Raw genomic sequence first — 55,448 nt, forward strand, 5'->3', positions numbered from 1 at the left:
GCAATTCCGGTCTTGAAAAGCAAGCAACCGGCGTAAGAGTTTTATATAAAAAGTGCTATGCGACAGAAATCTACCATAAACATTGGAGGTATGAAAAGACAATGACGACTAGACTACCAATGGGTAAGACCACTGGGGTAGCCCAAGTACTGTTTTTTTCCATTGAGATAAAAACGAAAAACGTGTTAACCTTGATTGCAAAATCGTCGGTTCCTGAAATTAAATATTATAAGTCATGTAAATAATATGGAGAAGTATTCACATAACTGACTGCTGGATACTGTTGTTTGATGTACCTATGTAGTTTTTTTCATTTAGACTTGACTCATTAGTTCAATTCAGTTCATATGACGTTTATTCCATACTCTTTTTTGGAAATGATTCAATATTATGAGAATAGAACGGTAACAAAATAAAAAGCACACGTATGAAAAATTAATATTTATTAACAAAAAATATTTAGGAATGAACTACGTACAAGATGTCGGAGCGAGAGAACGATGCTGTTATGTTAAGTAAAGTTAGGACAACTCTCCACCTTTCAACTATAAGATATCAGGGACCTCTCCTAAGTAATAAAATTCGATCTTCATGACCAATAACTTCAATTAGAGTTTGTAAAAGTACTACAAAAAACAACTTCTTCTTAATATAGTTAACGATAACTATAGGAGCTGTATGAACTTTGACTTAAATTGCCATATGACTCAATATTAATATTTAATTGTAAAGTTATGGTTATTTTTCTCTTAAATTGTTTTTCTTGACTTATCAGTGTATGAATAGTTATTAATGTCACCTGGAAGTCACTAATATATGTGTTTTGATGAGTGGAATGTGAATGAACAGTTAACTAAGGTTTTAAAAAAGCAGTTCTTGTGTTATTTACAAATTTAAGAGTAGACCCCGACCCGAGAGGGCGCTGTTCGTGACGTCAATCGAGGCAGACTTTGCCTGTAATGCGTAGAGTAAACACAATTGCAAAGTACATGAACGGACCAAGTTGTGAGTTTGTACGTTTCAAAAAAAACAACAACAACAATTTCCGGCAATGCCGACCAGATGTATTGCTGCTGAATGCAGAAAAACCTTTTTTGAAACGTACCAACTCACGACTTGGACGTACATGTACTTTGCACGTGTGTTTACTATACGCATTGCAGGCAAAGTCTGCCTCGATTGACGTCACAAAAGGGGTAGGCGGAGTCAGCCCCCCAAACAACGTTATATATTTTGTAAACATATATGATCGTGACAAACAATTACTAAAAAAATTGTTTTATTGTTCGTAAGCATATACTCTTATGTTTGAAAGAAAACAAATTCTATTTCCAGGTGACTTTAAATTAAATTATTCAATCAATAAACCACATAATGTTGCTTACTTATTTATTTTCGTAACTCATGATTGTAACTTTTACAATGTATTCTTTTTGAAAAGGTCAGACCCTGATGTACAATCCTATAGGCTTCCTGTCTGCAACCTCACCATACTGTAATTAAGTTCTATAATTAGTATTCCCTTACTGTGTGCATGTGTACAAATGGAAATAAACCTGAAAACCTGAAGCTGATGCTCAGGTAGAAAACAGCTTTATATTAAAATTAAATGATTTCTGTAGGCATACTTGAAAGTTGTTCAGGCTGGCCCATGGGCCCCCATTATGCGCCACCCCACTTCACACATTGGCCCACATGTCATATGAATCCCATATTGCCCATTTCTAGGCCATGGAATAATAAATAAAATTGTACTGAGATTGTTATGCCACAGATGGGCCCCTCACTTAGGTTATTATGGGCCAACCTTTATGGGCCCATATGAATCTAAGTTGCAGGAATCGGTGGAGGCCAATGGGGCCGTTTATGTTGACCCATGTGATCATTATGGACATCTGGGCTTTACCCAGTATGGGCCCCATTATCCCAGTGGGCACACAACAACTTTAAGACATCTTATAGACGTAAATTACGTAAATTTGACGTCAATTTACGTCTATAAGACGTCTTAAAGTCGTCGTGTGCCCACTGGGTAGATGAATCCCCGTTAGGCCTACAGGGTCCGCATGGGCACAAATGGGTTGCCCCATATGGGGCCCATATTGGTCGATGATTATGTGACCCATGTAGGCATGCATGGGAGCATTGCAACAAACATGGATCGTATAATATTAAGAGCAAGCAGAATGTGTCTGAAACAGATGCATCACCTAGAAGCCTGAGCTTGTGGCGAGATGCCTGGGGAGCTTGTGGCGAAATGCCTTCGTAAAACATACATATATAAACATGAACAAGAATGTACGGACAGAAAACTAAAACAAAGACAGAAATGATGAAGACAAAAATGAAGAGAAAAATATTAATAATTACAAACAATAAAAAAACCAATAATAATAATGATAAGTACATTAATGTAGTAATAATAATAGTGCATTTGCTGACCACCAAGAGAAAAGTAAAATGAGAATGGGGAAACAAAACTATGTCAAAATACTGGGAGAGGAGAGCTCAGTTTTTGAGATTGTTATCCTAATCAGACCGTAACTCGTACATTAACAAAGCTGAACTTCTATGTTTTAAAGCCATTGGACACTTTCGGTACAGAAACAAAGTTAAAATTTCACAGATTTACAAATAACTTACAGGGTTTACAGAAGGTAAAGGTCAAAGACTTCTCTTGAAATATTATTCCATGAAATGCTCTACTTTTTGAGAAAACATTAAAACAATATCAATTCTCGATATCGAGAATTACGGATTTATTTTAAACTCATGTCATGACACGGCGAAACGTGCGGAAACAAGGGTGGGTTTTCCCGTTGTTTTCTCCCGACTCCGATGACCGATTGAGCCTAAATTTTCACAGGTTTGTTATTTTATATATAAGTTGTGATACATGAAGTGTGGGCCTTGGACAATACTGTTTACCGAAAGTGTCCAATGGCTTTAACAAAACGAGCTCAACAAAATGCATCATACGGAAGTCCGCTTCGTACTACTCCAGTAAGGCCATCGAGGTCAGGCGATATACACGCAACTTATTGGGTATTGTCGTTTTTCAACATCTTCACAAATCAACTGGAATCTCTCGCCTTTAGAAATACTATACATGTAGCTCAAGTCGCACCCAGCTTTGTGCAAGACGAATAAAACAAAATCATCGAACCTGACATAGAGCTGGGCTCATCTACAAACATCTACTCAGGAGTAGGATGAAGCTTGCCATTGCTTATTTATTGCTTTTGGTTTTTATCCTTCGTTCTATTGCAAATGAGGTCCGAAAGTGTACAGCGCAAATTTCAAAAATGTCTACTAGCAGAAAATTGGAATTATTGTTTCGAATCAAACAAAATTTCAAAGTTGTACTAGCAAAACAATGACACAGACTAATTCAGACCAAAACCAAAATTAGTTTCAAAATTTCTGAAACACATTTTGTTGACGCTTAAACCGGCAACTAATGCTCTCCGAAATGTACTATCTTGATCAGAACTGCGTAGACGAAGGTGATACCTATAGGAGACTATCCCCAACCTATACAAGCCACATGTTGACCCTTTTAAACCTTTCGATTTTAACGTCATGTCCCTTAATGAAATTGTTATGCACAACCACGACATCTTTGTTTTTCGTCTGCTGTTTTTTGTCATCGAAGAAAAGTGCACCGTTTGGAAAATTATCTGAACTTAAGATCTTCAGTTTTAACCCTGGTACTTTTTTCTTGGTGAGAAATTCACTCATGACTTCCTGGTCGGGAGTAAGCTTAGGGTCTGACTTCATGAAATCGATCCAAACTTTTAAGAATTTGATTGTGGTTTTAGTTGATTTGTAATAGACGAAACCGGCGCAGAAAAACCTAGCAGAATCTCTTGCCAAGGCCATATCAAAATCACCGTCGAAAAATGGAAAAGGATCTTTCAACCAGAACATATCTACATCAGTGAATAAGACATTGTAACCTTTCTCCAAAAATGATAAGATGTAGGACGGGCGTTTGTTCACAAATTTCCTGTAGTCTTCGGAGTCGAACTGTAGTCTCCCTGAGGATGTCTTGCCGGAGTTTGTCTTTAAGATGTAAAGTCCTGCTCCAGTTCTCTTCTCATAGTGTTGAGACGTGAAATCATCTTCTGCAATTATGGTGATGTTAGGACATGTCTTCGTTAGCCTAACGCTTTCCAAAAAATTATCAGCAAAGTCGATAAAAGCTGCGTTTGTCGTTGTCAAGACAACTGTATTCTTCCTTTTTTGCACATCACCCAAAGTGCACGGTGGGATTAGTATACTCTCCTTTGATATGGAAGCATTTTGAGCAGCGATGTCTAGAATGTGTGTCACCGGTAAGATTGTACCCTTAAGATCAATGGATAGATTCACATGAACCTCTCTAGTAACGTTCTGATTGATATTCGCATCAATTTGGACATCTTTTTTATTGAATCCATGCGGAAGCTTTGGCTTATCTTGAACCGAAGGAAACTCACAGAAATTGGACACTGAAAGAGGGGAAGATAACAGGAAAAGATGGTCAAATAATTGGTAACATCTTTAGGAATGAATCATAATATGAGAATTTGTACGTTTTCGCAAGTCTACGGATACACATGACAGATACCGATACGTCGACACTTTGTGTGTTCACGTGAAGCTATCCGCGTATATTGCACACTAGCTAGTGCGGATAGTATAAGGATAGCAAGGAGCTCATACACGTCGTAGAAAACGGATACTGTTTTGCAGCGTTTCAGAGTGTCTTGTAGTCCCTCTCAAAAACACAAGAGTGCGCAATCAGGCTATAGTTGTCGTTTATTGAATAGTTCTTTGCAGACTTTGAACTCGACAAGCTCAGCACGTTTTATTCATCATTCATAAATACCTCAGACAGTTTCGCTATTCCTATTGGTGGAGAGCGCGTCACGTGTGGGTGTTTAAACGGACAATTATCAGCTGGAGCTGTTTACAACCGTTTGTTTTCGGATACGTTTAGGCTCATACTACTATACCATACGCGCAATAATGCATATCCGAACACTGTCTCAGTCATAAAACTGCAACACATGTACCGAGCTCAACGACGTAGGAAAACAGATAAGTTTTACAGAGTTTCATACTTTATTACGCCTTTAACCAAAAAGGCATTTATGAATGGGAATAAAAGAGTAATATGACTCGTTCCTTAAACTGTCGTTTAAAACCTTGCAGGGTCGTGGCCATGCGGTAAAAGCCCTCCCTTCGGCTCGGGCCTTTATCACACGGCCACAACCGTGCCGGCTTTAAACGGCAGTTTAAGAACTGGTCGCTACCTTTTATTCTCATATTTAAATTTATCTCAGTGAATTTTACCCAAACAAAATGATAATCACATTTCACATGCTATTTAAATTTTGTATTATTGTGTCCATAATTATTTGTACTTACGTTTGCATACGCCAATGAAATTCACTACACTAATGATCATTGTGACCGTACAACACGTCCGCCACCTCGATCTGAACATGCTGCAAAGAAAAACAGTTGATTTGATTTTCACGTTGATGTTCAGAACCCCGGATCTAATCCGGCAATTTTAATCCCACGGGACGAGGGTTTTTACACTATAGATCCCCAAAAAGTGGATCAGACCCGGTGTGGCAGTATAAAGTCTTGGCACAAGCGGATAGTGCTCGATGGATAGTGTATTTCGCTCAGTCGTAAATCACTAAAGCGCGCCCTCTTAAGGTATGATTTACTGGAGAGCTTGAAATCGAGACTAACTTGCGAGCAACGTAGTCTTGGCCCAAAGACGATAGTGCTCGATATTGGATAGTGTACTTTACGCTCAGTTGTAAATCGCTAAAGCGCGCCCTCTAACGGTATGATTTACTGGCGAGCTTGAAATACTGGATATAGACCGTGGGATGATGCTCTAAATTCTGCTTTTCAGTGGTCTACTACCCCACACAACTACTTACATTTGGTCTCTAAGTAGACAATTCAACTTAACACCCCAAAAATGTCATCAAGCCCAAAACTGTACGGATTTAAGTTCAATAGTTTCTTGGTAATATAAGCAATGGAGAGCACTGTTGATAGTATAAAACATTGGGAGACACGGCTCCCTCTGAAGGAATGCAGTTTTGGAGAAAGAAGTAATTTTCCACTATATTTGAATTTGATTTATAGATACCTCCGAATTAGATTTCGAGGTCCCGAAATCAAGCATCTGAAAGCAGACAACTTCGTGTGACAGAGTGTTTTTTCTTCCATTATCATCTCGCAACCTCGACGACCAATAATTAAGTTCAAATTTGTTTTTGTGCAATGTAAAGATACACCAAGTAAGATGACTGGTCTTTGACAATTACCAATTGAAATGTGTCAATTGCTTTTTAAAGACACATCACAAGACGCACGCACAACGATTATTTTAAAAATAATCGTTGTGCGGGCTTCTTGTGATTGTGCCCCCCCCCCCTATAGCCACATTGGTAACTTTTTTGAAAGTATTTCTTGATGATAAGTCCAGCGTGAACAATTATAGGCACTGGGCACATTTGATATCTGTCGAAGATCAGTGTTCTCACTATGTGTATCCCAACATAAAAAGTATACATAAAAAACTGTGAAAATTTGGGCTCAATTGGTCATCAAAATTTTAAAGGAACACGTTGCCTTGGATCTGTCGAGTTGGTTTTTGAAAATCGTTCTGTAACCGTTTGTTGTAAAATGTATGTGGTTAGAAAGATATTGTAAAAGTAGAATACAATGATCTACACAAATATGCCTCGAAATTGCACGGTTTTCTTTTTACCCTGTCGACTAACACAGTCGGCCATTTATGGGAGTCAAAATTTTGACTCCCATAAATGGCCGACCGTGATAGTTCGCGACGTAAAAGGAAAACCAATTTCGAGTGATACTTGTGTGGATCATTATATTCTACTTTTAAAACATCTTTCTAACCATATGCATTTCATAACAAACGGTTTCAAACGCTTTTAATAGACCAACTCGTCCGATCCAAGGCAACGTGTTCCTTTAAGAGAATAACGAAAAAAAGGAACATTTTGGGCATTAGTTGTTGTGCTTTTATATGCATAATAAAAGGCTTCAGCTGTATAAGTTTTTTGGGGTTTTTTTAGTGAGAAATTACCCCTTTCTCAAAAACTATGTTACTGTCAGAGGGAGCCGTTTCTCACAACACTTCATATTATCATCAGCTCTCCATTGCTAATTAAAGTCACCTGGAAGTGGTATTTTGTCGAAATAAAGCTTTTGTCACTAATATATGTGTTTTGATGGGTGGAATGTGAATAAACAGTTAACTAAGGTTCTACAAAATTAGTTCTTATCTTATTTACAAATTTAAGAGTAGGCCCCGACCCGAGAGGGCACTGTTCGTGACGTCAATCGAGGCGCGATATTGAAGAGAAAATGCTGCACAGTGCTGAAAAAGACGTCGGACCGAACCACTAGGCACTATTGCTCTTGTGAGTCTGACCAACCACGCAGACTGACCCCATCTGTAGTTGTTTTGCTGCATCCAGCAGCAATACAAATGCAAGAAAACAACTTTTTCAAAACGTACGAACTCATTGACTTGGACTTGCATGTTATTTGCACGTGTGTTTACTCTACGCATCAAGGCAAAGTCTGCCTCGATTGACGTCACAAAAGGGGTAGGCGGAGTCAACCCCAAACAACTTTAACTATTTTTTAAACATATCAATCGTGACAAACAATTACTAAAACAAAATTTGTATTGTTACTAAACATCTACTTTTATGTTTGAAAAAATAAAAATTCTATTTCCAAGGTGACTTTAAACTATTTTGAGTAATTACCAATAGTGTCCAGTGCCTGAAATTAGAGTGCTTGGAATGAGGAGGGAATATCATGGTGCATGCTGGTCCAGATGAAAAGTTGGAATAAGAGCCGGATCTGATAACAGGCACCCAAGACTATAGTAGGCTTGAGGACTAGACTACATCATACTGTAAAACCTGACACGGTATATTGATCTGCGGTCGTGTATTCATATCCCAATACACCTTTCTGGATCCAATGGTATCACTCAATCATAGCGCCTAAGTTTTTGCTTTTTACACGAAAAATGTTTAATCACCAAGTAAGTTTTACCTTCTCTTCATTTTTCTCTTTCAGCCTGGTTTGTCAGTCTCCGCAATCGAAAAACACCAGCTTTTTCGATTCTGAACTGTGTGGACAAACAGCAATAAAAAGGGCAATACTATCAGAAAATTAATGTTTTCTCACTTTGCCTCCACGTTTCAAATGTAGTAAAATGTAGTCACTGTTCATGTAATTTGCAATTTCATTCCAAAAAGACATCTTCTTCGCAAGGGATCAGTGGATTTCTTTTGGAGCGAGGGATCCCTCACTTCGCAGTGGGACAGTTTATTTATCAATACATTATTTTTTAACTGTCCCTTTTTGTTATTTTTTATTTAAAACAGATGAAAAACTACCAAGTACGAAGTTGTGTAAAACTGCCTTGTTCTCGCATTAGAACTACATCATCATACTTTCCCAGTACAAGTTTTGCTATGCAACAACAAAAACATACGGTACAACAACAAGTGCATTAAATTAAGATTCATAAATACGTCAGACAGTTTCGCTATTCCTATTGGTGGAGAGCGCGTCACGTGGGTGTGTATAAACCTTTGTTTATGACCGGTAAAAACTGTTAATTCATGGGCGTGACACGCGACCTTGCACCTATTCTTATAAGATAGTTTCTTCATTCCTATTGGTCGAGAGCAACGGCCGGAACAGTTGTGCCACATCACGCGATACGCACGACGCGCACAGAATTCCCTTATAAGGAGTTGTTTAACCGAGGGCGGCGGAGGGCTTTACCATTTTATAGCAGGAGGGGTGTTGTTGTTGTGTTGAAAGAAATCATTTGACAATTATAATGTTTGCATTTATTTTACTTTTTGACCAAAAAGTGATGACATTTTTGACCGAAAAGGTATTTATGAATGGGAATCAAAGTGATCAAAGTGTGTTGAATCATTTTTCAACTAGTGGTTTAAACCCGCCGAGGCCTGGTTCTTGATAATTTACCTCGGTTAAATTATCAAGAACCAGGCCTCGTTGGGATTAAACCACTAGTTGAAAAATGATTCAACACACACTGATTCCCTCAGTAAAATTACTGTTGTACCTTCTTACACTGAATACTCTTGTCTTGTCGGCAATGAATTTTGTAAAGACATCTGTTTTGGACTCTAGATTGCTATACATGTACATGAATAGCACAGAGGGAGAGTCCCTTTTTGGTAATTGTCAAAGATTCTCATGTGGTGTATCTCACCATAATTTTGCACAAAATAACAAACCTGTGAAAATTTGAATTCAATTGGATCGTCAAAGTTGCTAGAATTCAGAAAAGTGTGCTTTGAGAATTCGTCAAAGTGAAGAACATTAAATAATAATAACTGGTTTTTTTTTTGTTTTTTTTTACAAAGGTTAGTGAGGAACATTTTTTCTGAGGAACATTTATTATTATCTTCCAGCATGTCGTTTTTAATTACCGTGAAATAGAATCGGTGTCGATGTCCACAGGAATTTGTTTTATGAAGGCCGGCCACTTCTGTCAGAGTCGAACAATTGGGGTACGAAGTGACATGGGTACGACAATTTTGGGCTACGAAGTGACCGACATCGCTTGAACTGGTTGCACCGTGGAGTTTTTGAAACGCTTAGAGTAATTGTTATTCAACTTTCGAGTTAAAAAGTGTTCTAGGTCAGATGCGACTGCATGTTTCTGGGGGTGTGATGTTGATCTTGATATGTTTACTGCGGAAATCGCCTCAGATGTGGTTATTGACGTGCAGTCCACATGCATTGCTAAATTTTGCACTTTTCTAGCATGATCTTAAATGCTGGGACATCTAGGTATGGTGGCCCTGAAGGGACATTGAACATACGTGAATTTGGACGTCAATATTCACGTAAATATTTGCGATTTGTGACCAAACGCAAAGATTTACGTGAATATTCACGTGAACATTCACGATTATGCCCAAATCGCAAATTATCTCGTTACGTAAATATTCACGATTTTTGCCCAAAGTCGGAAATATTCATGTAAATATTTACGTGAATATTCACGATTTGTGCCCAAGTTGCACATATTGACGTGAATATTGACATGAATATTTGCGATTTAGGGAAAAATCCATGAATATTGACGTCAATATTCAATGTCCCTTCAGGGCCCACCATATCTGGGGCCATTTTTACTGCTGGTGGTAGATTGTCCCATACGGGGATAGTGCGTGGGAAGAGAGATTGTCTGTAGCGGGATTTGTTTGTTTGGGGGATTTGAAAATTAAGTTCACGAGATGAGCGTGTGTGTTTATGTTGATGTACTTGCAGATGACCGATGTTGTTTGGAGTGAGACCATGAACTTCCTTGGCAGATTGTAACTAGTCGGCATTTATATAATGCGAACAGCCAGTTCGTCTCAGTTTAGTTGACTCAGCATGTTTGACACACTACTTGTCCGGTTGTGGTCATCGTTAACAAATCTGGCAGCTCGTCTCTGTACATTTTCAAGGTTTTTTTTATGAGGGTCCCAAATTGAGCTAGCATATATTCTATTTTGGGTCTAACAAGAGTTTTGTATGGTTTTTGTTGAGCAGATCCAAAAATTCCTTTTAACTAGACCCAGTATTAATTGCACTGTTAACGTTTTTTGTGATGTGTTTCGCCCAAGTAAGGTCATGAGAAAGTTCAATGCCCAAGTAAGGATTGTGTTGTATGGTTGTACTTCGTCAAGCACGAAATCTCCCATTCGGTACTCTTGTTTCTTCCTGTGTGTCATTCTCATGATGAAGCATTTCGATTTACTTTGTGAAGTAAAACTGTGATGTATAGCTGCATGGTAACCCCCGATTATCGAGTATCAAAATGTGTCGCACAGTGGCACACAAACAAACATTGTATTAAAGACAGTGGACACTATTGGTAATTGTCAAAGACCAGTCTTCTCACTTGGTGTATCTCAACATATGCATAAAATAACAAACCTGTGAAACGAAGTTGTCACACGAAGTTGTGTGCTTTCTGATGCTTGATTTCGAGACCTCAAATTCTAAACTTGAGGTCTCGAAATCAAACTCGAAGAAAATTACTTCTATCTCGAAAACTACATCACTTCAGAGGGAGCCTTTTCTCACAATGTTTTGTACATCAACCTCTCCCTATTACCTTGGAGGTAGGATTAATCCTACCTCCATGCTATTACTCGTTACCAAGTGAGGTTTTATGATAATAATTTTTTGGAGTAATTACCCGATAGTGTCCAACTCCTTTAAGTCGTAAAATGAGAGGGCGGACAAATTCCCCTGGCGAACATGAAACAAGACATTACTTGGGAGATTCCGTGCCCCCCCCCCCTCCCCATCCCCACCGTTGTGCAGGCGTGGGGGACAACATTCCCTGTGACATAGACCTATAGGCCCTGTCTTGTAAAGTAACCAAACATTGAGATTTAAAGGCAGTGGATACTCTTGGTAATTACTCAAAATATTTAGTAGCATAAAACCTTATACTTGCTTACTTGGTAATGAGTAATAAGGAGAGGTTGATAGTATACAAATATTGACTGCTTCGAGTGCTATGGTTAAAACTATGAGTTATAGTTTTGACCATTGCACGAGTAAAAGCAGTCAATATTTTGTCGTACAACACCCCAAACATTTCTAAATACTGTACTATCTCCATGGTACTATTAAGTTACAGATCTGAATGCTACAATCCACGGACGACAAGAATACAGATTGCGAAAACTTTTACTGTGCTGCATGTAGTGTGTCATTTAATCCAAAATGGTTACAGACTAGTAATTTATCATCCTCGTACACGCAACGAACGTCTGGGTACTGCACGTCGTGTGATAGTCTTCGGACTAGCGCACGGCAAACCGATGCACTATCACATGGCCGTCGTCTAGTAAAATTAAGACATATCATGTGACGCGCTCTAAACCAATAAAAAGGCAGAATATCGGTAAGGGTTGTTATAATATAAAACATTGTGAGAAATGGCTCCCTCTGAAGTTACGTAGTTTTCGAGAAAGAAGTAATTTTCCACGAATTTGATTTCGAGACCTCAAGCATCTGAAAGCACACAGCTTCGTGTAACCATGGAGGAATAAATTTGTTCCTCCATGGTGTAACAAGTGTTTTTTCTTTTCCTTCATCGTTTTGGCAACTCCGACGACCAATCGAGCCCAAATTTTCACAGGTGTGCTATTTTATGCATATATGTTGAGATACAGCAAGTGAGAAGACATGGTCTTTGACAATTACCAATAGTGTCCAGTGTCTTTAAGCCTCTATCTTACCTCCTTGTTGTGTTCCGATCAGTTGTTATTTGTAGTACTGCTACTCAGATCGTAAAGTCATTCGAATCCATACGTACATTTCCTTGTATTATGACAAGACAAGACGTGGATCTACAGTGTATACATGATAGTCATACTATCAGGTAGGCAGTTTGAAAGGCTTGACTGGTTTTGTACTAAAGACCTCATGGCCCCATTATCCGGCACACTCCGTCTATAAGCCCGTTTCACACGAGCTTTCTAAACCATGGTCGTTGGGAGCGAAATCACATTCCCGTTATATAATCACAAATTTGCGTCGTGTGAAATGAATCCGTGCGATGAAATCACCAAGGACCCGCGTAATAAACAACCGGGATCAAGACCTCCTCCAAAAAATCGCAACCCTGTTTTAGAATCGCCGAGTCACTCGTGTGAAACGACACACAGTAGATTACAAAGGTCCTCGGTGATCGCACAACGATCATGCATGCACAAACCATGGGGTTGCATTTCTTTATGCACAAACTTTTAAGCAGCACACGTCATTACCTGATGGAGAAAGTTCGTATAATAATTCCAGGTATCAAACAAAATGGTGTCGGCGGCATAAGTTGAAAATAAGTTTATTTAATTGCCTTTCTCAAAGTTTGTTTCTTTTAACCAAGAAGCGTCCTATCAAGAAAGCCTTGAATCTGGCTTTTCCGCTTGCAATTTAAAACAAAAATGTTTTCGGATACATTCATCTTTCGAGTCGGGACGATGAGAAATCGTTAAATTGTTATCGTATTGTCAATTTAAACGGATTCACGTTGCAAAACACGTAACGACTACCGAGTGTCATTTTGATTGCATCAAAAACGGGAAAGAAAATCTGTAAACACACGTGTGGAGATAGACTTGACAGTCAGTCCTTTTTTTTATGTTCAACGAAAGCGTACACATCGCGCGCACTGCACACAAAACACAAGTAGGACTTTTCCTTACTCTATTTCAGGATGTAGTGAGAATTTGGTTGTGATCAATCGCTGTACAATTGAAGTACATGTACATGTACTTCGCTGCAAATTCTCCACACATGCATATTCTGGCGACATCAATATCTAGCAAGGGTTGAATCCGATCGAGAAACACTCTGAGCGTGTTTTAATGCACGCACAAAATAATGGTGTGGACGCAAACCCTCTCGCTTATATCCCTCGTTTTTCAATTCAAATTTACACTGAACTCGGAGAACACATTCTTTTAAGGTGAAAAATCCTCAAGATTCTTATGCCTGAAAAACACATTGGTGCACCAAAAAATTTTCAATGGTAACCTAAAGCAAATACATGCCATTACACGGGACACTGACAGAGCACCAGCGAACTGATAAACAACCCACAGTGCGATCTCACATAAACAAGGGACGTCGGGAACGCAATGTGCGTGATCGTGTGAATGTTGGTAACGAAATCGCAAACAACCTTGAGACAGACAACTGGCGCCCACAACTAAGGGACGTTGGTCTTCGGCTCTCGCGTGAAAAGGGCTGATCAGCTACGTAGCCTGAACGTCTGACGTCACACTTCGAGGTGTAAAGGCAGGGGCCCAGTCTACGTAGAGGAGAGCCCAGGAAGTATTTGCATTTACTTCTTGACGACATTCCTTCCAAATCAAAGTGACAGAAATTGAACAATGGCAGACGCGGATCATTGTCGAATTCTAAAAAATTCATCCAAAACCGGCGTGTAGATTCACCTTTGACCTCAGGGTAATTTTTTGCTCACGTTCGTCCTGGAAAAAGAAAACGCCACACACCGGGATCGACCCGGGGATACGCAGTCAAGTTCTAGTGTAGTGTTCATAGGTTTTGGAGGTACGTCGGCCGGTCGACCACGTCAGAGCCAATGATAGCTCTCCCTGCGTAGCTACACCCACAATTTACATACACGACGAACGTTGCACAGGTTTCCTTTATTCTGATTCATTACAGCAGGGTGAATATTCATGTATCGGCCGATAAAGGGTGTACGTAACTTTTGTAGGACAAAAAACACAATGTCCACAGATTTACACTAAACTTACACAGTTTGAAGATAATGATAGTAGAAAGCTTCCCTGAAAATATTACGTGCTGAGGTGCTGTAGTTTTTGGGAAATGAGTAAAACAATGTCATGAAAATAATTTTCGTCTCATGAGACGAAAATTATTTTAAGCATTCACAAACGTATTTTCATGACATTGTTTTACTCATTTCTTAAAAACTACACCACCTCAGTAAGTCAATATTTGAAGGGAAGCTTTCCACTATCATTATCTTCAAACTCTGTAAGTTTAATGTAAATCTATGGACATTTTGAAAAAGTCCCCAAATCCTTTAAACCACTAGTTGAAAACCTATTTTAAACACACTTTGATTCCAATTAATAAATACCTTTTCGGTAAAAAAAACAAACTTTTCGGTCAAAAAGTAAAATAAATGCAAACTAATTGTTCAACAATTTCTTTCAACGCAACACCCCCTCCAGCTATGAAATGGTAAGGCCCTTGGGTAAAAACAACTCCTTATTAAGGGAATGCTGTGCGCGTCACGCGTATTGCGTGATGTGGCACAACTGTTTCAGCCGTTGCTCTCGACCAATAGGAATGAAGAAACTGTCTTTTATAGGCACAGGTGCAAGCTCGCGTGTCACGCCCATGTTTCAACACTTTTTACTGGTTCAAACAACCCCTCGTGATGCCCTCTCGACCAATCAGAATGGATAAACTGTCTTAGGTATTTATGAATATAAAGTACAAGTTGGTGTGTGTGTTGTGATAAACACTATGCGATGCTGTTTTGCAGCTTACAAAATGGCCGCTACTAAGGTACTATTGCAAAAACCTTCTACAGACACTGGACACTATTGGTAATTGTCAAAGACCAGACTTATCACTTGGTGTATCTCAACATATGCATAAAATAACAAACCAGTGAAAATTTGAGCTAAATTGGTAACCGAAGTTGCGAGATAACCATGAAAGAAAAAAACACCCTTGTCACAAGAAGTTGTGCTTTCAGATGCTTGATTTCAAAACCCCAAAATTTAGTTCTGAGGTCTCAAAATCAAATTCGTGGAAAACTACTTTTTTTTCGAAAACTACGTTACTTCAAAGGGAGCCGTTTCTCACAATGTTTTATACCATCAACCGCTCTCCATTGCTCATTACCAAGTAAGGTTTTATGCTAATAATTATTTTGAGTAATTACCAATAGTGTCCTGAATCTGATCCTAACAAATCATCATTTATTGAGAAGATCTAACATTTGTGGAGACCCAAGCTTTCCCCGACAATATGGTTGCCAACAAAACATCCTAACTCCTGTGTCGTGTACATGCCATTATTTTATTGAATCAACCATAGACCATTTCAACGACGTTTTCTCAAAGATTATGCAAATCATGGGGGATGCCCAAGGTAGAAATTTAAACCCTTTATTTTGCACACTGTTTTACGTACATGGCTAGAAAACTGACTCTGCACAAAAAGAAAAAAATAACAAAAAAGTGATTAACACCAAAGCTGGGTTGTGATTGAAAGATAAAACAAAAACATAGACAAAGATGTTACATTAGCCCAACAAACAAATCAGCATAATAACTACGGCTAGTTTAACTTAAAATAAAAGACTCAGTTGTTCCAAATTCTAAATTTGACAAGTAAAAAAAATAAAATTAATATTCAACAGTTGTGACTGTCAACTTCTCTTGAAATCTTCCCAGTTTCCTTATTTTTACTAGTTTCAAGTGTGACTTCTGAAAAAAAAGCAACATTCAAATTTACATATATTGGGTTTCTTTCTAACCCGTGTGGATGATGCAGGATGTATAATTGAGAGTGTGGGCGTGGGGGGGGGGGGGGGGTTCGGGACAAGGAAAAACAAAAATGTGAAATATTTCTTTTTACAAAAACACCACACTCTGTGACCGAATGTTTACTAACAAAACCAACTTGATTGTTTTCCTCTCAAGACCACCAAAGGTAAACAAATAAATCAATGAAGTGGCGTCCAAATTTGGTGGCTGTGGCTTGTTCCAATGATAGTCTAGCCACAGCCTCAATATTGGAAACAGACTTTCGTTTGCAAGGAAAGCAGTCAGGCCCAGTCAAAGATGTATCTTCATCCGAAATCAGTTAAAGGGTATGGGTACTTTATGTAACACAAAACACAATGTCCACAGAATTATATTAAAGTAAAACAAGTTTGAAGATCATGATGGCAGAAAGCTTCCCTTAAAATATTACTTTAGTGCTGTAGTTTTTGAGAAATGAGTAAAACAATATCACAAAAAAATTATTTTAGTCTCAGTTTTAGCATGTAAAAACATATGGACCAGCTTTGATATTTTACCAAACATGTAACTGGTTAATACATGTACGTTAATACGTTATTTTTCGTGACATTGTTTTTCTCATTTCTCCAAAACTAAGGGAAGCTGTCTACCATCATTATCTTCAAACTGAGTAATTTAAATGTAAATCTGTGGACATTACGTTTTGTGTTAAAAAAGGTACCAAGATCTTTGAAAGGCCGTCAACGTTATCAACATTTTGCAGAGTCTAAGATAACAACAGGTGAGAAGGGGTGGGGGGGGGGAGGGGGAGAGACATCGTGGGTGAATTTGAAAGTGTTTAAAAGTACTTCTACTACTGTATAATCAACATTGGGAAACGAAAAGTTTTGGAATCTAGCAAGCAATGATGTTTATTATGGGGGGGGGGGGGTATAAAACTAATTTGATACACATATCACATTATGTGCATATGTTAATATTGATAATTTGCTGGAAGGTCTACTTAAAGAGGAAGTATTCTCTGTACTATTTTCATAATTTTGAAAATTGTGGACGACCCCTTACATGGCTGCATTGTGACAAACACGGTTAATACTTTGGTTGTGTTTGTGTTTAGTAGACACTCAAACATAGCAGCAGTCTTATATTTAGAAGTCTGCACTCAGTATGGTAAAACAGTTACATGTATGCGTTTAGTGAATGGATTACAGACATCATGTGTTTGGACAGGCCATTTTGGGAAAATCACTGTGTCCAGTAAACTGAGTTAATTGGACACATATATATAACTTTTGCTCAGTTCAACTGAGCAAAAATTTTAAGCAAATAATAATTAATGCAGTTGAACTGTGACCCACTATGGTGGCTCAACTCACTGATTTCTTAAAGACACTGGACCCTACTGGTAATTGTCAAAGATCATTCTTCTCAATTGGTGTATCTCAACATATGCATAAAATAACAAACTTGTGAAAATAAATAGCGAGATAAATTGCGAGATAATAATGACAGAAAAAACATCCTTGTTACACGAAGTTGTGTGCTTTGAGATAATTGATTTTGAGGCCTCAAAATCTTGTTCTGAGGTCTCAAAATCAAATTGGTGGAAAACTAATTCTTTCACTAAAACTACGTTACTTCGAAGGGAGCCGTTTCTCACAATGTGTTATACTATCAACAGCTCCACAATACTCGTTACCAAGTAAATTTGTATGCTAATAATTATTTTGAGTAATTACCAGTAGTGTCCACTGCCTTTAAAGGTATGTTCACTGATTATGTGCTATTAAAAGACAATGTACATGTACAGCATTCTAGCACAAATGGCCACCACCACAGCCGTGCATAAATTAGAGACTTCATTTTAACTTAAGTCAATTCCCTCCCCCAACAACCTGTTTTTGTTTCACATTTTATTAATGGAGTGGGCACAGAGATGCTACAGTGGAGGCCAATGGGAGAACAAATTCACTTTATGGGTTATTTTCCTGTAAAGAAACTAACAGCACTCTACGTTTCTCTTAACTTATTTCGTTCCAAAAAAACAAAAAGTACAGTACAACTTTTTAATGTGACAAATTGGTCTTGCTCAAGCAACTCATGCTGTATCTTATCTGTAATCAATAATGTATGGATTAGTAAAGGACTTCTGACAATAACAAATCTTCCCCATACTATGTGATTTTTCTACAGCTACTTGACAAGGGGGTTAGTTTGACTCCGATAGCTTAGCTTAAAGGAACACGTTGCCTTGGATCGGACGAGTTGGTCTTTGAAAAGCATTTGTAACCGTTTGTCATAAAATGCATATGATTAGAAATATATTTTAAAAGTAGAATATAATGATCCACACAAGTATCACTCGAAATTTCGTGGTTTTCCTTTCACCTCGTCGACAAACACGGTCCGCCATTTATGGGAGTCAAGTTTTTGACTCCCATAAATGGCCGACCGTGTTAGTTCGCAAAGTAAAAGGAAAACGACACAATTTCGAGGCAAATGTGTGTGGATCATTGTATTCTACTTTAAAAAAATCTTTCTAACCGTGTGCATTTGATAACAAACGGTTACAAACGCTTTTCAAGGGCCCAACTCGACCGGTCCAAGGCAACGTGTTCTTTTAATTACTGGAGATGAAATCTTTTAATAGGGATTGGTCCCACTATTATACATATTTATCTTAAAACCACTCCTACATGTACATTGTATATTCCTCTTGTATCCAATTGTTTGTACCAAAGGAATTTTGTACTGGAGAACAACCTGTCTACTATTTTCATGTGGCCAAAATCTGGATATATTATCGTTTTACCAGGGCCCAAATTTCATTGAGCAGCTTAGACAGCAATTGGTGCTTAACATTTTTCTGCTGAGCGAAAAAATGAACAGGACACCAGCTACAGACGGTACATGTCGAGTGGTATTTTGGCTGGTAACCTTATTCTGGTGAGCATAATTTTGTTTTGCTTAGCTACTGTTTGAGCTTAACCAGCTCAATGGGGCTCGCTTACATGGTGCTACTTAGGAAGACAATTTTGCTTAGAAATGTTTTGATTGGCAAAACGTCAGCAGGACAGCAGTCAAAAATTGTACATGTGACATTGTATTTTGGCTGGTTAACCTTATTCTGGTAAGCATTATTTTGTTTTGCTTAGCTACTATTTGTGCTTAAGCAGCTCTATGAAACTGGGCCCAGACTAGAGAACTTTACTATATAGATAGCTTCAAGCTGGAAGATTTAAAGCTGATTCGATCTGCCCCGGTCATTTTGGTCAGACACCCTGTTAAAGGCAGTGGACACTAGTATTGGTAATTACTCAAAATAATTATTATCATAAAACCTCATTTGGTAACAAGTAATGGGGAGAGGTTGATCGTATAAAACATTGTAAGAAACGGCTCCCCCTGAAGTGACGTAGTTTTCGAGAAAGAAGTAATTTTCCACAAATTTGATTTCGAGACCTCAAGTTTAGAATTTGAGGTCTCGAAATCAAGCATCTGAAAGCACACAACTTCGTGTGACAAGGGAGTTTTTTTTCTTCCATAGTTATCTCGCAACTCCGACGACCAATCAAGCTCAAATTTTCACAGGTTTGTTATTTTATGCATATGTTGAGATACACCAAGTGAGAAGACTGGTCTTTGACAATTACAAATAGTGTCCACTGTCTTTAAGAGGGATGAGATTTAAACAAATGTCAAAATTCCGTGCCATCGAGGACCAGCTTCCCTCTCAATCAAATGACAGCAGTTTATCTGGGGTCCCTTGCTTAATTTTAGCAGTTAAAAATGTAGTAATGCTTGACAAGATTTTGCAAGAGAACTTGGACAGTAGAAAAAAAAAAAGGTTTTCCTTTCACACGAGGTACATTTTGTAAAATTTCACAACCATGCTAGAGTTTAGCAAGGAACCCTTGATAAATTGCTCTCGTGTGAAAGGGGCTACAGACCCAGAACCTTCAAGATGTTACAATTCAGGTGTGAAGTACAAGGTCTAAGCGTCAACGGAAATAGAAACAAAACTACAGGTTTCTTTTTTGTGACAGCTTTACTTCTTTTAAAAAAGTCTAAGGGCCCACAAGGTTTTGAGAAAATCTGAAATCAGGAGAAATCCCTCGCCTCCTTTAAAGGCAGTGGACACTATTGGTTATTACTCAATATAATTATTGGCATAAAAACTTTCTTGGTGACGAGTAACGGGGAGAGGTTGATGGTATAAAACATTGTGAGAAACGGCTCCCCTCTGAAGTGCCATAGTTTTTGAGAGAGAGATAATTTTCCTCGAATTTGATTTCGAGACCTCAAGTTTAGAACTTGAGGTCTCGAAATCAACCATCTAAACGCACACAACTTCGTGTGACAAGGGTTATTTTTCTTTCATTATTATCTCGCAACTTCGATGACCGATTGAGCTCAAGTTTTCACAGGTTTTTTATTTTATGCATATGTTGAGATACACCAACTGTGAAGGCTAGCCTTTGACAATTACCAATAGTGTCCACTGCCTTTAAAGTGGTCTATGAAAGTGAGGTAGACCTTTTCAGATGAATGTTGTGTTCATAATATGTAATGCTGCCTTGGCACCATTTTGTTAAAGATCCATCACGAGTTATTTTCCCACAAAACTGTTCCATGTGTCATCCCAAAATGATCGGCTATAAAAAACAATTTAAAGAGATTCAATTGATTTGTTTTGATAAGCTTCTAAAACCTAAAGGACTTAGTTCTAATAATTATTTGAAGAGTATCAAATATAGACCTTGTGCATGTGGCGTTGATTTATTAATATGTTACTGAAGTACTTTGTCAAAGAGATGGCTTCCGCTGGCAACTGTTAAACGCAAAGTATAGCATTGATTATTGGAAGAGCAGCTGAGATAAGATCTCATGTCAGTCACGTTTTAGTGGAGACAATGGAAATTTGTTTATCTATTGTCAGGGATTTTGTGCACATCATCTCATTTCAGAAGCGGCAATTGGAATAAGCACCATTTTGGGGGTCTTCAATTGCAATTCTCTCGATTTTGAAATTGTTTCAGAGAGACATATTTCCCTTGAGAACTTTGCAGAGGCCAAAATCTGTAAGTTTGTTTGATTGAATCAATTCATATGCTACACCTCTTCCCCCTCCCCCTTTTAATAAACAAAGCCTGTACTTTTGTTCATCTTGAAAGACACTGGACACTATTGGTAATTACTCAAAACAATTGTTAGCATAAAACTTACAAGCAGTGGAGAGCTGTTGATAGCATAGAACATTGTCAGAAACGGCTCCCTCTGAAGTAACATTGTTTTTGAGAAAGAATTAATTTTTCACGAATTTGATTTTGAGACCTCAGAACTAGATTTTGAGGTCCCGAAATCAAGCATCTGAAAGCACACAACTTCGTCTGACAAGGATGTTTTTTTCTTTCTTTATTATCTCGCAACTTTGATGACCAATTGCGTTCAAATTTTCACAGGTTTGTTGTTTTGTGAATATGTTGAGATACACCAAGTGAGAAGACTGGTCTTTGACAATTACCAAAGGTTTCTAGTGTCTTTAAATCTTGACGATATAAAAAAAATACTTGATGAAATGAAATTACCAGCATCATGATATGGGAAGCAAATTGATGATTTGTAACACTTGCACAAGGTCTATCCAGAATACATGTACAGCAAACAGGTTGGCTAGACAATAATGGCATGGGTTGTTTTGGCTTTCTTCTTATACCAACAAACACACTAAAACAAAAACTTGCATTTTTAAGCAATTCTGATGACATTTCTTGTCATTGGGAAGGAAGTTTGCCACACCTAACAATCACATCCAAGTTGAAAATTATTCATAACTCATTGATACTCAAATGTAAGCACTCTGCCTATGGCTTGGACCCAGATTCTACAAAACTGCTATGCAGAACAACTCTTAGAAACATGTTGCTTGTCAACAAGCTACAAAATGTGCAGTTACCATGGGTTTGTATCCACATTCAAACCGGGGACCTAAAACAAAAGGGACAATGGGGTCCCCGGTTGCTATCACAAAGAGTTGAACAAAGGAGGGTCCACGATTTCAGGTGTTTACACACTTGTGTGGGTGGACAGCAAAATTAAGGTTTTTTTGTGCTAAACAAGCAAATGAGTTAAACAATCTGCTTAACACCTTTATTGAATTGGGTCCGAACCCTTTAAAACCATGTACAACTTTGGTGAATGATCAAAGACTGAAAGATACACAAAGGTCAATGAGCCCAAGTTCACAGAATTGATCGGCGGAAAATAGTGATTAAAGTTTTTCATTACCAAATTATTTGTCTTTACCTTTAGTAAGTTTTAGCACATGCTGGCACATAAGAAACAAACTGTTTGCTTGGGCTACAATGATTGTCAAGTGTTTAAATTCAACCTCTCTTCATTCACATAGATTTGTCAATGTGGGGAATTAGTAACGCTATAGTTTTTTTAGTGTCATCCTACTGATTTTATCCGACATAAATTTTGCAATGGACTTAATAACAATTCGTTTAAGCCACGTAGCAGTTTTGTGTAATCTGCGATCAACGAAGTACTCCAATCTCACCAAAGGTAGCTCTATTGAAACAGTCACATAGAAAGGATTTGACTGTAATTATTGAAAACAGTTTGGAGATTAAAGGGCCTTCTAGCCACCTTCCAAGCCTATAGTCTGGCAGGAAGAAATAAACATGTTACGATGAGTGTAAGTGATGTTGCGTGGAGTAAACCTTCCTACATTTTTCGTTTATATAATTATATACAATTACCAAGCAGTTACAACAGCTGCCGTTGAGGTTAATACTATGTCATGTAAGCGTTCTCATGTCGTAGTTTTTCTAAGTCCTTTGCTTGCTGCCGTAGAAACAGTATCCTGAGGAATGAAAATAGAAATAGAAAATAAGTACAAGGCTCAGTCGAATCTTAAAAATTTACCCAGTAGATTATGACTTTTGGTTTGCACTGTACACTCTTGTGATTTCCAGAGTTGTGCGGATAATAAATCCAAAGTTCTATCTCTGTTACCATGTTCAAAAGGTCTCTGAAAACGTTCTTTTTCAATCAGTAAATCTCGCTTTGCTTGGCCTGCAGTTCTAGTCAAAGAGAATCCGGCTTTTCGCAGGACTTTCTTGGCTAAATGCCCCAGGCTTTGACCTAGTAGGTTTTCCTCTTGGTGTTTGATTGCATGTCCTTTATTGTTTTTTCCTGTCATTCTCTGAGCGCTTTGTAACCTTAGGAAAAGGCGCTATATAGATGGTTTCATTATTATTATTATTATTATTATTATTATTATTATTATTATTATTATTATTATTATTATTATTATTATTATTATTATTATTATTATTATTAATATTAATATTATTATTACAAGGGCGATATTCAACTTGCATCTCTCTTTAAAGGGTGTATGCACTTTTTGTAGGACAAAAAACACAATGTCCACAGATTTACACTAAACTTACACAGTTTGAAGATAATGATAGTAGAAAGCTTCCCTGAAAATATTACGTACTGAGGTGCTGTGAAAATTATTTTAAGCATTTACAACCGTATTTTCATGACATTGTTTTACTCATTTCTCAAAAACTACTGCACCTCAGTAAGTAATATTTGAAGGGAAGCTTTCCACTATCATTATCTTCAAACCCTGTAAGTTTAATGTAAATCTATGGACATTTTGAAAAAGTACCCGAATCCTTTAAACACACAGCTGTCTAGACCACTAGCCTAAAAAAGAAATACACACTTTTTTTTAAACATCGAAACCATCCTTCCCACATTCTCAAAAGTCCTTTATATAACAGATGTCTGATACTTTAGAATATAGGCTGGGCATGTTAAAAGCATAGACCTTTGATGCCTTTGACTCGGGACAAGATATCACATGAACTAACAGCTGAAATAATCACCTTTGCTCTTGGAGTGTTGCTTGGATCTCTGATGCCCTAACTAATGACCTCGCAAACTTGAGATCAGCCGAAACCTGCGCACAGAGTTCTGCACCTAGCGTGTGGGACTCTTCAAACAGTCTTTGGGCCTGTCGACAAAACACACAAAATCATGAAAATACGAGCAAACACTTTTAAGAGTTTTGGGCTTGAGAATGTTCCACAGATGGGGCTAACCCATGCTGGCACATGATGCCTAGTACAAACTGCTATCCCCTTCATGCCCAACCATCTCGTGGGAGAAGATGTCTCTCCGTCATAGACACCCTGAAACGAGTGCCGGTTTGGCCAGTGCTGAGGAACTACACTCATGCATGCTGGATCAAAGCATCTGGAAACGAATCACTGGGCAGGCTCAAGCTGTAACATGGCGCTCAACTTTATGATGATCCTCCTTCAACAAGTTGTCATTTTTATACTTGAAAAACCTTGCAATTCGAGAACTGATGACATTAGTGCTGGGCGAATAGTGAAATTTTTTTATTCGGATACCGCTGGCCAACTATCCGAAATTAACCGGATATTCGAATAGTTTTTTTCGCCGCTAGAGGGCATAAAAATGACCGGATCTAATTTAAAGATGGCGATTTGCTAATTCTTTTGATCGTGATTGACTCTATGTGAAGGAAACTTTTGTAATCTTTGAACAAATCACGTCAGAAATGTCATTGTTTTAACTCTTCACGGAGGTGAGCATAGTTAAATACTTAATTTATGCTGTTTTATGCTGTCTAAATAGAAATTTCATAAGGATTCAGACAAAACATTCATATCAGTTGTCACCCGACATCCGCGGATATTCGGATATTAAAGAATATCCGGTTACTTGGTTGTAATTACAGAACTATCCAGTTTATAAATAGGTATTCGCGCCCTATGCGGATATCCGGTTAAGAAAAAAAAGGCATTCGCGGTTACAGATAGGAAAACCTGGTCGCCATTAACCGGATATTCGAATAATTCGCCAAGGCCTAGATGACATCATCATGAGAACTTAGCCATCTTCATATTAAGGTTCCATTGTCATATGAGTTTTAAGGTTCAATTTGGTTTCATTCTTAAGATATATGTTGTGTAGAGATGAGTTTACCAGAAGGAGTAGAAGATTAAAAGAAAGAAAAAAACAGAACAATAACAATTATGTTTTTGGCTGTTGGCCAAACACCTAATAAACAAATGGTATCTTACTTGTCTCTCCAGGATCTCTGAGGGCCAGCCACAAATATGCTTGGTTAAGGATTCCTCGTGATACAATGCTAATGATGGTGTTAACGTGGCCACTGCAGGTTTCTGGGGTGTGGTCGGTAGGCTGGCCACGCCCGTCCCTGATAGGCTCGAGGTCTGGCTTGGTGTTGGACTAAGGGAATAATTAATAACACACATCAAATAATGTAGGAAACAGTATTTCACACCACAGAGAGTATGCCTAACGAAAAATCAACATGAGATTTGAAAAACATGACAAATTAAAAAAAATGGAAACCAATGTTAGAAATATTAGAACTTTTTTACTTTTACAAAACAAGAGCTAAATCTTCAATTTCTGTGAGATGCAAGACAACTTCTTTCAGAAAAATTTAATAAACAAAATCAGGAAAAATAACAGATCTGAATTTGAAAACACAGGATGTAGCACCAAAATCAAAATCAAAAATCTAATCAACCTAACTCGCAGCTGAGAAGCAGAATTTTATTGTATTTGACGTAGCTACAACTTGGGCGAGTTGCAGACATGTACATGTATGAAAACTTTAGGTGCTTTGGCAGTCAGCAACATTTGCCCATATATATTGTATGACCACAATGCACAAGCAGAGATCAAAGTGTTTAATTTTTTTTGCAGTATGTAGTATTAATATGCGCTCATGACGACAATCAAAGACTATATTAGGCATGTCAGGTACTCAATCACTATATATAGTTTGGGCCACAAGTCTGTAAGTGCGGCTCATGAAAAGCACAACTTTAATAAGAGATTTTTTGATGATCATGCAGAAGTGCATGATATGAGATAAAGTATTACAAGACAAAATTTGAATCTCCAATAAATCTGATACAATTTGGCAGCATGGGCAAAAGTACCAATTGAACAATGGTATAATCCTGTACAATGAATGAAGCTTGAAAGGCTCAAGTCCTTGGCGCCTCGCTATATGATTTTTCTGCTGTACTTTTATTTTCTCAATTGTTCGTTCAGCACGGTTAGGTACAAGGTGGGGTGGGTGCCATTTGAGAAAAGCAAATGTTTTATTTTACTTTTATTTTGGATAGAAATTATGGCAATTGCCATTGTGTGCCCGATAAATTATTGTGGAATCAAAAGAATTGCTTACTCTAATGGCATCTTTTGCACATCACATTTCAGCATGGATTTTACCATCTTACGCATGTGGCAAAAAATAATGCAATGCATCGTTGGAAATAAAAAAAATTGACACAACTAGAGTCAAAGTTGTGACTATTTAAAGCGTGACTAGTCAGGTAGTAAATTCACTAGTGGCCCAGGCCTAATGGGCCATAGTTGTGACTATTTAAAGCGTGACTAGTCAGGTAGTAAATTCACTAGTGGCCCAGGCCTAATGGGCCATAGTTGTGACTATTTAAAGCGTGACTAGTCAGGTAGTAAATTCACTAGTGGCCCAGGCCTAATGGGCCATAGTTGTGACTATTTAAAGCGTGACTAGTCAGGTAGTAAATTCACTAGTGGCCCAGGCCTAATGGGCCATAGTTGTGACTATTTAAAGCGTGACTAGTCAGGTAGTAAATTCACTAGTGGCCCAGGCCTAATGGGCCATAGTTGTGACTATTTAAAGCGTGACTAGTCAGGTAGTAAATTCACTAGTGGCCCAGGCCTAATGGGCCATAGTTGTGACTATTTAAAGCGTGACTAGTCAGGTAGTAAATTCACTAGTGGCCCAGGCCTAATGGGCCATACTTTTGAATCACTTCGGGGGGTATATTCATTCATACCAAAAACAGTTATTAAAGATTGGAACACATCACCGCTACAGACACAGGGCTCGAATTTCACGCTGGACCGCCAGTGATTTTAGCTTCGGTCCAGTAAACTTTATGCCGAACAAGTCCGGCGGTCTTGTGGGTTTTTTATGCATACTAATATAGTTACTATTACAAATAATTATATGAAATATATTATCTTTCATTAAAAAATGTATTTCAATATCATTTAAAATAAAAGTTTTTGTTTTACTTGTCGTCAAATCAGTGTTCTGAGCACACCTGCGGAACGTCAATCCGTCCTTTTTTCACTTACATCAGGCTGCATACAAGTTTTCCATTCAGTTTACTCATGCCCACACCTTGTACATCTAGTCTCAAACCATTTATGTTTATGCACCCGGGGAGTGAGCGAGCGGGGACGAGGGAGTGATGTGTTGGTACCTGGCACGGCGGCACACCTTAGTACAGCGATGTTTGTTTACCACTGACCATGTGTAAAGTCTGATACCTTACAAAGGAGTGTTGAATTTGCATTAAGAAGGTCTGGTTGCAATACCACACATCCCGGTGTTGTATGGATTAAAAGTAAGGTGTTGTTGCCAAACGTCTTGCTAAGTATGGCTATTAACAGTGATGAGCTTCTGACTACTGACTGTCAAATTTTTGGTCAATCTTTTTATGACGATCTTTTTATGAATGCTGCACGTTGCAGTGTTTTGTTGGTGATTTGCCTGTCAAATCGGAATTTTTTTATGAGGCGGCGACAATGACGTGAAGTAGGTAATATGGAACTTTATTGATTGGGTTTCACAGCAAAAAAAAAGCCTAAGGGATGAAAAAGGACTGCTGTTCTATCGTGTTAACTTTTTTTTTCCTAATAAAATTTTGGTTATCAAAAAATCTTCCGGTCCAGTAAAAATTCTGAGCAACAAGCCCTGCGGTCTTGTGGATTTTTTCCCCAAATTCGAGCCCTGAGACATCTAATCCATCATGGACAATAAGACTTTTAAAGGAGCTGTTATAATCTACCTCTGAAGCAAATTGAAACTACGGCAACAAAAGTGACAGAACGTCTATTAATCTGTGCAGGGCAAATCGCATACAAAAAATATAAAAATGATAAAAATATTATTTATAGCACCATCGCGCGGTCAAAAATAAGGCGCACTGATAACTTACCTTGACGAAACTGGGCTGGGTTGTTTACTATCCCCCGTTGGCGGAGCTTCACCAACTGACTTGCATTCTTCAGAATCCAACACCTCCGGCTTGGTATCTAAGGACTCCTGGCTCAACTTCAATGCGGACTCGCGAGCGAGACAGGTCGGCGTGTCTGCTCTTGAGTCCCCTTTGGAGTGCGACTGAGAGTTACTTTTGGATTGAGACGACTGGGAGTTACTTCTCGACTGGGAGTTACTCCTGGATTGCGGGGAGGGCTGAGGTTGCGAGTGGGACTGGAGTGGGGTTGTGGACAACTGGTTGCGCGGGGACACCTGCGAGATGGCTGGGGAGGAGAGATCCGAGACAGAAGCAACCGAGATAGGAGACTGGTTGGATAATCCTGAACAGGAAATAAAGATAAGAAGTTTAAAGACGATGACATTCCAGATCAATAAACCTAGTGAGCGTTGGGATCAGCTTCAATGTAGTCAGATTTGTTTATTTATTTATTTATAGAAATGAGGCGGACTTAGACAACATCATTGAAACTTGACAACAAGTAGATAAGATGTTTTTTTTGTTTAAGGTTTGCAGTGTTTTGGATTATCATTGATCCTGTAAAATACTGAAAAATGAAACCAACTAATCACCTTTAAAGTTTGTAACTTGTGGTAAAAATGCTATAACTTTCATTTGGAACAACACATTTTTCTTACAAAATGGTAGTATCCTGTGACAAAATGGGTTAACTACACTGTGTATAATATGCTAAACATGGGAAGTCAAAAAGTTTTTTACCAGCCTAACAATTCGGAGTTTTGAGAGGAGCTGTAGAAATTGAATTTGCGTGTGACATTTCATTCAAGCTGGTAAATATAAACAAAGCTGAAGACCACTTTGAAGTACCAAGCTTTGTAAGACAAAGTGAGCATAAAATAGAAAGAGTCTGTACTAAAGTGATTGTCAAGCATGTCAACTGGGCAAGGAATTCTTATGGGATGCACAGACCTGTATGGTTCATTTTTGAAAGGGGCAAGGGCACCAAGGCATTTTCTCCTTGGTAAAGGGTACCCTATAAGGAAATTGTAAATTTCTACTGGAGCATTTTAAGGGCACCAAGGAAATGACAGGTAATCGCCACCTAGCCTCCGTGAAGCCTCCGTGAAGCATCAGGCCTGGGTGCAGAAAAAATCAATTTGTGTGAACTTACTCTCAAAAGCCTCATCCAGCCTGTCACTCTGATGGTGGGGATGGCCGTGTCTATCTAATGACGGAGAATGGGTTGGGAATAACTTGTGAGCAGCTGGTGGGTGGAGACCTTGTTGGTTTTGCTGGTTATTGTGTGTCGGCTTCGACAGCAAGGGAGAAGGGGTAGCTGTTGGTGTGCCTGGGGATGGGGTGGTTCTTACTCGTGGTGACTCAGCGGACGCTGGAAAGGTGATCGAACATAAATTGATGAATCAAGATGAAGCATTCAAATATTCATAAACTACACACAGAGCACTTTAAAAATCAATTACTGTTAAGATGCATGGCTTAAATGCTTAAATGGGTCACAGTAAAATTGTATTTTAACACACTTCTCTTAGTTTTCATTAAAGGGTCTGGGTACTTTTTGTAAGACAAAAACACAATGTCCACAGATTTACATTAAACTCACACAGTTTGAAGAATATTAGAAAGCTTCCCTTTAAATATTACTTGCTGAGGTGCTGTAGTTTTTGAGAAATGAGTAAAACAAGTCACATACAAAAATGTTCGTCTCAGGAGACGAAGTTCGTGACATTGTTTTACTCATTTCTCAAAAACTACAGCACCTCAGCAAGTAACATTTTAAGGTAAGCTTTCTACCACCATTATCTTCAAACAGTGCAAGTTTATTGTTAATCTGTGGACATTGTGTTTTGTGTTACAAAAAGTACCAAAATCCTTTAACCACATAAATTCCTTCCACAGCACCATCAAATTCACGAGCAAATACTCAACCAAGGATACCCACTTTCTGGATGTCAAGGTTCTCAAGACGGATGATGACTTAATCACAGATCTCTTTGTTAAACCCACAGATAAGCATCAACACCTACATTCAACTAGCTGTAACCCCCGACACTGCAAAACCAGCATAGCCTACAGTCAGGCCCTCGGACTACAGCGAATCTGTTCTAATGATTCTGATTTTATCCACCACTCACAGGAACTTAAGAAACACCTTGTTTCCAGGGGTCATAGCTTCCCTAGCTGTCCATCGCGCGATCCAGAAAGTCAAGGTTCGTTCCAAAGAGTTTGTATTTTCGAACCTCATGCAAGTTTAATCCTTAAGCGAGATCGTAGCAGCCTGAAGCAGCTTGTACCGAAATGCCCATAGAACAAAAATTGTCTGTTTCATGTCATTTTTGTTGACAATTTTAATGACATTTTTCGATGAAACAAATGAACAATATTTATTGTTGAAGCTGAAGATGGTAGAAAGCTTCCCTTAAAATATTACTTACTGAGGTGCTGTAGTTTTTGAGAAATGGGTAAAACAAGTCACATAAGTAAGTTTTGTCTCAGCGAGACAAAAATTATTTTAACATGTAAAACGTATTTTCGTGACATTGTTTTACTCATTTCTCAAAATCTACAGCACCTCAGCAAGTAATATTTTAAGGGACGCCTTCTACTATCATTATCTTCAAACGGTGTAAGTTTAATGTAAATCTGTGGACACTGGTTTTGTGTTACAAAAAGTACCCCAATCCTTAAACTGTAATGTGTGTAAACATGTGAATTGATGCAAGGTCAAAGGTAACTCTGGCAGGATCTGGCCAGGTGCTCAAGGCTGGTATATGGCGTTATTCATGAGCCTCGAAGTGTGACGTCAGATGTTCAGGCTATTCTGAGAGCTGCCTCGTCTGCTAAAAAAGTGTTAAGAAATTGGTCCCCGGTTATGTCTGCTACGACCTATTAGAGAGGTTTAGCTGCACGTTACGCGAGCAAATACGTGAACGTAAACATCAGAAAATTATGTTGTTTCTAGGTGACACCACCACTTTGGGCTTATTTCATGCGCACATATGACATCTGCACGTACAAACCTGACGTGAGAAATGGTAACTTCACATATGCGTAAAATGTGAGATTTTTACAACATTTTCTGACGTTCGCATTCACGTTTTAGCTTGCGTAACGTGCAGAATCCAAGTCCTCCATTGCAAGCAGGGAACCAACCTAAACATCTACACATCGAGGTGCATGAATACACCAGATACCGATCTCAAGAACCTGCTGGTTGCCTGCCAGAGGTACCTTTGACCCACTAAAATTTGACATGCCATAATGCTGAGTGTGTACTCTTGGTCAGGTAGTTGTGTTGTGTGTGCACCAGTGCCTTTCTCTATCCTTAATGATGAGGACAGGGGAACAGTCTAACAGGTAACAAAGATAGTAATAGTGTGTGATAGGTTATTTCACTCGATTAGAGTAACAATTTGTTTTCTTTCTCACCTGTGCGGTCTTTATCACCCCTTGGGTAGGAGACGAGAGGTTTAAGTCTACCATAAATGTCCGTGGCCAAGGAAAGTCCACTAACACTGCCACCGGGGCCAACAGCGGCACTAGGTTGCACAACACTTGGAGTGCCCCCACTGCGTGCTTTATCATTAACACTAGACTGTTCTCTATGCTCCCGGTGCTCACCGTCTTGATGTCTCCGGTCTCGTTCCGTGCGCACCCCTTCATTCCTATAAGGTGTTTGGTTAGACTGCAAAGGCCGTTTCTGGCTACTATTGCTGCTGCTTGTGCTGGTGCTGTGGCACCGAGTGAGTGTGCTGGTGCTGGTAATTGCCGGCCTCTCCTGGCCTTGGGGTCTGGATGACGATCTCTCCTGGGTCTTGCTGGAGGGTCGTTCCGGAAATCTATTGGCTTGCTGTGGTTGTTGGAGCAGTAGAGGGGACGGCATTGGTTTTTCTCTGGCCGACTCATTGGAATGCTTGTTGTTAGCATCAGCTAAAAACAAAATAGTTGAAAGTATTGTTGCTTTAAAGCCATTGGACACTTTCGGTAAACAGTATTGTCCATAGGCCCACACTTCGTGTATCACAACCCACTTTTGTTTCAGCACGTTTCGTCGTGTCATGACATGTTTAAAATAAATCCGTAATTCTCGATATCGAGAATTGATAATTTGTTTAATGTTTTCTCAAAAAGTAAAGCATTTCATGGAATAATATTTCAAGAGAAGTCTTTCACCATCTGTAAACCCTGTAAGTTATTTGTAAATCTGTGAACTTTTTTCTTTTTTTTCTGTTCCAAAAGTGTCCAATGGCTTTAAAAGAGTTATTAATAAAGGGATTACAAAAATGATAACATTACCGTAAAGTTTGGTTAATACTTCCCGCAAATGTGAAGCGAATGTTAACGTCACAAGATTCCCAACAAATCTTCGCAGCAGTTCAGCTCTGCTCAACTCACTTGCGAATATCGCAGCGACATTCGCAGCGAAAGGATAGTTGGGGCGTCAAATTCAAGTCAAATTCGCATTCGCAGGAAGTATGAACCGGGCTTAATGAATGCTCTGCTTTAGAAAAAGCTTAGACTTAAAGCTTAAAGAGAAAAATCTGACTATAGCAAAGAGATATTCATATCCCTCTCAAAAAAATACCACAGATTTTTAAGCAAACATTTTAACTGATACTTCATGCTATAATCGGGGCTCAATTTCAAAAAGAAGCTTTTAACAGATGATTTTGTGGCGATTTCTATTTCATAGGTCTGCTACCCATAAACAAGGAAAAAGGCATGCTAACCTTCCAGCGCTTAGTGTATAAACAAATGACGTAACATCGTAAATCCACAGTGAACCTGAAAGCTGGACAATAATTTTCTTGCTAAACTGTGAAATATGTATGCTTGCTTACGAAAATTATTCTGCTACAGTAAAAGCTAGCACAAGTCTTATGCCATGACAGATCTTAGAACTCACGTTTTGAAGGTGTTGCATTTCCACTTTGAGCTGGTCTTGGTGAATCTTTGGCAGCGGGTCTTTCCTTAGCTCCAAGAGCTCTCTGAAGTTTCTCTCTGAAAACAAATCAGGGACATTTTTTTGTTGATTTTCTCAAGGGAAGCTCAAAGCTGGAAATTATTTAATCTTTAGACCCGTTACGGAGTCTTGTAAAACTAAGCATACACCTCACCTCCTCATACATCATCCTATGGCGGCAGAGCCTTCAGTGTCACAGCCCCCCCCCACCCCATTGTGGAACAAGCTTCTCAGGGACTGTTCATGTATTGACATTTTTAAGCGGCATTTGAAGACTTACCTTTTTAGGCAATATTATTTTAAATAATTTAATAGTTTCCTTTTAACTGATAATGTAGAATTGTATTGAATTTTCACTGGCTGGTCCAGATTTTGTTTAAACTGCCTAAAACATATACATGTAGAACATATTTTCGTAATTGCCTTTTTAAAGACACTGGACACTATTGGTAAATGTTAAAGACTAGACTTCACAGTTGGTGTATCTCAACATATGCATAAAATAACAAACCTGTTAAAGTTTGAGCTCAATCGGTCGTCGAAGTTGCGAGATATTAATGAAAGAAAAGAACACCCTGAACACCTATGTTTTTAAATCAGTGTTTCTGGTAATTCCTTTTTAGTATCTTTGAATTTAGCGCTTTGAGGCCATTATGGCAATTTGGAGCTTTATAAATATATTTTTATTAGTATTATATTATGTTTTTAACTCAGTGTTTCTGAGAGGAAATCAAGTAGGGAAATGTATTATTAAGAATATGAACCCTGTAGTAAAGGCAATGGACACTATTGGTTATTACTCAACACAATTGTTTGCACAAAAAGTTACTTGGTAACGAGCAATGGAGAGCTGTTGATAGTATAAAACAATGTGAGAAATGGCTCCCTCTGAAGTAACGTAGTTTTAGAGAAAGGTTATTTTTCACTAAAATATTCAAATAGATTTTGAGACCTCTGATCAAGCATCTGAACGCACACAACTATATTTTTATCGTTGGCAGGGGTCTGGTTTTACACATCTTTTGATGACAGTGTTTATACTTTTGTTTTAACCCTAACCCTGCCCCTGTACAACTTGTAACTATTGTGTATGTCTAAAGATTTAAAATGAAAAATAACTAAATAACTTGTGCGTCAAGGGTGTTTTTTCATCCATTACTCTCTAGCAATTTGACTACAAATTGAGTTCAAATTTTCACAAGTTTGTTGTTTTATGCATAAGTCGAGATACACCAAGTGGGAAGACTGGTCTTTGACAATTACCAAAGGTGTCCAGTGCCTTTAAAACTTGTGTAACCTGTGTCTCAGTCTCACCTTTCAAGCCACTCTCTGGGTTTCTCCCACTGTGAAACCTCCGTCCTGCAGTTGTAGTAATATTTTTTCCCCGAGGAACTGGTGTGCTCAGTCCACTCACCGGCTTTGGCCAGAATCTGTAACAATATAAATATTCAGCAATATCACAAAGATATTAATTTGGGTTTTTACCCATATACACAGATGTGTGTTAGCACTGCATACTCGGCGCTTACCCGAGTTCTGTGAAAAAAATCACAGGCCTATTACTCGTGTGGGATTCAAAGCAACGCCCTTTGCAATTCTAGAGCAGTGTAATACCAAGTAGATCAACAGGATTGCCCGGTGGCTAGAGGCAGAAAGATGTAGACAAATATCGCAGATTCCAAAAACTAATGCTGACTTGTACACATTTGACACTACCACAAGGTACATGTAGCCTGGGTGATGCACACAAATAAGGGCTGCCACTGAAACATTCCATTTTTTCAGCTATTTATTTGTTGCTACCATTTTTCAATTAGACAAATTCTAGGGATTGTGATAGAGCAAGGCATGCTATGATAAATCCATGGTCTACCCTGGTCTACTGAAACATTCAATTTTTTTCAGCTATTAATTTGTTGCTACCATTTTTCAATTTGACAAATTCTAGGGATTGTGATAGAGCAAGGCATGCTATGATAAATCCATACAATGTCACGTGTTTGCAACATTACAGATAAAGTTGGAACATTGAGAATTGAGTGAAGCATTGAAATATTGAGTGAAGCATTAGCTTTAGAATAAGGTTTCCTTACCGCTTTGATGTGTTTTTCATGATCTGTAACATGGGAATTTGTACCGTGGTGATTAACCATGTTCTCTGCTGGTGAACTGCCCAATGCTGGAGGAAAAACAAAAACAGTTAAGTAAATAAATCATCGTTATACATGTTCTATCTTAACAGTAGGCAGCTGGCCAAATGCAATGAACGATGGCTGTAAATGATGTAAACATTCCTATGAGTAGCAGGCCAGAGGAGTCGGTGAAGTATACTATTTGACGCTTCTCAATTGTCTCCTTTGAAGGGGAAGTCCCAGAGATTCTCAGGACAATGGCACCTGCAATGTTAATGCTACGGTTGTCGGCAGCAGTCATTTTCATAGTGACAGGGAGGAGGTGATGCCTACTGAGTCCTAGTTTGGGTAGGAGCTTCGTGCCAGCTAAGCATGACTGGCATCCATTGTCGGCCATGGCAGGGTAGGAGACAGCGGGAGTTGGGCTGAGGATGGAGGTGGGGAAGCCGAGGGCTCGGGCGTCGGACGGGACAGCCTTGATGGAGACATCGATGAAGGGTTGGGGGTCGGATGCCCGCTTCTCCCAAGCATCACAGAAATCATTGTAGACATGGTGCTGGAGTGTGATTGCATGGGCACTGTGTGTCGGGATATCGCTGACGGAGCATAGGGAGTCAAAGATGGCGGTGGCGTAATCCCCTGGTAGAGGTACGGTGAGGGGTGCTGGCTGGTGTTGCTTGCGCAGTGACTGACGACAAACGTCATTGTAGTGGTGAAGGATGCCACATTTGGTGCACTTGTGGTTGTAGGCTGTGCATTTCTTCATACGGTCCTGTCTGCCACGTCCGTGGCCTGGTTTGCCACAGTGACCACAGAGCGAGGTTGCGGGTCCCGTAGTAGCAGGTAAGGTTCGCAGTCGCCCCCTCTCTTGTCCAAGCGGATCTCTTCATCCTCGAGTCCCCGGATGAGAGAGTCCCTAATCATAATGTTGCTGTAATCGACCTGTGTTTTGCAGGTACACTCAATCTTGAAGCTACATACTCCTGCCTGACCTCTGAGGCGGGCGGAGAAGGCCCGCACTGGCTCGTCGCGATCCTGGCGCATTTGTTGGCGTTGCATCCGTGAGACCATTATGTTTTCCTGACGGACGGCGAGTGTCTTCATGTTGCTGAGAATGGTCTGTTCATCACTGGAGGCGACGGTACCGAAGGTCCGCGTGAGGTCTTTCCAAAGTGCCTCATCGCAACACTCAAGAAGCTGGAAGACGATGTCTGAGCCTGTGAGATGTGTGGCTGCCTTGTAGTCTGACCACCGCTGTTCGAAGTACGCCCATTCTTCACTTGTGCCAGCTGCCAATATAGCAGGCCGTTTCACTGTCTCAGCCTTGGCTGCCCCTGGGGCAGGTGCAGGTGTGGGGGGCAGGTGCAGGTGTGGGGGCCTGGTCAACTAAAGCAGTCCTCCCATGCAGATTGATCAGGCTGAGCAATACCTCGGGGGTGTGGAAGTGGGCCATGTCATGGTGCAGGCAGGTGCTGGGCAGGGGATAGTGGTACTCATGACGGACGAGAGAAGAATGATCCTGTCAGCATAAATAAGTATAAGACTATCTGCTGATTAAAGCAATGCTGACAGGATCTGAAATTAAATAAAGAACAGGGCAACTTAAAAGAAGCAAGAGTCATAGTTCTCTACTTTGAGAGGGCAAGGCCTCAAATTTGAAAACCTTATGGAAACTTTTGAAAGGGCACCAAGGCCAGATCAGGGCAACAGAGGGCCAAGACCAGGGTAGCCCAGACAAAGTTGTTCTACCATAGGGCATACATTGTTAAAGTTACCAATAAAGCAGAATTACTAAAACATGATGAAGCAATTTTGTCAACAAATGCTTGATACCCGAGATAAAAAAGGGTATCATACAGGTATTCATTCAAAATGAAGCTAAAAAAATTATGCTCTTTAAATGCACTGGACACCTTTGGTAACTGTCAAAGACCAGTCTTCTCACTTGGTGTATCTCAACATTATACATGCATAAAAAAGCAAACCTATGAAAATTTGAACTCAATTTGGAAGAAAAAATACCCTTGTCGCACAAGTTGTGTGCTTTCAGACGCCTTGAATCCAAGACCTCAGCTGAGGTCTCGATTTAAATTCAAATATTTCAGTGAGATATTACTTCTTTCTCAAAAACTACGTTCCCCAAAATGTTTTTTACTCTCAACAGCTCTCCATTGCTCGTTACCAAGTAAGTTTTTATGCTAACAATTATTTTGAGCAATTACCAATAGTGTCAAGTGCCTTTAAAACAATTTCAGAATGGTGTTGACAATGTTTACTAACCAGTGGAAAATAAATAAGATGATTTTCAGGAGAAAACCTTAAAAAATAGTACCATTTAAAAGGTAGGCTTACTGGAACCATAGAAAAAGAAAAGTTTTGGGCAAACTTATAAGCGTAAGATAATAAGATCTTCAAAACTGAAACAAGTTTAACAGGATAAAATTTAGCGGTGGGCGAGTGAAAACTGCAGTGGGCAAGTCGAAATCCTTCCTTTAGTAGTCCGCCGAGCGGGTCAAACAAATTTGTCTTGTCACAAATAAGGGGTGCATTGGTGAAAAAATGAAAAATCAGATTCAAGTAGAAAGAATGACATGCCTGGTTGTCAGAAAAATTCAATATGAAAGCTCATGGAGTAAAATAGGTGGATATATTTTTAATAGTGTCATAACTTCATTTATAGACATAAACTACATCGAGGGGTGTACATGTAACATTATCACTCTCCCTTAACGGCAGTGGACACTATTGGCAATTACTCAAAATAATTATTAGCATAAAGCCTTTCATGGTGACGAGTAATGGGTAGAGGTTGATGGTATAAAACATTGTGAGAAACAGCTCTCTCTGAAGTGCCATAGTTTTCGAGAAAGAAGTAATTTTCCACAAATTTGATTTCGAGACCTCAGGTTTAGAACTTGAGGTATCGAAATCAACCATCAAAACGCACACAACTTCGTGTGACAAGGGTGTTTTTTCTTTCATTTTTATCTCGCAAGTTCGATGACCGATTGAGCTTAAATTTTCACAGGTTTGTTATTTTATGCATATTTTGAGATACACCAACTGTGAAGGCTAGTCTTTGACAATAACCAATAGTGTCCACTGCCTTTAACAGTGGTCCACTAGTCAAATGCTACCTAAAACACCTGAAGACTAGTCAACATTCACTCCAAGTGGTCTAGCTGGCTAGTTCAGTATTGAAAAGCTTCCCCGCTTCATTTGAAATATGGACCAGTAAAAACACCAATGGACCAGTGAAATGATAAGCTAAAGGCAGAGTCACACTGCAGTAACAATGAAAGCGATAACGATCACTACGCAAAGAGAAAGCATTTTATTGGTTGAATGAGCTTGTGCGTATTCGCCGTGGACAAATTCAACCAATAGAATGCGTTCTCTTTGCGTCATGATCGTTATTGTTTCTGTTACCCCTGCAGTGTGTGTGACTCGGCCTTAACTGGTCCAGCTTGCAAGGCAAATTCTGCACATGTCTGTAAAACATAAAACCAAAACTTTCCAAAAGACTTACACTTTTGTTTCTCCCTCTGTCTGTGCAGGTAGGACTCTTTATTACGATATGTACGAGGGCTACTCCTATCATTGGATTGCCTGGACCCCGGACTGATGGACTGACGATGTTGATTGGGCGAGTCTTTGCTGGAGATATGTAACCTCTCCTTGTGGTCATCATGGTGGTCAGCGCTACGGTCGGCACGCTCGCCGGTCTTGGAGGAGGGCATTGACCCCTTGGTTGCGTCACTGTTCCCACTGTGGCTTTTGGCTGGAAATCTGTCCACAGTCTGGAATCAACAAATACATACCAAAATGTTTACATGGAAATATAATAAATGCTATTTTAAAGGATTTGGTTACTTTTTGTAACACAAAACACAATGTCCACAGATGTACATTAAACTTGCACCACTTGAAGATAATGATAGTAGAAAGCGTACCTTAAAATATAAGTTGCTGAGGTGCTGTAGTTTTTGAGAAATAAGAAGGAAAAAAGTAACGAAAATACGTTTTACATGCTAAAATAATTTTCGTCTCAATAGAAAAAACTTTTTTCATGACTTGTTACTAATTTTTCAAAAACTACAGCACCTCAGCAAGTAATATTCGAAGGAGATCTTCCTACCATTCAAAAACAAATATCAGGGAAATGTCTGGAAAAATAGACATCTCCCACAACTGTTGAATACACTGGTACACTTAATATGCATCAATTTACGTTGTAAATTTGACTTTCCAAACAATACAGCAACCATACAATGAATCAAGTGCCAACTCTACAAATGTCACATGTCTGTTGGTGACTTAATGGTGTCACTCCCTCTGCCACCATTACTTTGCCGGCAACGTTGTTCTCCCATTGGGAATTTATCACGCAGCATACATTGTTAAAGTCAACAATGAAGCAGTAAATTACTGAAATATGATGAAGCAATATTGTCCACAAAATGCTTGAGATAAAAATAATGGGTATCATACAGGTATTCATTCAAAATGAAGCTCAACAAATTGTGCTCTTTAAAAGTCCTACATTAAAGGGTCTGGGTACTTTTTGTAGGACACAAAACACAATGTCCACAGATTTACATTAAACTCACACAGTTTGAAAATAATGATGGTAGAAAGCTTCCCTGAAAAATTACTTGCTGAGGTACTGTAGTTTTTGAGAAACAAGTAAAACAAGTCATGAAAATAATGGTCATCTCTAAGGACGAAAATTATTTTAGCATGTAAAAAGTATTTGCATGACATTGTTTTACTCACTTCTCAAAAACTACAGCACCTCGGTAAGTAATATTCTTAGCGAAGCTTCCTACTATCATTATCTTCAAACGGTGTAAGTTTAATGTAAATCTGTGGAAATTGTGTTTTGTGTTACAAAAAGTACCCAAATCCTTTAAAAGTCCTACATTAATTGAAAAGAAACCGTGCTTCATAGTTTCAATGCAGGGTTTATCAACCCACAACTCCATACATGTGCATCTGTTTACATGTAATTAAATGTGCCTGTATCAAAAGCGTAAAGTGAATATTCTGTTTTAACCTTATGTGCCATTTAGAATTATCAGAATGTTGAAAATATTAGATTTTGTTGTTCCTGAAAATGCAAGTGGTGGGTCAAATAACACTACTGGAAATAACTAAATTAATTGATCTTAATAGAAGAAATGTTTGTTTTTTAACAAGAAAAATATTCAATTGTTTTTCTACCCTGAAAGATACGGTGGGTTGCTCCACAAATTTAGGTTCAAAACAGGCCAGATGCTTTGTTTTTTGAAGAGCAAGAGCACCAAGGCGTGTTCTCCTTGATAGTAGGCACCTCTACCAGGAAACTGTGGGAGGAAACTGTTCAAAAGTTTCGAGGAACACCAAGGCAATCACCAATGGGTCCATAGCCTCCATGAAGCATAAGGCATGTAAACACATTGATAGTTTTGAATGGATTGGCCACTAAAGGGTTGTGTCTACAATCAAACATTATCATTGAAGAAACTCATGATGGGTGGAGTCCGGGATAAAACTTACTGCATTGAATCAACTGTGCACGTCATTTCTCAAGAAAACCCTCTCACTTCAAATAATATTACTGTATATAAAAAACCTTTGAAGGAATACATTCTTTCCTATCCTCCAGGTACCAATATCATAAGAGATGTTAAAGGCAGTGGGCATTATTGGTAATTGTCAAAGACAAGCCTTCACAATTGGTGTATCTCAAAATATGCATAAAATAACAGCTCAATCGTTCATCGAACTTGCGAGATATAATGAAAGAAAAAAACACCCTTGTCACACGAAGTTGTGTGCGTTTAGATGGTTGATTTCGAGACCTCAAGTTCTAAATCTGAGGTCTTGAAATCATCACTTGGAAAATTACTTCTTTCTCGAAAACTATGGCACTTCAGAGGGAGCCGTTTCGCACAATGTTTTATACGATCAACCTCTCCCCATTACTAATAATCATTTTGAGTAATTACCAATAGTGTCCACTGCCTTTAAAGCAAAACCAAAATAAGAGAGTACTTACTACTAGCTAAAATATAATACCGCGCAACCGTCTTTAGACTGGTTTCCTGCTGAATTTTGTGTAGCAGATAATGGTTGAGCAATACTTTCTGCTTCAGCAGTTCTAAGATAGCGAACACGTTTGTCAGTAAAGATACCATGAAACTAAGTCACATCAAAATGTGGAATGTTTCGTCTGTGATTTTATGCATGTCAATAATTGCTTATTTAAATCTGGCAAATCAAAATAAGCAATTGAGGGTTTGGGGTAGTTTTGACTCCACAAAATGGCAGACCGTGTTTCTTTGTGGCGTAAAAGGAAAACCTTGCAATTTCGAGGCATGTTTGTGTGGATCATAATATTCTACTTTTTGAAGTATCTATCTAACCATTGGCATTTCAACGGTTTCAAACGCTTTTCAAAGACCAACTTGCCTGATCCAAGGCAACATATTTCTTTAAATGTAAACATGTTAATTTTTGAAAGAGGTAAGTTCGTACATCCTTGCAAAAGTTTGTTGCAGATTACCATTGGTCCTTACCTATAAATAAGATCCTGTGCATCTTTGGCCTTACTCCAAACCTCACACTATTTTTTTTATATTTTTTTTTATGAAAGTCGCCAGACACACAAGGCCTGAAGGCTACTTCAAGGTGTGGGCTACAATTGTTCTTTTCAGAGGCCGTTGCCACTTACATGTGCTCCTAGGGATGAAACAGGGTTACCCCTTTTACAATCCATACAGATGTAGGCTTGGGTATCACCAGTCCGAAGCCTGGCCAAATAGTTTGATTGACAGGCTCTTATTTATAGGTAAGGACCAATGGTAATCTGCAACAAACTTTTGCAAGGATGTACGAACTTACCCCTTTCAAAAATTAACATGTTTACATTTAAAGAAATATGTTGCCTTGGATCAGGCAAGTTGGTCTTTGATTTGGAAGTTTTTATGCCGTCATAAAAAATTAATACACAGTGCAGGATGCACTGTAAGTTTGATGTCGTTTTTCTAATGGTTTTGTGCAGCAAGCCATAGTCAACTGTCAGACTCACTTCCCACAGACTAACGCACTTAAAAATAAAAAATTAAAATACTTCAAGTTTACCAACATTTCTTTCTTAAGATCTTGATTACGGGTATCGCGCAAGCTATTCTAAAAATATGTTTAAGTTTACATTTTTAACCTTACCAATGTTAACGAAACACGTCGACTTGGATCGGTCGAGTTGGTCTTTGAAAAGCGTTTGCAACCGTTTGTTATGAAATGCATATATGGTTTAAAAAGTAGAATACAATGATCCACACACATTTGCCTCGAAATTGCGTGATTTTATTTTTATTTTGCGACCTAACATGGTCAGCCATCTATGGGAGTCAAAAATTTGACTCCCATAAATGGCCGACTGTGTTTGTCGACAAGGTAAATGGAAAACCACGCAATTTCGAGTGATACTAGTGTGGATCATTATATTATTCTTTTAAAATATCTTTCTAATCAATGCATTCTATACAAAATGGTTACAAACCCTTTTCAAAGACCAACTCGACCGACCGATCCAAGGCAACATGTTCCTTTAAACACACCCTTGGGAGTTGTTCATTTTCAGAAAAGGGCACGAACAATTCTGGTTATAATAATACAAGAGTTTAAATTGCTCTTACCATTGCAACCTTCACCCTGTGCCTACATTACATTAGGAGCTAGTTCTAGTGCTACATGTTCCTTGATAGGCGACTGCATACTCTAATAAGGGATATGACCAAGATGAACGAATATCCAAGCTACTGCTACCCTTAAAACATTTATCTTTGCATGATCATCAACCCAAGAATGACCACTAAAATGTAGTCAAGGAATATACCTTCTTTTCGGCCAAACAAGCTACAACTAAAAATGCATATGAATTATTTCACCAAAAATGTGTGCATTTTTATGCACTACTGTAGTGTTGATACCCAAAATTTGCAGTGACCAATTTTGTGTACCTTTTTGTCTCAATGATTGTTCTGCAGTTTGTATTAAAACAAAACGCGTTTCTCACTCTGCGCCTCAGGCTTCACACTTGAGATGGCACATATTCTTGAAGAATTTAACTCGCTATCAAATTGTTATAAAACGGTGATCATCCAGCAAAGATAATTGGCACATTGTTCCACGATCGGCAAGGTCTAAACTTGTTAATACAAGTTCCATCACTTTTTGTATTATTTCGAGTCGAGGCCCTACATTGCCCTACTGTGCTACCTAAGCTTAGTACCTACCAAGGCCCAATTTCAAATCAACGATCTCTTGAACTTCTGAAGCACAAGCAGCAAACAATCACAAATTAATTGTGAACCAGGCTAAAGAAGGTAACCAGCCCCTACCGAAGTAAATACCTACCAGGCTACCCTGTGACTGTTTTGTCGAGCAATATCTTCAATGCAGCTCAATGAAATTGGGCCCAGCTAGCTAATCATGTACTGGTTAGTTTTCATAAAAACACCAAAGCAAAAGGATAACCAAAAAATTAATATAGAACATTTCTGTATCACAAAACATAAATAAGAAACATGATTGTGGCAATATTGCTTCAACATGAAACAAGTAATTTCTGTGCAAGAAAATGTGTGATTTCTCGTTTCTGAGAAATCATACGGAGTCAGCTGCTATGGTTGCATTGCAGAGGCAGGAGATGACGAGATGAACATAACATCAGTCTTGAGAACCATCAGACACATGACATTCAGCTGAGCTTGTTTTCTGCAAGTTTCTCCAACATTCACACACCTGAAAAGGACGGGCTTCGTTCCTGTCGTGGAACCTGTAAAAAGGAGATAAAAACAATTTGCAGTTAGCTTTTGAAAAATATCTGTTATCCTGGCAAAAATGAAACATCCAACCTACAGGTCCGGTAAATTTAAGAGCTCAAAATGTACATTTTGGCAGGTATACATTTTGGAAAAGATGGCGGTTGGGCAGTTGAGAATCCAAATAGATAAGACAGCTCGTTTTTAATGAAGAAATTCGGCGACAATTACCCATCACTGAGTCTCGGATGTTTGCTTGCATGCATTACCATCAATGCTAGTGTGTGTGGAGTGAGCCAGAGACCGAAAAATTTGGGTTTTGAGATCCAAAATTTTAATTTTTAGACCACTCCACGACACATTGCATACCACTAGGTGGGGGAAGTCGCCATGATACATACGGGTACTTTGTGACGATTGTCAGACCACTCGTTCGTGGGACCGATTCATTTCTAGAATGGTCGTCGAGTAAGGCAGGTCGCCCAGTAAGACAACTCGACCGTTTCTATTAAAAAAAGGGTGGGTAAAATTTACAATTTAAATTACCCCTCAGTTGCTAGGTAGAATTTGTTTACACATGTTCAATGTACTTTATGAACAGTTTGAAGTATCATCAATATAAATGTTTCATTTTGATGCTCCATTTATTTTAAGACTGAGTGCGTAATTTCCTTGTAATTTCCTCCCCCTTTCCTAACTTCGGGTATGATGCAAATCAACTTCCGTGTGTTCAACACCGCTCACAGCGCTATATCGTGGGTGCCGTGACACAGGGCGACTTGTCTCACTAGTTCACCTATTTCAAGTCGAGTTGTCTGGCAGTCGAATAATTTGACCTCCGCTTGTGACCTCTCGGTAACTTTCGGTTCGTGAAACCGATGTTTGCCGATTCATGGGGGAGATTAGTCTATTCAAAGTATGGGGGTGTTGTTGTCGTTTAAAATGGAGTTTTTTCCCTTTAATTATTTAACGTGCAAATGAACGTCGTTTACATCTATTCATCCCAGCTTCTTGTCAAAGCCTGTTCAGCATCTAGACAATTATTTTGTTTAGCTGGAACTTTTTCCGATGTTCATTTATGTCATTTGATTTGGGCATGCGTTGATGTATCCGTGGTGGTGGGTCACCCAATATAATTTTGTTTGATTGACTTTTGTTTTGCCACATGCGTTAGCGATATGACTTGTCATTTTCTTCCATGGTTTTTGTATACCATGTTTTTTCTAAATATGTGCAAGTGTCGATGTGAGACAATTTCCCGATTTATTTCTAAATATAATTTATTGGACAAATTTCCCGATTTATTTCTAAATATAATTTATTGGACAAATTTATTAAATGAACGCTGGGATGGGAAATGACCCCCCCCCCCCCCCCCACGCTTACACATATTAACCACCCCTATTTCCACTTATCAACTGCACCGCCGATTTTGTCCCACGGCGACCGACCGGGGGCCGTGTAAGTGTGTGTGGCGCGCATATCGCAAGGGCCGCCCCCGCCGAAGCAGGGTTGGCCGCCTCGCTCGCGCTCTCTCGCCGGTGGCCGTGGTCGAGTCGCCGAGCTCAAAACAAGAAAGTGTTCAACTAGGGAGGAATCTGTGTATTGTTTGTTTATTATAATTTTGTGAGAAATAATATAGTCATTTGTAAATCAGGCATGAAATTTGTCTTGTTCTTCGCAACAAAATGATGGCATATCAAAATGCTCAGCGAAATTCGTAGATGGTGGCGGGCAATATGATTGCGATATCGATTGGGCATCGCCAGTGCATCATGCAGTGGGTGGAACTTGGAAGGGCAGATGTGGTGACAGCATGCACCTGACAACCTGAGCTAGCTAGCTGAGAACTTTCAAAGTCAGCATCACCAAAATTAACAAACCATGGAGGGAGACTTATTGAATGTAACGTACCTCCATGCGTAATGTTCAGGTACGTATATTTATAATAATATTGGTTTTTTCACAGTCTGCCTGTCTTCTGTCCCTGACACTGACACTTAGTGACAGGCTGTGCGGGGGGGGGGGGGGGGGGGGGTGGACCCACTGACTGCACTGCCCTGGCACTCGTCCTCAACCAAACATCCAAATCCAAGCAGAAGACTGAGAAGCATGAGCAATTAAAGGAGTAAGGTTCTGGAATCTGGATTGGATAACGTTAAATTAGATACTATATTATTTCATATCGAATGAAAAAGTGGTGGCGCCATACGGAAACTTTTCCCTAGCCCCCCTGCCCTACTATACTAAAAGTACTACCGTACAGCCAAGACTAGCTTTGGCTAGTTCGAATTCCATCTCACTCACAACTTACTTGGTAACGAGCAATAGAGGGGTTGTTCTAAAAACCCCTCAACCCCCACGACCCATCGACGTCTGCCCTGTGTTCGAAGAATGTCCCATTCCCAATTCCGAATTCATAAAATGTCGCTTTATGGCCGAGTAAGAACTAAGTCCCCGATTTAGAAGTCACAGTGTGTGATCTGCAGCGCAACTTTCTTCCACGACTAGAATAGATTTCAAGTCTGAGACTGCGGTTATTTATCTGCATCAGCCATAGACTCTCTGCTTCCGCACGTCACGTGCACACCAATTGGCAATGCCGATTGGGGACCCCAAAACAATGTGTGGGCCATTTGGTCGGTCGGGTCCTCGAGCAAGCTCCGCATAGAGCAACGTTGTCCTTTCTCTATGGTGTAGTACACAGGACGGGAGCGATCGACCGGAAATGGGTCTGCCTGATCATCACGTAATGAGTTGGCCGTAATCGGACTCGGGCGGTAAATGCAGGTTCCCAGTTGGGATAATAATCTCGGATCAGCCAAGAGATACGCGTACCACGTGTGTAGGGTCCGTCTCGTACGCTGTGTTGTGATGTGCGAGGCATGGTAGTCGACGTCAGCATACAAAATTGTGTGCGTGATTGGCTGAGGTTGTGAACTGTGGCAATTTTGGTGTACAGAAACAAAATTGCACACAAGTTGAGGGGGGTCGTGGGTTCCGGGTAGAGGGGGTTTTAGAACAACCCGCTACTATAGTATTAATTAGTGAAAAGCGGCTCCCTCTAAAGGTAACGTAGTTTTGGAGAAAGAAGTAATTTTTCACTAGAATATTTGAATCGCCTTCAAGACCTCAGCTAAGGTCTCGAATTCGAGCGTCTGAAAGCACACAAGTTCGTGTGACAAGGGTGTTTTTTTCTTCCATTATTCTCTCACAACTTCGAATACCAATTAAGTTCATAAGTTCATTTTATTTTGTTGATGTTCACCAAGTGAGAAGACTGGTCTTTGACAATTTATGAAAGGTGTCCATGCCTAAACCATCTGAGCTCCCTGGGGGAGTATACAGCCGGTGCTGCGAGTTTTCATGCGCTCAGAAATTTTTACTGTATGTATAGACCAGAATTTTGTTTAAAAAACTGTCAAAGTCCAGGAATGAAATGAGAGCACAGTTTTAACTTAATTTAAAAAAAAAAAAAAATTCAGAGCAAAGGCTATAAAAAAGATGAATTGAAAAACTCAACAAGTTGATATATTGCCCACCACTAAAAATTGGTATACATACAATGTAGCTACAACCCTGTATATCCAGTGCTAAGACTTAAAAGCAGTGGACACTATTGGTAGTTACTCAAAATAATTATTTTTCGCATAAAAACTTTCTTGGTGACGAGTAATGGGGAGAGGTTGATGGTATTAAACATTGTGAGAAACGGCACCCTCTGAAGCGCCATAGTTTTTGAGAAAGAAGTAATTTTCCACGAATTTGATTTCGAGACCTCAGGTTTAGAACTTGAAAATCAACCATCTAAACGCACACAACTTCGTGTGACAAGGGTGTTTCTTTCTTTCATTATTATCTCGCAACCTCGAAGACCAATTGAGCTCAAATTTTCACAGGTTAGTTATTTTATGCATATGTTAAGATACACCAACTGTGACGGCTCGTCTTTGACAGTTACCAATAGTGTCCACTGCCTTTAATAGTTACTTTTTCAATTTGCATTATAGGAGGTCAAGCAAGGAGATCAAACCAGCATTGCCATTGTGGTAAGAGTTGGTAGAACAGTGTCCTTGGGAGTGAACATGCGTGCTATTGATGCTGTTGATGCTGCTTGCTGTTGATGCTGCTTGCTGTTGATGCTGCTTGCTGTTGATGCTGCCTGCTGTTGATGCTGCTTGCTGTTGATGCTGCTTGCTGTTGATGCTGCCTGCTGTTGATGCTGCTTGCTGTTGATGCTGCTTGCTGTTGATGCTGCTTGCTGTTGATGCTGCTTGCTGTTGATGCTGCCTGCTGTTGATGCTGCCTGCTGTTGATGCTGCTTGCTGTTGATGCTGCTTGCTGTTGATGCTGCTTGCTGTTGATGCTGCTTGCTGTTGATGCTGCCTGCTGTTGATGCTGCTTGCTGTTGCTGCTGCCTGCTGTTGCTGCTGCCTGCTGTTGATGCTGCCTGCTGTTGATGCTGCTTGCTGTTGATGCTGCTTGCTGTTGATGCTGCTTGCTGTTGATGCTGCTTGCTGTTGATGCTGCTTGCAGTTGATGCTGCTTGCTGTTGATGCAGCTGCTGCAGCTAAATCCCATTGAAGCCACTACAATGTAGTTGTCGCTGCTGCTTTATATGCTGTCATTGATCCTCCAAGATAAAGGTACGTATGTTTACTAACAAGTTAGTCTTCGAATAGGTGATTCAAAAGAAAGTTCTTAAATTTAAAAGGTATTAAAATGAAACTTTCCAATTCTACTGAGAAATGATTGACACAAATCATTAACACCCATCCAGTACACATTTTGCGCTATCCCACAAGCCCTGCTGTTTTGTGGATTTTCCCTCCAAATTTGAGCCATGTGACTGCCCCATTCCCTCCACTCTGCCATAAGAAAGGGGAATAGGAATGATGTTCGTATAAAGGTGTTGCCATAAATTTCTTTGCATATGGTTTCTTTGTAGATTCAACTATGTCTGACGTGCAGTTTGTATGTCTTCATGAGGTGGTGGCATCATGGCGCCAGATGTTTGTTTAGCAGAAAGTCAGTTTCCATCACTGGCAAGGTACAAATTTAATCTTGACTATTTTCATTGTACTACTTACACCGGCAAGAAAAGAGAGAAAAAAATGTTGCGAACATACAGAGTGAGTGGGTAACAAAGAAACCTACAACCAATCAGCATTATGTTGACAACAACCAATCTATGACCCTACTTTCAAATGGAAGGAATTGGGAAAATGCCGATGAACATTACAAAAGAGACAGGCTAAATTATAATGAAAGGTACAATGATTGGTTCGGGACATATTGGAAGATTGCATTCATTATTACCTACATGTAATTTGCAGTTAGCAAGGGTATGGGTGTCGTGGCAGAGTGGATAAGAGCACCGAACTCTAACTTTGGTGCAGAGTGTGGGTTCGATTCCCGGTTGTGACACTTGTTTCCCTGAACAAGACACTTATCTATAATTGCTTCTCTCCACCCAGGGGTAAATGGGTACCTTTGAGGGCAGAAATGGTACTTGTGATTTAATGTAGCCAAGTATCGCATATTAATTAGTGTTGCACAAGCTGTATATTCCCTAGGGACAACACTGTGATGGTTTAAGGAATTAAGTAAGGCGCAGTGACCAGAGGTAATATTGTTGGACGCACTTTGAGACGCCCTTCGGGTGTGAAAAGCGCTATAGTTTTCATATGGATATGAAAACTGGTTAATATAGTTTTATTAAGCACACCATGTAACCAATATTTGAAACTGTGTCAAGAAGTTGACAACAAGGGAAACTGACTAAAACAAAAGTCAAAGAAATTGCTGAACAGAGAGGCTGTTATCATCAAGGGTAGATGGCTCAATTGGCAGTGTGCTTGAGGTTTCTGGAGGCTCCAGTAAATTTGTTGTTGTTAAAGACATTGACACGTTTGGTAAATGTCAAAGACCAGTCTTCTCACTTGTTGTATCTGCCTCAACATGCATACAAAAACAAACCTGTCAGAACGTGAGCTCAATTGGTCGTCAAAGATAATAATGGAGAAGAAAACACCGTTGTCACATGAAGTTGTGTTTTTCAGATTCTTGAATTTGGGACCTCAAAATCTAATTCTGAGGTCTCGAAATCAAATTCGTAGACAAAATTACTTCTTTCTCAAAAACTATGTTACTTCAGAGGGAGCCGTTTCATACAAAGTTTTATACTATCAACAGCTCTCCATTGCTTGTTACCAAGTATTTTTTTTATGCCAAAAATTATTTTGAGTAATTACCAATAGTGTCCAATGCCCTTAAATCCAAAACAAGCTAATGTGGTACGATTTTGTTTTGATTGTTCTTCAGGTCCATGGTACCTCTAATTGGCAACTCGCTCTCTCCGTGATGTGGTTATCATCTTGGACGTTACAAGAACAAAGTCGCATTTCCCACATTATGAAGTTGAGATGTACATCCTGGATGTGTAAGGTATAAACACAAAGATGTTGCAAGTTACCATATAAAGTGGGATCCAAAGCAATGAGTTTGCTTGTAAAACTCTTCTCAAGACCCGACCCGCCATTCTCTAACTAGCAGTCCTGTAACTATTAGCCTTTTTGAGGTATGGCGTACGTGATAGGATTGTATACTGTTTGGTTTCGGTATAAATGTAGACAAACTTACCCAAACCTATTAGTGTTGTAGCATTGTGTCCGCCATATCTCAAAAAGGCTTATTGAGTTTAATGGAGGCTGCCAATTTAGCCTCAACTTGTCGCCTCAACTTGTCAAGAAATATTTTCAGCCAAAAACTGAATGTTGAAACTGTTTCTTATTTGCATAATTGTTTTTAACAAGATTTAGGTTTCAAAAGAATTTGTAAAGAACCCAATTGTTTAGTGTTACATCGCCAGTTCGGTCTAGCGCTCTCTTGAGGTCGCACTTGGTTCACTTCATGTTATGACATCTCTGTAATTGTTAGTGATTCTGACCTGTTGGCAGTATTAAAAGCCATAGCTTCTCATGACTATGAGTTCTATTTTGATCGTGTATGTTTAGACATCCAACTACTACTTCCATAGTGGGCCAGGGCGACTTTCATAGTGGCGCCTGTGTGTTAAATCGAATGACAACTGCAATTATTGTGTGCAGTAAAAGTCTTAAGATTTCATCAATATCTGCAACCAGAATATATTTGCCTAAAATTATTTCTAAGTTTACAATTACATACTTCCTTCGCGACATGGATGCCTTGCATTGATAAACTTGTCTACGCTGTGGTTCCACAATGTGGTTTCACACTCTGTGGCGGATTAACCCTAACAAACTAGACCCTTAGGTAAACATGCTGCCCAAATCCTTCCCTTCAGATTCTTCTTCTTCTTCCTTTCTAGTGCTGCTTCATTATTGAAGATCACTGCACTGCGGCAGGGCACACGCATGAAACCATAAACCAAATCAAGTGCAATATATATAGACCTTTTCGCAAATACTCGGGCGCGCGCGTAAAGCTTGGAGTTAGGTGCATTGTGGTCTAGCTGGTGATCAAATTTGGTTTGTGCTTGCGCAATGGTACTTGCGAAAAGGTCTATGTAGGGAACCAAAGTGCACCCTCATTGTTCAGTTGGTGTAAAAAGTATACGTTTAAGTTGTCATGTGACAATCTTCCTCTTTTTTCTTTAGCTTCGTTTCTTGAAGGAGCACATTTTGTTTGAGTGGTAATTTTCTCTGGTATAGAAGAGATTATTTTATATTCTTGAAATTTAGCTTTTCATTATAATGTTTTTTGTTGTATTTTGGCGAATGGTCGTCCTTTATTAATTTAGAGGACTGGATCTCCTTCCCGTGTTGATACCAACACTGGTCTCTTACATAAACTTGGTGCAAGTTAAATACTGGCCAGCAAGATGACTGACTAAATGAAAACCCTCAGTGCATTCTTAAATGCATCCAGAGAGGGTGAGAGGGCAGGGTCCATCTCCAAGCAGTTCCAGTTCCTAATTGTGCGAGGAAAGAACGATGACACGTAAACCTGATTGCTGCAGTGAGGGATGGAGAAGCAGGATCCTTGTCCTCTAGTCTGGTATTGTGCTTCAGTGAGGTGTGCTTGCCAGTTGATGTCCACAAGATCAAATCGAATGCGGTACATCTTGGCAAGATGACTTTGGAGACGTCTGCGTTCCAAGGTGGGCCACTGAAGGTCTTTGATAATGGTTGTTATGCTGCTGGTAGGGTGATAGTTACCGGTGACATAGCGAGCACCTCTATGTTGAACCATCTCAAGCTTGTCGATGTTAGGCTTTGTGTGTGGGTCCTGCGTTGAAGCTGCATATTCTACAATCGGCCGAACATATGTTGTGTATGTTGCCTGCTTGATCTTTGGGTTACTTACTTACTTACTTAGGGGCTCCTGCGTGGTCCGACGCATGAGGCAGTCAACGCTCTCCAGGCAGATCGGTCAGCAGTCAGTGACCTGCCATCACTCCGGCCTCTTTTGACCATATGAAGGTCCCGCTGGATGGTCTGGTGCCAGTTCATTTAAGGTCAGCCTCTCCTCCTTCCCGGCGGGTTCCACCACAGGACTTGATTGGCGAGTCTCGAAGGGGGGAGCCGCAAAACATGGCCCAGCCAGTTCATGCGCCGCCCACAGATTGTATTGGACACTGGAGTTTGTTGTGATTGTTCTCTGACCTCCTCGTTGCGTACGAAGTCATTCCACTTAATGCCAAAGATCTTCTTTAGGCATCTTGAGTCGAAGGCATCAAGTTTCTTCTCTTGACTTGATTTTAAGAGCCAAGTTTCGCAGCCATTGGGTTGCAATGTCTGAAATTCCGGTTTAAAAAGGCTTGGGTGGAGTTTGCCTTCTTGGTTAAAGTTGTTATAAGCCTAAAGTGCCCCAGTTCTTCTTGGTCAAGTTATCTCTATTAGAGAAGTTGAGTAATTGGGACAGATGATGCGCTAGCTGATACTGAGGATTGAGATTAGGACGCATTAGTTCCCTACATTTCAAGTTAAGCTCAATGTTGGCATAAGCCATTAGAGTTATAGTAATTAGCTTGACCACATCTTTGACGCCTTGCTTTGGCAGCAACTTCTCTGTTAGTTGTAACAGAGAAACAAGTTTAAAGTCAACAGTTTTTGGACTCCCAGGAACTGTAAGTCCCGTTTGTTATTAGTGGTTTGTGCTGATACATGAATGATACAGTTCCTGCCCAAAAATCGCGGTTGAGTTAATTTCGTAACCATTTTTTCAAAAATATACAAGTTTTCAAACAGAATTGAGTATACACACACTAAAATAAAAAATTATTAAAAAATAAGATTGTAAAAATCTGCTTTTATAATGTAACCAATAGTGTTTAAGGAAGGCTGATGAAGTGTCCAAATTTCCTTTGAGATGTGTAATAATATTCTTCTTGCATGTAGTTGTGGTGACACTACTTTGCCCCTGTGGCGCCCTCTTGTGATTCCAATGATGTGAGATACACCAGGTTATTGCAATGTACATGTAGTAGTTATTACAGTAGTTTCTAAAGTTTAAAAACCAGGTCGGTGCTAATTTATGAAGTTTATGTTGTGCTGATTTTTAAAATGAAGTTTTTGAGATATCATTATTGTGAAACTTGCAACTTCTGATAAGAAAGGAGGAAAGATACAGCCTTAAAGATGCTATGTCAGATTTTTGGCCCCAAACATTAAAAAATAGATTTTTTTTTAGTGAATGGTATTTCAAAGAGTATCACCCACTCTAACAATTTTTTTTTTACTTTTACTTTTAATGGTCAGGAACCATGACAAAAATTTAAAACGTTTCTTATAAAACACATAAGAATTGGTCACGTGATAAATTGTCGGGATCCTGACAAAAACTAATTCTGAGCACTTTATTTCACTGCTACTAATAATTGGGTGACTTTTTCGAGCAATGGCTCAAATGAAAGCTTGTAACTTTCTCGACCCCCATCAAAATACCTATTGAATTTTAAATCAAAATTTTCGGGTCAAATCGGCCAAAAATCTGACATAGCATCTTTAAAAGTAATAGATGGTAGTCAGATCGTAGTCTTTTGATCTTTTTCTTGGTGTAAATCAATCTTTTTGCACTGAAGGCGTCTAATGTTTACAGATTACTAACTCTTTTGCTGCAGTTTGTGAAGACAAACATACCTTGATGTCTTAGAAAAGACTTCAGTCATTCGTCTCTTCTTGTTTTGCTCTGAGAAGATCTGCAAGTTGAAACTCCAGTGAGCAGACTGGACAACTTGTTTTCTTCGAACAGTACTTATGACATGAACGAAAGGTCTCTTCTTGAATATTATTCCCAGCAATTTATTTTTTTTTTATTTGTGTCCCAAATCTATAACAATAGCCATTTAAAGTTTTAATCTAAATTTTGGAGTCAATTTGGTAAACAATCTGACCTAGCAATTTTAAGGTATAATTGTGATGTCGTGGCCTAGGGGATAGGGGTACGGTTATATAGGAGCACCGAACTCAAGCTCGGGTGTTTCTGTTCAGCAGAGTGTGGGTTCGAGTCCTGGTCGTGACATTTGTGTCCCTGAGCAAGACACTTAACTATTACTGATTCTCTTCACCCAGGAGTAAATGGGTACCTGTAAGGGCAAAGATGGTTCTTGTGGTTGATTAAGCATTGTAGGGCATTATTTGTTGCAAAGGGTGTAAAGAGCAGAACTGAGATGGTTTAAAGGCAGTGGACACTATTGTTAATTACTCAAAATAATTATTAGCATAAAACCTGACTTGGTTACGAGTAATGGGGAGCTGTTGATAGTATAAAACATTGTGAGAAACGGCTCCCTCTGAGTTTTCGTGAAAGTATTTTTCCACGAATTTGATTTTGAGACCTCAGATTTAGAATTTGAGGTCTCAAAATCAAGCATCTGAAAGCACTCAACTTCGCGTGACAAGGGTGTTTTTTCTTTCATTATTATCTCGCAAATTTGATTACCGATTGAGCTCCCATTTTCACAGGTTTGTTATTTTTATGCATATGTTGAGATACAGCAAGTGAGAAGACTGGTCTTTGACAATTGCCAAAAGTGTCCAGTGTCTTTAAGGAATGAACTAAATGGCCCAATGACCAGGATGTTAGAAGCACTTTGAGAGGCCCTTCGGGTGTGTAAAGTGCTTTAAAAAACATTATTATTACAAGGTTGTTAATACAACATGGTCATAGATTTCTTTAAAAGATTTGGAATGTACAGAGTAGTAGGGTATGACCTTTCCCAAGTTGGTCCATGACCTTTTTGATGAAATTACTCCAAGTTTGAATATGAAGTGTAT

At 39.2% G+C, this 55,448-nt stretch overlaps 2 protein-coding genes and 1 long non-coding RNA gene across 3 annotated transcripts; 1 reads left to right on the forward strand and 2 right to left on the reverse strand.

Moving 5' to 3' along the window:
• Nucleotides 1-2,879: 2,879 nt before the first annotated feature.
• On the reverse strand, nt 2,880-12,453 carry LOC117291784 (UDP-D-xylose:L-fucose alpha-1,3-D-xylosyltransferase 1-like). The gene is made up of 4 exons (XM_033773690.1): nt 12,357-12,453; nt 8,116-8,191; nt 5,416-5,495; nt 2,880-4,493 (listed from the first exon to the last, which is right to left on the reverse strand). The coding sequence occupies exons 2-4, from the start codon at nt 8,124-8,126 to the stop codon at nt 3,535-3,537; spliced, it is 1,050 nt and encodes a 349-aa protein (XP_033629581.1). The 5' UTR covers nt 8,127-8,191; nt 12,357-12,453; the 3' UTR covers nt 2,880-3,534.
• Nucleotides 12,454-22,219: 9,766 nt separating this feature from the next.
• LOC117291216 (WW domain-containing adapter protein with coiled-coil-like) lies at nt 22,220-44,586 on the reverse strand. The gene is made up of 12 exons (XM_033772817.1): nt 44,419-44,586; nt 44,168-44,201; nt 38,907-39,177; nt 35,339-35,424; nt 34,560-34,675; nt 33,189-33,283; nt 31,712-32,212; nt 29,436-29,654; nt 28,244-28,625; nt 25,292-25,460; nt 24,065-24,192; nt 22,220-23,025 (listed from the first exon to the last, which is right to left on the reverse strand). The coding sequence occupies exons 1-12, from the start codon at nt 44,457-44,459 to the stop codon at nt 22,956-22,958; spliced, it is 2,112 nt and encodes a 703-aa protein (XP_033628708.1). The 5' UTR covers nt 44,460-44,586; the 3' UTR covers nt 22,220-22,955.
• Nucleotides 44,587-48,687: 4,101 nt separating this feature from the next.
• LOC117291218 lies at nt 48,688-53,873 on the forward strand. The gene is made up of 3 exons (XR_004519144.1): nt 48,688-48,833; nt 49,136-49,237; nt 50,512-53,873. It is a non-coding gene; the product is annotated as an uncharacterized LOC117291218 (long non-coding RNA).
• The last annotated feature ends 1,575 nt before the right edge of the window (nt 53,874-55,448 follow it).

This window comes from Asterias rubens, chromosome 6, assembly GCF_902459465.1.
Source record: "Asterias rubens chromosome 6, eAstRub1.3, whole genome shotgun sequence".
NCBI classification, from domain to species: domain Eukaryota; kingdom Metazoa; phylum Echinodermata; class Asteroidea; order Forcipulatida; family Asteriidae; genus Asterias; species Asterias rubens.

Excerpts from the sequence above, each read along its gene's own strand:
- LOC117291784 (XM_033773690.1), bottom strand. Across the intron at positions 4,494-5,415 it reads TTTCATTGGCGTATGCAAAC|TGTCCAATTTCTGTGAGTTT; the intron begins GTAAGTACAAAT and ends CCCCTCTTTCAG.
- LOC117291216 (XM_033772817.1), bottom strand. The coding sequence starts at position 44,459 with ATGGTAATGCATGCAAGCAAACATCCGAGACTCAGTGATGG. Across the intron at positions 34,676-35,338 it reads ATGAAAAACACATCAAAGCG|ATTCTGGCCAAAGCCGGTGA; the intron begins GTAAGGAAACCT and ends ATATTGTTACAG. Across the intron at positions 33,284-34,559 it reads CCCAGAGAGTGGCTTGAAAG|AGAGAAACTTCAGAGAGCTC; the intron begins GTGAGACTGAGA and ends ATTTGTTTTCAG.